This window comes from Alosa pseudoharengus, unplaced genomic scaffold, assembly GCF_046254945.1.
Source record: "Alosa pseudoharengus isolate Yale_2024_CS ecotype anadromous, Long Island Sound unplaced genomic scaffold, YU_APseudo_1.1 YU_APseudo_1.1_scf_14, whole genome shotgun sequence".
NCBI classification, from domain to species: Eukaryota; Metazoa; Chordata; class Actinopteri; order Clupeiformes; family Clupeidae; genus Alosa; species Alosa pseudoharengus.
In genome coordinates this window covers 28454250-28526338 of record NW_027468609.1, presented here as the reverse complement: position 1 = coordinate 28526338, position 72089 = coordinate 28454250, and the positions used below count along the sequence as shown (strand labels likewise).

Sequence of the window (72089 nt, the reverse complement as noted above, 5' to 3'; positions counted from 1 at the left end):
ACCGCGGGAACGAAGGTCAAATCCGCTGACAGAAAAGGAGAAAAAAGAAGATGACTTAATTTGCCATTCTCACCTGAAAACAGGATAGAAACATCAGCTAATCTTTAAAGGATGCAACAGATGAGAAGGTGAGGGGCAGATGAGTCTTAACTGATGAGATAGATAATGACCATATCAAAATAATGAGTGTCCCCTCATCAAATGTATAGTGAATGCATTCTTGTATGCATTAAATGATATTCATAGAGTCATGCCAGTAAAATGTGGACTTCATCAGTATCTTTGATAGTTTATGGTGTATGATAACACAAAGACAGCTTGTACATGCATGCACAGAGTTGGCCATTGCTTAGGTTGGAATTCCTAAAAGAAATACAGCTTCTTTCAGCCAGGACAATTTTCATTTTTTGGATGGCCTCATATTGCTCTGTTTTAAAGCAAACCTTTCATTCCTTCATATAATGCTAACAATATTACATCTTCTGTAATGCCATTGCTGTCCAAAGGGAGCTGGCTAATTTTGCTAGCTCAGCTTTTCTCCTTTCCTCTGGTCTTACTTAGGGGACAAGTTGCATTTTTCTATGGGCCTATATGTCACTCTTCAACTAATATAATTGACCAGTAAAGCATTGGGTTTTCACTTTTCAGGCCTTGCTCTGGTCTGAATGTTGAGTCTAGACATGGGTCCTTTATTCAGACCATTGAGGTTCTCAACAAAATAGACTTAGACAGACAGACGGTAATGAATCAGCATGATCTGGCGTTTAGTCCACTTCATTCTCCATTCTGTGGCCTACCAATGAGACCCAGTGTCTTTTTGAAGGAGACAAATTCACTGCAGTCATCCGAGACTAGGCCTCACTCTGCGCCCGAAATACTTTTTGTCAGTCACTTTGAGGCGCAACACTAACAAATCACCATTCTGATTGTGACTGAATTAAGCCCGCCAGACCCCATTGATGTGCCCGATCAGAGATGGACACAAAGGCCCACGATGGGGGGGAGGGGGGTTGGTCCGTCAACGGTAGATCACCCCCCCACATACACACACCCCTGGTCCCCTGCCGCACGTCAGCCAAGCGTCTGCGCAATTGACCGCGACAGCCACCCTGATAGCCATGGGGAAAAAGGGGGAACGCGGTCTCCGCCGACCTCACCTTCCCCGGGAGAGATCCCACACTCACCATTCCTGTTCGGTTGTCGTCACATCATGTGCTGCCCATGGGGAAGCAACAACACCCCCCCCCCTCCCCCCTCCCAGGCTGATTAGGGAGAGCAGATCTTAATCACACTCAAAAACACACACGCACACACACACACACACACACTATCGGAGTCACGAGTAATCACAGGTGCCTATGTACTCACGAGTGATTGCGAGGAGGGGGCAGTAATGGACGGTGACACCGAGGGCCACTCGGCCGCACCCCGGGCCCCCCGTGCAGATGAGCTCGGGGGAGGGCCCAGCGCCGGAGACTGATTGGCGAACACCAGGACAGCGGCTCTGAAGTAGTGAGTGTGAATTGCGCCTGGGAGACGCCTGCTGCATGTTAAGTTATGCCGCCTTGGAGACTAGCTCGAGATTGTGTAGAGAGGCACCATGAACAGGGCAGCACATCAACAAGTCGGGATGATGATTTTCGCTGAGATCTTTCGCCAGGGGAGCACTTTCGGCAAGCAATCTTCTCATGAAAAAAAGGTTATATATTTTAACACATGGTCTAGACTCTGTACCGGTCAAAAGGTTGTTTATCTCAACAGCAAAGATGTGTCAGTGATGCTCCACATTACAGTGACATTATGTTTTATAATTTAAAAAGAGGAAAAAACACAAGGGTGAAACAAATACATCAATATTTACTGGACCAGTTGATTAGGTATGGGGTTATGGGGAGGGTATATTGGTTATGTGTATATCATTTCATCCGATATTTCTGCAGTTGCCTGTGGTAAGCGATTTGCAGTAATGTGTCATGTAAATCCCAAAAGGACAAAGTAAATGTTAGTTGTTTGCTTATCCAAGGTGACAAAGCATTTTTTTATGCCATGGTCCCCAGATAGTTGATTCTGCGTCTCTGTGGTTAAAACCATTCCCCACTACTTGAACTTGAGAGACATTGAAGATACTAAACTGATTGAACTGCACCATTAGATATTGGAATACAATGAAAACGAAGAGGTCAGCAAAAATGTGAACGCTTGCTATCAATTCTAAAACAATAAGCATAATAAAAATACACAACAGATTCTGCCAAATCAATTTCACTCTCCAGGAACAAAACATAATCAGCCAAGTCGTTTGCCCCGAAGACCTCTAAGAGTTATTTCTTAATTTCCTTTTTTCTTGTGAGTATACACTCGAGTGATACGATCACGCAAAACGTGACTCCCGCAGATTAAGGACCCTTAAAAGGCCCCAAGTCAATACTCAGCAAAGCCCCATAATGGGAGTAATGTGTGAGTGAGCAAGCAGATAAGGTACGGGGAGGGGAGGAAGCCTTTATATTAGCAATTTGCTTACAGCGTCACTCACATTTAATTACGCTCTCACCTCTGACTCCCCCATTTAGCCAGGGGTTAGCGGCACAGAAAAAAAGAGACACTGATACCATCGCACAAAAGGGAGACTGCCATATTGAAAGAAAAAAAAACACATGCTTCTTTTTTTTTTCTTCCAGCACCTTGAGTGTGTACAATCGGCTTTTATTAATTGCTGCCGGTTGCTGCTGCAGGGGCTTGTCATTGTGTTTGATTGAAAAGCAGCATTTTACGATCAATTTAGCAGCATGCGCTTATCAGTGAACATGGGGCTAATTGACAAAGGCCTAATTAGCTGTAAAATACATGACAAGTCAATTGTGTAAAAGGAGGGCACAGAATGAAATGGTAGGCTTGGAGGTAAGAGCCTGCTGGGAACAGATACAGTTGTGAAGCTGTCGACTGTGTTGTTTTCAGTAAAACAATATCCCTTGAGGGAATTTGACACTAGAATGAAGAGGGTTTGACCGGATGTTAAGAACCTATGTGACCTCAAACACAGTGTGATGTTACTCAGTGTGTGGGGCAACCAAACAGAATGTGAAATATCGCTCAAGAACACTAAAGCTTTTCTAAACTTAACCAACTTGCAAACCTCCCAAATGTATGCACTATGAACAATATTTTTTAGATCAGAGTTTTTTTTTCTTGAAGCAATTATAGCCCCCTTGTCAGTTCACTTTTTTTTAAGAATAAAGTAACCAAAGAAGGCTTTGTGGCTTTCCACGAAATCCCATGGCAACACGAAAAATAAATACTGTTTCCCCCCCCTCTTTTTCCTCTCCCTTTCTTCTTTCATTTTCTTGCTTGCTCCGCTTTCACTCTGAGCTTTTTTTCTCTTTGCACTGCAGAGCACTTCTCCCTGAGATCTGCACACCAAAAACAAACGATACATTGGCAGCGCCTTCAAAGTGACCCTCGGAGGTGTCCAGATAGAGGGGGCTCGCCGGACCCACCGCAACTAGCCGCGAGACGGACGACGGGAAAGGTGACTGGTGGGGCTGGGCTACCGCTGAGATACAGCAAGGTGCCTATGGAAAGAAAATAGGCTTGGCTTGGGCTCGAACAAGCCTCTGTTTATCCAAACAGGTGCTGTGGATTCCAAACGTAGCTGCTTCCACATCTGTTAGCCATATAAATCCCTGTGACTCCATCGACCATTTGGGTAATAACATGGCATGGAAACACAAACATTTAGACTTTTTTTTACAAGTATTGGTTGTGCATCTTTAGTGGTAATGACTCTTCGGTAACACTTAATAGTACTTACATAAACTTGCATCTATAAAAGCATTATAAACACATTCATAAAGTAATCTATTAACTGACATAAGTATGTATAATAGTTATATATATTTATGTCAATCATTGTGAGGCATTATGAATACTTTATGACCCTTTACAAATGTGTTTATTATGAATTTATGACAATTAAATGTGACCAATTCCTCCTTCGAGTTGTCTGCAAGGAGGTCTCATGCTTAATTCATCAATGTTTATCCCAGAGGCCTAACATGTGTAAACATTTTACTTTTCACTGGACCAGAAATATTATAAAATGCCTGTCCTCTACCCAGGTACACATTCCCAAGGTAAATGTATTGCCTGTGAAAAATAACACCAAACACTTTTATGTGTCTCACTACACATATGAGCCTTGTAAACGATACACAGCGACTGGTATCACAGACGTCTTGCCCTCTTTCTGAAACCAAGCACATAGCTGAGCACTTAATATTTCTGGCTGTGTGAATGCAGGCAGACTTGTGGTATTTCAGAAGGGGTCCACGTTAGACAAAGGGAGTGCAGCCATAAACTGTTGCGTTTGGCAATACCTCACCGCAGCCCTGCCATAAACTACTGTTCTATGTTGTTTCTCCCTTTGGTTTTTTGGGGGCATTCATGAATTTATGTGGCAATGAAGCCATCTTTCAGACCTGCCCATCTGCTCAGTACTGCCTCTATTGGCAGCCTTGCCAAAACATTGCAGACTGTTAATGGGCCATTGGAACAATAAATGAGGAAATGCTTTTCCATCAATAATCGTCTTTGTGTGCGTGCAGTGGCTGCTTGTTTTCATGTTCAGCAAAAAATTATTTTTGGTCACCATGTCTCATTTGGTTACCCTTTGCCACACATTCTGAGATCTCACAGAACTAATGCTCCTTGGAGAGCCTTGAAGTTTATGCTTCCATGCACTGATCCCAGATATTTGTTGGAAGTGCACACGATATAGGCCAAAGAGATTATGTTAACAGCCGATTTCATAAGTAATCGTAAAAAGGATTTTAGGTTCAACTTTGAACAGAATTACATCCCGGCTCTTAGCTTTTGCAGATATAAATGGAGTGGCAAGCTCTCAAGTGCAGAAAATCTCAGTTGATTTGTCTGTGTTTGCCCTCGAATGAAAGAGTCCGATACAGAGAGACATTTACTCTCATCAAAGAGCTGTTAACCAAACATGACTAACCCTTTGGACACTGCTGAGGAAAAAGAAACACGGTCCATGGCTTGTATATCTGGCCGCTGGCTTTTTGCTCGGGCACCCCGCGGGGCAGCCTGTTTTCTTTCTATATAGCGGGCACCGTGGCGCAGCCTGGAGCGAGCAGGTCTGACCTGAGCCCACTGTGCCGCGTTTATTTGGGCTTCGTCGTGTGCGGCATCCAGGAATCCCCACCCACCCGTTCAACATGGCCACCCTCACTCGCTCGCTTGGCTCGTTTGCTGGTGCACTCACTGGACATGCTGTTCTCTCTCTCTCTCTCTCTCTCTCTCTCTCTCTCTCTCTCTCTCTCTCTCTCTCTCTCTCTCTCTCTCTCTCTCTCTCTCTCTCTCTCTCTCTGGAGTTGAGTGGAGTGTGTTGTGTGTTACTTGCACTCTGTCCACGTTCAACGAGTGTTTGTTTGAAGAGGGGCATCTGTTTGCACATAGCAGGACCTACATGAAAAACACAGGAAGTGGAAACACAGAGTATCTGGTGTGTCATGCAGAGGGCAGACAAATGCATATTACGCTGTATACTTTTTCATGTACGTTTTTGATCAGTTTTCCATAAATTAATTCTGAGCGGTCATTATAAATGATATTGATCCTGATGATAGAAACAAAAAAGAAGATTAGACTGAAATATACTTCCATCATTTGATACTGATATCTCAACATGGAAAAAATACTAATCCAACATACACACCTTTATTTAATACATGGCATTCAATATTTAGGATTAACCATAACATTTAAAATGCACAATTATGCTTGTAATGCCTTGAGTTTTAATTTATTCTTCTGATATCCCACTGACATACATATTGATTCAAGTTCTTTATCGCCTTTACTTAAAGAACGTCGTTCTACATGGAAAGATGTTAAAAATGACGTAATTCTGAGTCTGAGTCTGTAATTCTAGTGTTCTACATGGTCACAGAGATACAAAACTGGTCCTCGACAAAAAGGCAAGTATGAGAAAAATAGTTTTCCGAGCTTTTCATACAGCTGTGCATTTGTTTACAGAGCAGAGTAAACATACTTGCCCCCTCAGCCTCTCAGTAACCAAGAGACAGTAACTGGATCTGCTATTTCACACATCATATTTCAAAAATATACAAAAGTTTGGACAAGTGCCACATATCATTCTCCAAATCCTAACAGACGTGATTTGATCCCGAACTCCTCTGAGGCAGTGTCTATTTTGGGGAACACTCTCCCCTCTAACAGAGGGAGCTGTCCGCAGCCCGAAAGGTCAGGGGTCAGCCAATGGCTACTTTGCCTAATTATAGCCGATTGAAAAGTTGTGCTTGTGGCAGCAATTCCGGGCCCTCTCCTTAGCCCCCAGTGGCAGGCGTTCAAAGTCCTGTTATGGAAATCTTTAATGTTTAATACATCGATTAACATTAACAACTCGGGCAGAACTGTTTCAACAATTCCATTATTATTTGATATCTCTCTGCAGAGCAATGATGGGTGGCATAATGAAAGGTGGATCTCTATTTCAACCTTGAAGGGGTTGGGCAGCATGCCAGTAATGAAGACATATTAAACCTTAATGTAGCTTAATGTAGCAGGTGTCATATATATAATGTAGAGAAGCTCTTTCTAAAGCATTATATTCATCGCTACTACCTTAAAAGGCACTAAATCTTGTGGGCTAAGTTAGTGTGGCTATGATTCCCCTTCATTAATCGATAGAAAAATTGTTAACACACCTTAACTGGGATCCATTAGGCTGTCCCCGGACAATAAATGTGGCAGCACGGGGCCGCCGGAGAGTGCAAACGGCTCGCTGCACTCAGGTTAATGACGAAAGTTGAACAAGTGACCACTTCATCTGCAAGGACACCAGATCCGGCCTCTTCTCCGTCATTGGCTGATGCGCCAGACGCGGGATGACGGCCGGCGCGATGATGATGATAATGATCATGGCGCGGGGTGGAGGGGCGTGTGATTATTATTGCTATGGCGATGGCAGGGGATCATCTGTATCATCAGTTTTTAGGTGGGAGTAGAGGAGGGAAGTTTTTCTCAGGAGAGGTCTGCCAAAGATGGAGAGCGACTCTTGTCCTCAATAGTCCATGTGGGGCCTTATGTCGGTGGACAGTGGTTGCATCAGCGAATGCATTAGCGTGAATGAGGACTTTACAGTTCCACATCAGCACTCACTTTGCCTCCATGTGACATGCCGCTCACCGTCACAGCCCCGGGAGACGGTGCCAAAGAAAGAAGATTCCAGAAATGTCCCATTAACTCTTAGTCTTTCCTGGAAAAAGCGAGTCTTCTTTTTTTATGACAGAGTTGCACAGGGATGATGCATTATTTTAATATGTCTCTCCAGACAGAATATAGCCTGTCCTGGGAGAGGACAAAACCACACATCTCCTCCCATCTCAGTTCATCTGTCTTGGTATCTTGTCTCCGCTCCCGGTTGTCTGGATATGAGCACCCTGCTTTCTGAAAGGGCCAATATATTGATCAGTCAACATTTTAGCATGGAATGGATCAAATGAAAGCCCAGCTAATCCCCTGATATGCTTTGACCACACTGGCTCGGCCATGATTAAGACATGCCTTTCTCCCTGCATAAATAACGCCGTCCGAAATTGGATCGTGCGCGACGTCTTCGGGCGGACCTCGCCGTTTCGCCCTGGAGCGGGCCCGGTGGCGTAATTGAATTGAGTCGACTCGCGGCGGGGAGCATGAGAATCTCTCAGCCGAGGCCACTTGGCCGGGCCATTATTACTGGATGAGTCAGCTCCAATGCATCTCTCCACTCCAAAAAAGACACTGAGAGACTCCATGGGCGTCCAGCAGCAGGAAGAGAAGAGAGGAGGAGAGAGGTGAAGAAAAGAGAAGAGAGGAGAAGAGAAGAGAATAGAAGAGAAGGGGAAAGTAGCGGGGGGGGGGGGCACTCCCCTTTAGCCACGCTCTCAGAGCCCTCGGGCGAAAATTAGATCAGCAAGAAAGTATATGTGACAAGAGGTAATTAAGTCGTGTAGTGTAGCCAAACCTGACGGGGAGGGAGAGAAAAACGCCTGAGGTAATTGCATTTACTTCATCTTGTAATGTGCCCCATCATAACTGCTAATTCAATTGTACATTCATTCTGCCAACTCCTCGCCATTAGGCACACATTTAATTGCCTCCATAAAGCTTTTAATATGCAGCACACAAAGGAGAGACATGACACCCACCCTGCCCGAGCGCAGCTGGCCCACCGTTGTCACGGTGACAGCAGGGTGGCAGAGGACAGTGTGTGTGAGTGCATGTGTGTGTGTGTGTGTGTGTGTGTGTGTGTGTGTGTGGGGTGGTGTCGGGTAGCAAGCGATACAGACCCACACTGTTACAAATTCATCATTATTAGTGTAGCATTCGGGACCAATTTTGCAATCATAATTCAAACAGGAGAGCAAATATCTATTTCTCCATCCATCCACATTCTCTGCTGCCTGAGCGCTCGCGGGAGAAAGAGATGTCATTTAGGGCGCGCCCCAACCCGCTCTTTTGTTGTGTCGCCATGCACACCGCTCACGCGGACGGGCCCTTATCTCGTCGCCAGGCGAAAGCTTAGAGGGAGCCGCTACAAGGCCCCAGCGCACTGATAAGACCCCGGGACAGAGTGTCAGACAAGAGGAAGGGGAAGAGAGAAAGAGGAGGGGAGAGAGAGAGAGAGGGGATGAGGAGACAGTGAGAAGAGGAGAGGAGGGGCGGGATGATAATATCCTTGTCCGGGCGTCACATGCATGCCTGACAAACAGGCCCGTGCACATTTAAGCGGAACAAAGCCTCGGCGAGAAGACAGACCATCAATTCCAGGGGATGTACACAATCATTACAGCAGAGGGAAACAAAAGGCGGCGTGTCAATTGGGCCCCGGCGTTATAAAGCAGTCTCTCAAATTAAAACCTTGTACCAAAGCTGCATCTGATGGCAGCCGCTATTTAGTGGCCATATTTTATGGGCCAAGCCAATGAAAAGCTATAACTGTTTTATTTAATATATCTGCCTCTGCCAGCTGCTTTGGATTGGGGCCCTAATAGAAGCTGTCCATCAATGTCAAGGCCGGGGCAATAAGGGGGACTGACTGCAATAAACATGAACAGCAGATAACGGCGAGCGGCGCTGATCAGAGCCTTGTTAACTTCCAGCCCAACTGCCCCTGGGTTTGTCATTTGATTTTGTAACACTCATAATTTGTCACGCTCGATGGTTATCGGAGGGGCCTGCTCTTGTCGCTCTCGCCCCCTCGCTCTTGTTTTCTCTCTCTCTTTTCCTCTCTCCGCTCCTCTCTCGCTCCGTAATCCAGCCTGTGCAAAGAGAGAGAGAGAGAGAGAGAGAGAGGCGGGGTGAAAAATAGCATAGAGGAGGGATGAGGGGTAGGAGGGGTGGAAGAGGAACAGACACTTGTAAATAATGCGCATCATCCTGACACAATGGATCTGCGACGTGATCAATGTGTATGCACACTGCCAGTGTGCACCAGCATGGCTCCGACTGTGTGTGTGTGTGTGTGTGTGTGTGTGTGTGTGTGTGTGTGTGTGTGTATTTTGTGAGTATTTTCTCTGCATGTTTGTGTGTGTCTCAGAAGAGCGAGCGTTTTGGGGGCTGAGACATCTGTTGATTTTAGACAACAGAAAACAGGATGTTTACTCTGTCCTGGACAGGGATAGATCTGTGTATGCCAAAGAAAGGTTATTGGTGTTCTTTTAGAATGGATGAGTTCAGATGATTTGCCCATGTTTTCCAAAACAAGTACGATCTACAATCAAAATTGATGAGCAGCTGCAGGCTCGAACACACAAGGTTAAAGTTAGAAGAGACTGCATTATGAACACAGAAGATGTGTGTGTACCTGTTCTGAGTGTTGATGCAATACTGGCCGAGCATCACAAATTGTGGGCTTGTTTCAAGTGCACCACTATATGAGCCTGGAAGCAATACAATCATGCCGTAATGGACCATGTTTTATTCATATGACGGTGTTAGTGTCAAGCTAATCTATTTCTTTTGTGTAATGATGACAAATGTCGGACAATTAAATCTTCAAAAGCAAATTAGTAAGTCCAACATAACCCTGTCAAGGTAAACAGAATCTATCAGCCACAATCATCTCATAATGCTTGTCTTTATCATGATGAATCACATGTGATCATGCCACAGGGAAGACACAAGGCTGAAGTTTGGGTTTATCTTGTAACCTCTCTCTCTCTCTGCCGCCACCCTACCACCACCACCACCACCCCACCCCCAGCCCCCGAGCTCTTGGTATCCCACAGCACCGCAACTGCAGGGGGAAGAGTGGTCGGACAGACTAATCACAAAGAACTGTGTAGGGTGCAGCTTTAATCTTTATAAAAACCTTCACCCAGGACCCGCGTTCCCCTAAGAACAAGGCTTGCAACGGGGGAGGGAGATTAAATGCTTCTTCACATTAGTAATGTCAGCACAAAATGATTATCTTCTCTGAATAATTTATCCCCGGCTGCACAGTGTAATTTCCTTATCTTTCTCTTTTTGCCTCTTTTGCCGCACAGGAGACGGTAAATGGCTGTTAGTCTTCAGAAAACCCATGGATCGTCGTTTCCATCAATCAATTAAAAAACACTTACCTCACACTCAACATGATTTATATCTTGTTAATAGAATTGTCTCACTATATCCCTGTATTATTATACCCTAAATTGCATTAGCTATTTGCTTAATGCTCTTTTTAAGGCTGACCTCCAAGGGAGCGAGATAGTAGTATTAGTCTAATAACGGTCACCGGGCGGCGGGGACCTCTTTCTGGGAATGTTGTAGGTGAGGGCAGGACGAGGTCTCTGGACGAGAGCCCAACCCCGGTGGCCGGGGAGGGGGTGGGGGGGTTGGTGACCTCTGTGTGGCCGTGGGCTGGGCGGACAAAGGCGACGGGCTGTTTGAAAGGCCAGGCCACAGGGAGAGAAGGCTGAAAAAGCCCATGCTATACCACCCAGCTGTGAAAGGGCCGTGTCACTCCTCCTGTCAGGGCGTCAATGTGTGACACAGTGGGAACAGACAAGGGGGGGACCGGAATTGGGCAGGAGGCAGAGATAGCTGTCCTCAGTGTCTCAAGACGTGCGAAATATGCAAGTATCCCTCAACTCAGGGCACTTTTGACCATAAGCATTTTGCACCGGTTTTGAACATTCTTGACTACGAGGCAGAAAACATTTCATATTCATGCTAAAAACGTGCCCTGTGAAAGGTCTAAAGTGATTCAAATGGGTGTTCTTGCTCAGTGCCCTTGATAAAGTTTCATGTGAGGATCATCTTAAATATTCATCCCATTAGCCTCAGCGAACCTATTACTTGGCTGAGCCACTGCCCAGAGAGCTAGCGAACATAGAAGAACTAGTTCAGAACCACAGAGTGTCATCAAATAATCAATCATGGGATGCCGCCCTGATCACACCCTGTGTTTCATTTCAGTACATTGCATAACATTTCAATACATTAAAGTAAAAGAACTCAAAGTGGAAGTTCGATGTCGGCGTGACCTGTTTTTGTGCTGCTGACGTTCCTTTTCTGTGAGTCTGCAGATGATGGTGTGAATCTGGTGGCCTTGGCTGATGACAGGGTGATCGTGCTGCCTGTTTTACGAGCGCGCTCCCAGAGAGCCGGTCTTTAATGGCCGACAGGTCCTGTGTCCTCCTCCGGCAGGAGCAGAGGCCAGAGTGGGAAGAGCAGAGATTGATTCCGCTGAGGGAGTGGTGCGGGCCACATCGGCTTGGTAAACTAGATGAACTAACTCAAAGATGAGTTTGCTCTCTCAATAATCTCTCAAGTTCTCGGTTTGATGATATATTTTACAATCAATAATCACTTTAAGATAAAATTAAACACTTCATCAAAATATGTCAAAATGTTTCATGTTTGTAACTATCAAAATACATTTAAGATTTGTTTCATTTAAATATTTGTTTTATTGTGGGGAATATGTGAAGAAACTTGTAACTCAGTTTTCAATAATCAAATAGCTCATTGCTGGCTTTCATTTAAGGTCAAATTTAGTATACCATCATTTGAAGTAGATTTTTCAAAAGGCTACAACATACAGTACACACATACATAAAAAAGGCAATTCATGATGAAAGGGGTCTGGCATGTCCAGACACAGTCAGACCATCTTCACGGCAATAACAGAACAGTGACGTCCAGCAGCCTGTGGATAAAGAGGTCTCTCCAGACTCTGGCCAGCCCCTGCCCACTGTTATTAGATTAGCCTAAATCTTCATGACATGATCAATAGCAATGTGTTTATTTTTGTGCGCCGTGTTATTCATTAGAAATTCAAACAGCCTGGAAGAGGCTCATTACGGTCTGATTCGCTAGGACTCCCACAGACATATTGCTCCATTGTGGTGAGCCAGAGAAGAGGAGGAGGAGGAGGAGGAAGAGGAGGACAGGGGAGACGGTGAAGGACACACCCTCAAAGAAGAAGCTAGATATTCCTCCTACACACACACACACACACACACACACACACACACATTTTACATATAGTAATGGACCCTCAACAGGTCCTGCAGGTACACAATGTGATGTGCAGAATTATACATAGAGACATGCATATATTCATCCAGGCTCAAGTCCTGTCTGTCCTGCTTGCATCCTTTCAAATCAACTTCAGACAGATTTGTATGGCGTGTGTCCCTGATCTTAAAAGCTATTTCAATTAAGTAAAGTTGCCTTAATGTATGCACATGTCATATGTATCCATAACAACACAATATGGAAGATCTTTTTTAAATGCTGCACAGCACTCATAGCTATTGATTCAATATCACATGAATCACCATTATTTGGTGCACTGTAGCTAGCAGCCTAAGATAATTTAGAGCAATCGAATCAGGGAAGTCAGACCACATTTGGCTCTAGAAATGGAACATTAATTTGACATTTGCTGGACCAAACAAAGGACATCAAATATACACTACTTAGTTTTAGATTTCTAAGCACACAAATTAAATGCTTTTTGCCACATTAAAAATCTAAACAGAAGCGACAGAATTTATATTTCCTTTTTTAGGGTCCTCAATTCAATTCTTCTGAATCGTAATAATAAAACCTTGTCACAACATATCTTCAAAGATATTATAACTAATTTCTTCCTGTGAAAAAAAGTGCTCTAAAGGCAAGCTATAAAAACTGCATAAAATGAATACATCAAAAATAATTCTTAAAAGCCACAAATGTAGCTCATCTAAACATACTACTATACCAAAAAGTCAACTGAACCACTGTCAACTGATAAGGAGACATCAACACACACCAATAACGTGTTAGATATTATCTTCCCTAACCAGTAAATCCACTTGTACCCAGATGTACCCCAAAGGAATTAACAAATTAAGCAGCAGCAGCAGTAGCTCCTCCATGCTGTGCTGATTTGACATGCAGCATAGGAGAGCGCTCCATGGTCCAGAGCTGAGGGCTGAACTGATAAAAGCATGTTTGCTAAGCTGGTTTGACCAGCCCTTTTAAGGATGGGTGTCTTGCCGTTATGAAGGAGGGGGTACTACACCGCCCCACACCCCTGCTACCCCCCCCCCCCTTCTCTTTCCATCTCAGTGCACCTCAGTGCATTGATGGAATGACCTGGACTTGATCTTGGAGGGCAACATGCCTGATGGTTCCTGCAGATTGATAAATTGATTCAAAACTATTACCATGGTAAAAAAGCAATAAGGTCATAAAAATTGCATTCGTCCAGCTGAGTAAATCCGGGGTGCTTTTTTATGTTTTATTTTTTAGAGAGGGGATGAAGGGAGTGGCACAAGGAGGGGGGGGGTGAAAATGGCAGCAGGAGGAGACCAAGAATGAAGGAGAGAGAGAGAGGGAGAAAGACAGACAGAGAAAGAGAGAGAGAGAGAGAGAGAGGCAGAGCATGAGACGGAATGAGAGAGCGAGAAATGACTTTGAAGAGCTCATCATCTTCAATCTATTTTTCCTGCCGGGGCTTCATGCTGCCGCATAGAGGCACTTCATTACGAGGGAATAACTGTACACAGGCTGCACGGGGCCGGCCGGTCTGCCCGGGGCTTTGGGGCCCCTGGGGGGCCCCAGCTGGTTAATACCTCATCACCAGCTTCATTGAACGCTTTAATCTGCACTCCTGTGATCAATAGAATCCCGCTGTAAATTAAAAGGGCCATTTCGTGTAATCAAGCCTGTTAATGCTCATTCTGAAAACCATTATTTGTGGAAGGCATTTAGGAGAAAATTGCCACGGTGACAAGCAACCCCCCTCCCATAGCGAGCAGGAGATTATCGAAGGACACGGATCTGGATGGGAGACCAGGAAAAGGGATAGAGGGGGTTGTGGAGGTGGAGGAGAGGGGTGGGGTGGGGCTGGGGGGGGGGGTTGAGGGGGAAGGATTCTTGCTTGTCTGTAGCATAACGTGAAAGGAAGACAGAGAGGGATTGAGGAGAGAGAGAGAGAGAGAGAGAGAGAGAAGGAAGAGGGGAAAACAACCAGGTTGTGTGAGAGGGTTTGGTGATGAAGAGGAGGACTGTAATGGGAGGATGGGAGAGAGGGGAGATAAGTTTGGAGAGGGGTGTGTGAAGGAGGCACCATCCATAGCTCACACACGCACACACATACACACACACACTCGCTCTCTTTCACTCTCTGTTTCACACACGCACGGACGATGGGGAAGAAAATGAAATTTTCCAGCCTGCCATTTCTGCGGCAAATTCAATTACTGTAGCCGCTTGTACAAAAGGCTCTAACTTCCCTGGGCCCGAAATTGAAAAAAGCTGAGTGTTGATGAGATGGTGAATAACTGGCCAGCTTTGACAGGGGACAGGTGAGAGAGTCCACAGCACGCAAACACACACACACACACACACACACACACACACACACACACACACACACACACACACACACACACACACACTGCCTCTGCTCTGCCTGCTCCTCTGGTCAGGCGACTGGATGAAGGCCCCCTGGGACTCTCCTGGGTTGTGGCACAGGGACAATCCTTCACCATCTTGGACAGATGTGTTTCCACACACATTCTGTCTTTTGTTTTCCTAATGATTTTTTTTGGTGCGTGTTTATTTAGAAATTGTGAGATGAGTAGTTAACTAGATGTACCGCGTAGCGGTACAAAATATGACCGCCGCTCAGTCCTGCACATCCATTCCGCGAAAATAAATCATATTAATGAATTTGTCTCCATCTTCTACTCCATCCCCCACTCTTGAAACTTTTGTGTATGCTTGTTTGGAATGTGTGTTTGCACACATTCCGCACACAAAGTAGCCTACTGGCGCTGCAAAGGTGAATAGATTTGTTTCTGGGCCAAAAAATCTGTAACATTGTTATAAAACCTTTAAAATCTCTAAACAATCACAAGTAGGGCAGTTCATCATAGTCCATCCATTGCAACTGGACTGATGAAAGGTACACCTGTAGGCTACATTGTATTTGGGAAAAGCAGAAGGTAGCAGCATAATGTATTTATTTATTTATTATTAAACTAAAACAATCCCTGTCAGTTCCATGCAGTTTTCAACAGCTATCAAGAAGAGAGGTCATGTCATGGATTTTTGTGAATGTTTCTTCTTCTACATATGCATAGGTTTAGTCATCTAGTTCAAATTATATTCAGCTTTATTGTCAATGCACAAATTAAATACCAGTAGTCTAAAACAAAATGCCGTTTTACCCAGTGGTGCAAATAACTGACATGTCCAAAAGGGCCTTCATGAAATGCGTTGCGAGACTGTTCATACACATTTTAACGGGCAAAGTTGAAGAGCTACTCTCCGTTATTGTTTGTGCAAATAATATGCTGATTCATGTGCCCTTGCATTTTGCAACCATGAGGTCCATGGTTAAGCTCAATCTTTTGACGCAATCTTTTGATTTTCACCCAGCCTAGTCCATGGTAGGCGCCCGATAGAAATATTGTTTAATTTTGCGATTGAGATATCCACGCACTGGCGCCCCCCCTGCGACGTGTTCGCCCCCCGGTTTTAGAGCTATTCTAAATGCAAAAATGCATAGACATTGCATGACAAAACCGTGACTGTTAACAAACTATAAGCTATATAAGGTAGGCCCTATGCTAGGCCTATTACACAACACAAATTGTCACCAGGCTATGCTGGCGACCCAAATAAAATCTCCGTTGGAACCAATGGCTTACACCTTACAGTATCAAGCTGCCACCTCTTGGCGAAAAGTTAATAGTTTTGCATATCAGTAGTAATACATTTCACGTAGCTGTGAATCACGGAAAGGGCGAATGAAGTGGACACTTCTAAATGGAACCCAACCCACTGTACAGTAACTCAAGGTCTGTGGCTAAAGCAGCCATAATGAAAGCAATCATTGTTTGGATACTTCACACACACGTGTTTTTTAATCGCATAGACTACAACTACCAAGCTGGAATCAAAGCACATCGACTCCCCTCTCACACCCTAAACACGCACTTCGAACAAACAAAAGGCGCCTCAGTCTCACGGAATAGCCATAGGCAAAACTGTATCTGACCGGTGTAACGTTGGTACTAAATCATCCATCGCAAAGAATGATTTTTGTAGCACGTGCAACAAATATGTGTAGGTACAGCCCTGCCCTGAATACATCTCAACGTGCGCTCTAAAACATCTGGTTTAAATGGAGATGTAGATCATCACGGGATCATAGACAGGTTATCTTTCAGGTAGCCTAGGCCTATATATTTTCCATTAAAAAACCATCACGTAGCGAACGTGTTGTGGCTAGCCTAGGTTATGGTCATAAGCAAATGAGATGACAGTCGAAAGATACAATTAGTGCTGTTATCGATTTGCTTGGTAGCCTATAAACGCATTTATGGTTTTCTACAAATACATCAATAATCAAATTGGCCTCCATCACTCAACCATGCTAACGGTAACATTATTTTACCTACGTTCTGCTATTGATAGGATTAACGTAGCCTACCTGCAGTAAAAAACAAGCATGTCCGATAAACATTCTCAGATTTATTTCGGCTTCAAGAGGAAATGGGAATTACATTTCATGCAGAAATCATCCTACCCTTAGACGTTCTCTGCGGTAAACTACTGTAGCCTACAGTCTTGTCCTTGTAGGAGTGTCTTTCTAACCCACTTTAACTTCCAACAAAATTACGTCTCACTGCAACGATGCGCCATCTAGTGGACAAACGACTACTTATCGCCAATACTGGAAATGCAGCCATGATGATGATGATGAATATTTATTTTGGCTTTCTTTTAATCCTACTGAATTTGTAATTATGTATCAGCCGTTCTAATACCGATAGTATGTGGGTGCCTGTGTGTGTGTGTGCATGTGTATATGTGTGCACCACCATCTACAGGCCAATGAGTGTAGAGTCACTAAATGTACACATAACCTAATTTTTTAGACCCCCCCATGGATGAAATTCTACGAAACTTGGCATACCCCCAGAGAATGTCAGGTTAATCATACACATAAAATTTGGTGCAGTTCTGAACGTCTTTACTGAAGAGAGGGGCGATTAAAGCAGAATGATATTGCATTTTCATTTTTTACCGGGGGGGTGCAAATCACAAATGAGTGATTATGGGCTAAGTTGATGTGGGCCCTTGAGACCAACATACCATAAAAATTTCTTCATCCTCGGTGCCACGGTTCAGGTAGTTATTTAGGAAAAACTGCATTTTTTGGGTTTCGGGGGGCCCAGCGCGGAGGGGGAGTGGCCCCCGGGGACCAAACGAAATTTTTCCGTAAAAGTCTAGTGGGGCTACATACCCACCAAATGTCATGTGCCCCGGTGTTTCGGTGCCCCGGGTATCGTTGACCAAAATTTCAGGAAGTAGATGACGAAAAAAAAAAAAAAAAAAAAAAACTTTGACAATCCCTATATGACCGCTTCGCTATTATTCGGTCATAATAATAAATAATGAAATTAGTTTGTGATGGGGGTAATTAATTTGTTACCCGTGTTATCAGTGATTATTATTAGTTATTTCCTTGCTCGTGAGGCAACTTGAGCTGAATATAACTGAAATGTCACTGACAGAGGGAGGAAAGTGTGTGCTAGTTGCTTAAAGACATGCAGTCATCCAGCAATAAAAGCATATTTCTAGTAAAATGTTGGGCTTTGTCTTGTTCATTTTCAAGTATAACAATGTAAGTCATGCAGATTTTTTAAGAATCTCTAAACATCTGTTATTACTTTAATATGTTGTCACTACACAACTAATCACATTTTTATGCGCTAAAAAATAAAGGGGCTGGAGACACACTTTGCAAACTCCTTTCTCTGCATTCATTGGTAAATAACAAACATGTTTTTCATGAAACATAAAAAAAGCTGTTGCATTGTTTTGCTCTCTGTTTCCACTCATTTTCCCTTCCCGTCCAAATCTATTTGGCTTCGCTCCACCGTAGAGAAATCTCTTTGATTTGGGCCGCACCAGGATTTATCTAGCTCGGCAAGCAAGCGTAAAATTAGTCGCCGCTCTTGTAATCCTAATCGCCGTGCCTTGCCTGTTATTGCAGCCCCATTTAGTTCCAGTCACTTTCTCATCAACACAGCTGCTGGAGTCATCCGCCAGGAGCGCAAAAGAGAGAGAGAGAGAGAGAGAGAGAGAGAGAGAGAGAGAAAGAGAGAGGAGGGGGATATCAACCATTTGATTCTGATTCACAGAAATCCTGCGGGGGGACTTCATAAGACAAGCTGCCATTCGTATTTAAGACACAGCCTCGAGCGAACAGGAGAAGGGGGAAAAAGCTATTAAAGTTGTATCTTAAAAGGTCAATAACATTCTGTATAATGACTTTGACTGTTTAATCCAAATATATGAGTCGGCTTGCTAAGCCCTCGACTGACATTGATAGACTTGAGCGACGGTGAAGGATCTTCCCCTGTCAAAACATCAGGCCCAGGGAGATAATGAGAAAGAGCACTTGAAAAGCTGCCTGGGCCTCGCATCCATGCGCCGGGGAAGAAACAAGTCCAATCAGTGGAATTGAGCCAGGGTGGAGTGGTCAGGGAGAGATCAGATGTTACAAGGGAGGGGGGGGGGGGCAGTGTGGGGTTTTTGTGGGGTGGGCACAAATGAATCGTGGGCACCCTCAACCTCACCGATAGCATCTCACGCGGTCGCCGGGACCTTTAATGCGATATTTGCCTCGGCGATGGCCCCAGGATCCGGTGTCAACATCTCATCTACAATGTGGGACAATTTCCGCACGCCTGAAAAGACACCGTCTCGAGTCAATAGACTATAAATTGCTCTTGGAAAATGGGTGCGACTTAAATAAAGGCTATCTTCCCTATCCCCCCTACAAGGTCTTCAGGTGACCCCCCCCCCCCCCAATCCTTTTTAATAATTTGTATGTTTAGCTGTTTGGCCACTTTACTTTGCACTTGTAATGTTCCATGGTGCCGGAGCCATCAATCAGGTTGCTGGTGACAAAAACCTGCTGCTACAATATTACAGGTTATTAAAAGGGTGATGGGAGGGAGGCTACGTGTGCTGAACACAGCCTCCTTTCTCATTTTTCTGGAGCACGGCCGGCGACATAATCTAGTGATTTATCTTCAGTTTACCCATCAACAAGTGGCAGCGGCCTCGAGGCATCCACGGCGAGCTTCTCGGTGCCTTACACCTTCCACACAGCAGTGTCAACAACACACTGCCCGCCAGCTGCTACTTTGGACTGGTCACCTCAGGGTGACCCGATTGAAGATGTTGGAGTAGACCCAGGTCAAAGTTGGATCGAGGAGAGGTGTATTCCAGCTTCCAGTTCCTTGCAAGAAAAATATGCAGTAGATTTCAGCTGCACAGTTAGCACTTATTTGCATGCTTGCTAGGATTTATTTTTATAAAACCAAAATCTACAGGTGATTTTCTGTTTTTTAAGCATTAGAGCAGTGGGCATCTCATTTAAAAAAAAAAAAAATACACTTACCGTCTCCTTTGACAAAGTTTGTAAACCAGCAACAAACACTGATCTAATGATCAATGTACTTGTGATCTATATGGAGAGGTTAAACAATGTGTTAAAAGTCAGTATACATTAAAGTAAACCTTTTGCTGTGGAGGACGACTGTTGACATAAAACATCACTCCCATCATACGAGATAGAGCTTTAGTAGGATTTGGCCTCCATCTGCTCTCAGAGCTGTGATGGAACAGCACCAGTTTACTGGTTGGCATTGTCTTGATGAGAGTCAGTTTTACTGGGACTGCTGGGTCCAAGACCTTCCGTGAAAGAACAGGTGCTTTTTCACAATTGCCAATGAAATAAACAGGAGAGAATAACTTGTATTTCTTCCATTTTCTTCTTCCCAAACGTGACGTACTGAAACGCATAAGCTCCTGGAAATGACAAAAATCCAAAAATTGCACGTCACTTTAATAACAGTATGGTATTAATTACAGAATGATTCGACAGAGCTAATCAAATGAGACGGTTATAAAATACACATTTCCACCTGTGTGGCTCATACTCTGGCAATTAGAGCTTGTGGATATGTTAAGTAATTTGAATTACAAATGTCCTGGGAACAATCTTTCAGAAAGATTGATGATGGAACTTTTAGTTTTGATTAAAGCCCATCAAAAGCCATTGTGATTAGTCAGCATTTAAACGGTGAATAAAACCATCTTAAAATGAGTGTGAATAATGTTATCATTTTGATATTCAGAAAAGACAAATGACAGCAATCATTCCTCAGTTGTAATGGAGGGTTTCTGTTAATATTGCTGTTATCGCCAAGCTGCAGGATATTAACAAAATCATTCAGCATGTTAATGCTAATCATTGCAAGTGTCTGAGGGAACAGTTCAAAACTATTTTATTAAAGATTAAAACTCACCACCCACCACCATTTGGTTTTGGGGGCAAAGTACATTGGCTCTCAATGGTCTGACCAAGATTTTAGGCAATTTTAGGTTTCTATTGCGTCATTTTATTCAAACCACAAACCCACTGTGGACAGTGAGGAGCTGCACTGTGTTCTCCATCGTTTTTAGGGCGTTAGTATAGGGAATAACATCTTGGGCATCTTAAACGTTGCGTTGATGCATCTTTGAATTGATAGCCCACCCACCTCTGTCCTCCCCATGTACTCATGTTTACTGTAAGGACAAGACAGTTTCATAAAAACTCATTCATCATGAGAGATGGTCAAAAGGAAGAGGAAGGGAAAAAAATAAATGCATAAACAATCTATTACTCTGTGGTGGTGCCAAACATCTTCCTCTGGACGAGCAGGGATTTCCGCCCGACACACACACACACACACACACACACACACACACTGCACGCTCCACCTTACACCAAATCCCAAGGTTTGATAGATTTATTTGAAAAGAGCAAACCGGGGAGGACGTCACCACTGCTTGGGTGACCCCATACATCACGGCCTTTGTGACCACATATTAAGTGCTTTTCTCATCCCCCGCCCATTAAAAGTAAATAATCTGCCGCGAATGAGGCATTTGTTAGGGAGGCATCCTATTTTTCATACGTGACAGCTATCTGTTTATACACAAAGCCTCGAAGGTGTGCTGGGAGAGAGCGTGCTTGGGGAGGTGGAGTGGAATGATGATGTCAAACGCTTGAAAAGGGAAGTCCCAGCATGCACTGGGGCCGCTCTTACCCCCCCTTTTCCTCCACGGTAATCCCCTGCAGGGGTAGAAGTTACAAAAGGATAAATGTACAAATGCATTCTCGGAAATTAAGGACCCTGATGCATTTAATAAGCGTTTGGGAGTTGAGCTGATTGTGATGATTACAATACCCTTGATACATATTCATACTATCCGGAGCAGATACTTCATCTTCCTGCCCTGTGTTTTCCCCCACCTCCACATTTACAGAAATCCCACGTCTCCGAGGGGCATTTTGCATCATGGCATTTGCAAGCATTCCAACAGGAGGCAAAACAGTTAGGTAGAAGCATAATATCAAGTTCATTAACTTAATTATTTTCAGTTAATGAGCACAAAGGAGGGGAAAGAACAGGGGACCAATTCTTAATTAAGTGCAATTGTTGTATTAGAATAAATGAACATTATGCAGCTACATCATTTCCATGGTGTTGCATGCATATTCATAACTTGAAATTCATTAAACATTCCCCTTATAAATCATGCACATTTATAGACTGAAGGTTTCGTTTTATTACAGCATATTAAGTCATTTTCGATGCACAAGGTGGCTTTGAAGAGAGGCGATACTCAAGGTTAGTCAGGGTAATTTATGACATACCTGTCAGTTAATGGTAAGGTGATTTTTATTGCAGTTTAATGTGCTAAGGAGCAGTAATAAGCACATTGGTGCTCAGGCCAGATGCACCACAGCGATTCCCACTCAGACATATTCAAATATTCCCTTCATTAGGGAAGCAGGTACACGCTGTGTGAAGAGGACTGGAAGGGTAGCAGGTTATTGCATCTGTGCCACAAGTAGCGGACATTAAGTATGTACATTTCTATCAAATCCAAATGAGAGCCTATATCGATTTATGAATGCAAGAAGGAAAACTGTAAATAGACTCCAAGAGTAAATATGTTACAGAGCAAACAGCACGCAGTCAGAGTGCGCGGCACAGCTGCACATAACAAATGTTGGGCTAATAAAACTGACCAAATAACAACAGATGAAACATCTGTTTAGAAATGAAGCAATTTGGAGGTGGCTAAATCAACAAATTTGAGAACAAATATTTATGTACTATACAATGTCTGTTCAAGTTATAGCCATATTTATTCATATCAAATGTGATCAAACACATGGCTTATATTGGAGCATTGTTAACATTGTTTTGAACTACAATCAACACATTACACAACAGTATTATTATGTCAGAAAAATCAAACAACAACTCAACTGAGCAATCTCCAGCATTGGGTGAAAAGAGCAATGAATAACATCCTCCGACATTAGCAGGTCACTTGGGCAATGTCAGGGCCCCAGAAAGAGCCCCCCCCCCCCCCTATTAAATAACTGCTTGGATCAGTGTACCACTTGGCACAGGATCAAGGCCCTGGTCACTGCCATTAGTCCTCCCCCAAATATTCAAATGGCTCTTTATAAGGCCTCTAGTGTGGGTCGTAACACTTTGATTGTTCTTAACGAGTGCAGGCGGAGGAAGACAGCTGGGTCATATCGCCCTCATTAACGCTCATTGACGGGGGTGCCTGTACCATCAGACCCGGCTCCGATTCAGCATTTTCCGCAATTTGCCGCGATTAATAGAGGAAGGTCACGCCGGGTCACTTTCAATTTCCACCTGGGGAGCCTGGGAGGTATGGGGTGAGAGTGAAGAAGGGGATGGGGGGGGGGGGTGGAAACAACTCATTTGCACAAATTTAAATAATTCCCTTACTCGAACAGAGAGAGGAAATACGGGTTGATGAGAGAGAAAGAAAGGGGTGAGTGGAGAGCAGGGTGAGGGTGAGGAAGAAAGAAAGAAAAGGCCGCGGTACATGACGAGGGGTGGGGGGTGGGGGGAGGAGAGGCTCCCATGCTGTTGCACCTCGCACAATAATAATCCGGCGCGGGCGGCTCCCTTCTCGCAGGCTCGCATAAAGAGCATAATGAATATGATGGAGGAGATGAATCCAGATGCAGGAATAAAGCGTCGCTCTCTGTCTCCCGCTGCAGTCTCACTTGGGAGCCCTGGAGGCGTCTAGCGAGCTTTTAAACTTATCATAAATGTATTAAGATTGCACCGGGCCATGAAACAGCTGTAGACAATTAATCTTCGGCAAATCTTATCTGAAGAATTGGTTTCAGCAAAGTAACATCTGCTGTGAGGGGCGATTATTCATGGGCAAACGCGCACCCGCCGCACTTTTATGCATAGGGCGCGATCATTGGCAATGAAGTAAAAATTTATAGTTTTCCCTGTTCAGTAAAAATAACATTCGGCGGCATTAAAACATCATCCATCAACATTGTCTCGGGTCCCGGGGCCCATCTCGGGCTGAGAAATTAGAAAAAGTATTCATTTCTCTCGGAACTTGTTCTGTGCTGCTCCACTGGGCTGGTATTTTCAGAGGCTGTGTGTGTATGTGTGTATGTGTGTGTGTGTGTGTGTGTGTGTGTGTGTTTGTGTGTGCGTTTTCATGCTTTAGAGAAAATGAAATGGGAGAGGTGGATTTTTTTTTGGTATATTATAACAGTGCTCACTGTTGTGATGGTATTAAAAAAAGAGAGTGTTTCCTCAATTACAGCTTATGCAGAACATTCTAAAATAACAATGTTAAACTTTTCGCAATTGGATTAGTTATCACTGGAGGTCTTATGTATATTTCATGACTAATATTATGTATATCATGACTGTCAAACACATACACACACATGTTGTAATCTTTTGGTCAATATCAGATCTTATATAACATCATTCTCAGATAAGAATACACCATCTGCATTACAATTTCAGCACTGCATGTTTGAGGTGGCTTATCAAACTACATATTTTAATTTGATCAAATAGAACAACCGATATATTTATGCGACCTTTGGTATCCTAAAGTAATTAATGAATTGAGTAATTAAAGTAATCCTACTCTTAAGGCATCCTGATGCGGATGCGCATATTCATTCCTCTGGTATAGATTCACAGAATGAAATAAACTCATAATACAGATGACTGTTTATGTAAAAACAAAATCAGATGCTTTTATTTTCTCAACATTAACTCGTCTTCTAAATTCTGCATTTCCCAACTGTGTGGATCTCACAGATGGCATTATTTACTATATAGCCAGTCTGGAGCCAAGCCAGATGCAATCTTAATAAGAATTTCATCATCTGAAACACTGGCTGCCTGTCAATTAGTGTGCTTCTTCAACTAAGCAAAACTGAATATCTCTGCCAGATTTTGCATTCTCTATACACAACAGGTTAAAGTGAAAGGTTTTCCATTTGACATGTTTGTAAACATTTAACATTTAACATTTGTTAATCTGAAAAGTGAACATGTATAGATGGATTTCACACATTTGTGAAAAAATAAATGTGAGCTGTAATGTACTTAAAAAAAAATTATGACATGAATAGTTTTCACTTGTTATTAACAACACAGAAAGTGCATTAAACAAAACAAACAAACAAACAAGCAATCTATTCAAATCGATATTTAGTGCGATCAGCCTTTGTCTTTTAAACAGCATCAATTCACCTGGTACACCTGTATCATATTTTGAGGTATTTTTCCATTCATTCAGACATGACAGTGAAGAGGAACAGGAAGTGAGTGGGAGAGAGAAATGAGGTAGGATTGGGAAATGACTGCGGGTCGGACTCCAATTTGCTCCCGTTTCAAGCATTTTCAAGTAATGTTTTTTTTTGCTTCACTGTTCCCTCGTAATCATGTAAGGTTGCACTTGTTGCGAGTGCTGATGATGGCCCTTATGATGGTTTTTATTCATTTGCAATGGGGTCTGTTACATTGCTTCTTTCTTTCTTTAACAGCATATACATGTTTCGCGGTATTTTCAAAAAGTAAAAAAAAAATCTAAAATATGATCTTTCTAAAGGCACACCAATACTAATAAGGATTAAAAGGCTGTCTAGGACTGTATGTAAATAAATCTATGATCTTATTATTTGGCGTCTCAATGCTTCTCAATATATCTTACAATCTTTCCACACTGGCAGAAAAACGTGAGATCACCACAAGAAGCCCACAAACCACATCAAATCAAATATGATGCCAGCGCCCACATTTTTAGTATTAAACCCACTCGCAGAAGGGTTATGGTATCAAACCATGCAAACAAACTGAATGATATGAGATAGCATCATTGGAGAAGTTCCCTTGTTTACCCTCCATCTCTCATGCTGGTCCAATCTTCAGCAATGTGTGATTTAAGTGCCTGAGCACACCCTGTCCTTCCCTGCGGCCTGACAGAAAAGGCCTTCATCAGTAAATTATATTTTCTGGGAGCCCGGCTGCAGATGTCTGTGGAAAGGGGAGCAGGGGCTGCTGGGTAATCTCCATGGAGTGGACACTCCCATAGGGTCAGCCTTAATCATTCCATTCAGACGTGACCCCAGGACCAGGGTAATGGATGAGAACACAGTAGCGTTCTGATCAAATAACAAAATCAGACATGAAGTTTGATGGCATCGCTTGCTCTCTCTCCCCCTCTTTCTCTCCCTCTCTCTCTCTCTCTCTCTGTGAGACGAGAGCAAATCAGAGTCAGGAGCCCATTACGAGTTGTTTCCCCATGAGGAGTGAACAGCAGAGATGGTGCCTTGTCATTTGCACCTGCACCAGAAGATGAGCCTCGCTGCTATCAGTCTGTCCACAACAACAGCATCCAACTTTGGGATTTTTACCCCCATTTACCAGGAGAAAGTAAAAGTCTCTCCTCTCTGTCTCTCTCTCTCACTCTCTCCTCTCTCTCGCTTTCTCTCTCTTCGATGGAAAAGCCATCTGAAATTGGTTTTGAGTCCTGCAGAACTGAACTACCTGGCGAGGCCCATTCTTCCATCCCTTCAAGGGGAGATTATGTTTTAAAGCCTAACATGTATTGTTCAATGTGACATGCTCAATTTATCATTAGTTGTGCGAGGGGAACGGATGAGTACACTTTCAATTTAGTTCAGATGCTTTCTTCATACATCACGCCTCTTCATCATCCATCATTTCCTCCCTTTGATTTGTACAAAGAGTGAGCGAGCGGGAGACAGAGGGAGAAAAAAAAACATCCATTCATAAGTTTAACACAATTAATCATGAGGCAGAGATAATTTCATATTAATGGAGCGAAACATTTATTTCATTATTTATTTGATGAACTTGTGCAGTGAATTTCGAAAAAGGGATCCCTTTTCAAGATCAGATAATACCTATTGCTCAGAGAGCCGTGAAGAAAAAAGGTGCCACGCCACAAACCTGTGACTTTTTTTTTTTTTTTTTTGCTGTTAAGTTGCTTTTTGTTCCAGGCTTCATGTACGTTTCTGCCAGAGAGGCACCCTGCATCAGCGTAGGCATCTGAGCGTGAGCCTCTGTCTTCATATAACAAGTCCTGACAAATTGGAAAAAGTTGGGAGGGATAGATAGGAGCTGACCCGAAAACAAAACCAATCACAGCCCAGGGGTGAAGGCACGAGGAACAGTGAACCGGCTGCTGGCGGCACGTCGGATCCGAGGTGGAAATCAGTCGTTTCCGAAGTCGGAGAAATATCCTCTGAGGCCGCAAACAAATGCTCCCTGACATGGTCATTTATCATCACGGATATCTTTATTTGGAATAATAATAAAGTACACAAGGAACAAGAGACAGGAAGCAAAACTTGTTTGTCCAATTTACATTTACCCTTTAAAACGGAATGGTGCGTTCTGGTATAATTCCTACTTTATTCATTGCAACATGAAATGGAACACATCTCATTTGAACATAAAGGCCAAGAAATAACTCATCAAAAAGAAAGTGCTAGTCTATGGTGATTAGAGTGTAACTGTGCGCTGTTTCAACTGTTCCACTAATTAATACCACAAATACCAGAGAAAATGAAGAGGCTCCTTTTAATGCAATTAGATCAGAGCAATTCACTGGGGCATCTGATGATAACTAAATAAGAACATAATTATTTCCTCAAACTGAATGGTCTTGAATCTCACCACAAATCAATCAGCCCTCCACTCTAAGAAGTTGAGACTCCATTGTGGCTCAATCAAAAAAAAGAAGGGGAAAAAATCAATGCGGACCAATTATAGTCAGTTTCATTAGGGTATGTAAATGAGCTGAGTGTTTTTAAATGAGCTGGTCCTATGTTTCCCTCTCCTGGTCCTTTGTATAACACCACCTAGGGTCTCCACCTGTGACCGCAACCACAGCAAAGACACCTCCTACAAACACTCTGCCTCTACAAGCTCAGCATTCCAATGTACAGCATTCAGAACTAAGTTGGCGGGGCTTACATTTAGTCAATTCAGACATTTTTTGAAGTCCACTGTCATCAAAATAAATCTCTTGAAAGACTGTATAAAGTGTCCACATCTTAAACCTGGAAACTAAATAAGTCTTCTTTTATACAATAATATACACAAATGTTATAGTGGAACAAAAAATAAAAATAAGAAAACAAAAACATAGCAGCCTGAAACAATTCAAACAATTTCCATGATATGAAATGTCACATTCCATTTGGGTGCCGTTCACAGCTCCTCCTTGTATTTGTCCACAATGCCACTGAGACTAATACACCATATCTGTTGAACTTTCAATAAGCCTTTTCTTTACCAGGCCCAGACCATGGCATGTCAAAGCATGATGCTCAGTCTTTGGTTCCAGCTATGGCTGTGCATGTAACGCGTCTCGGGGAAAACGACCCTCTGAGAAACACACTTCTGACTTTTGTATGATCTATCTCCCTCGGCAGACACCCCCTTCATCCCTTTCATTTGTGCCGTGGACGCTCTCCATAATCCATTTCCAGACAGGTGACACGTTGCAGACAGCAGGATCCCAGCTGCCCCTGCACTTCCACACATTGATTTCTCTTTTTTTTTCTAGAATATTCTCCATTTCCCCATGTGACTGTAATACTCAAGTGCATGCATCAAATCGGACACAACAGTCTTGTTGATATCTGACCTCATGATTCAAAAGATAAAATACTGAGTGAAACTGATGTAATTATCGCATTATTGTGCATAATGTGTTTGTCATAGGAATTGCCACAGCACTGAACAGACAGAAATGCCATAAGAACAAGTGAGCTGTCTCAAACCGATAACCTGAGGCTAGAACTTATTTCCTTTATGCTTTCTTGTATTCTATTTTGGCAATAATTACACAGATCAAATTAAACTGCTGAATCAGATATCTTATATTGTTATTGTAATAATGGCATTATCACTATACACTGTGCTACAATATGAACCCTTTCACACACAAGATGAAATATAACCTCATTTATTAAATTAATTCGCAACCTTGCTCCTAACAGGGAGATGAACAGTAACTGATGGTAACTCTTATCAAGCAAAAAAAAAAAAAAAAAAAAAGAAACCACTCCCAAGGACATTGTTGACTAAGGTTTCCTATAAGTCTCTCCATAGGTGATCACTCTCATGCAAAGTTAGCTCAAGTGGCCGGCACCACCCAGGAACATGGTGTCAGAAATGGGATTTAGCAACTGATGGCTGCTGGGGGTACAGAGGCGAGACGGCAGCAGCTGTCTGCAGAACCTTTCCTGTCATCATCTCTGATGACGGCCACCACCGACCCCCCCCGTATGCAGAGGCTGCCTGGTACGCACCGCTGGTGATGAATTCGATGCAACACTATTAAGAGGGAGATGAAATACTGAAGTTGTGGCCAGACGCTGATCCTATGGAGTGCACGGAACTCTGCAGAAATTCCTATTGATTTCTATCCCGCTCTGGCCGAGACGAGTTGCAGCCTCAAGGCCACATGTATTACGACAGGCAGGCCTAGCCTCAGAGAGGATTGGAGTCCGATGTATTTAAAAAATCTTCCCTTCCACCTAATGGCAGGTCCAGGACTGAGCCGCAGTCATTTAGAGCCCTGATTGGACGAGCCCGCTCAGTTCAAGCCAGCGGTGATTTAAAATGATGTCCGACTTGAACTACATTCTCCGGGAAGGGGAAAAAAAAATGATTCAATTTAGCGATTTATTCATATTTACTGAGTGTACCGGCATTACATTTGTATAGATCACATCTGGGTAGGAAAAAAAACACACAGATGGAGGAAATCTAATCAAAATACTAAAGACATGCTGGGCAATCACATGGAGTCCACATTCAGAAGCCCAGGTCCTGGGTCAGTTGCATGCTTTTTTATGATGTCTTTTTGAGATCTATCTGAATCACATTAAATTGGATATAAAGATGTGCAGACACATACATCACAGTAAATGGTACGCTCAAGCATTGCTCTCCGAGAGTCCCACCTTAACAATCGGGTTATAGAATCGGCTTCAGATCCGATTAATAATTTACAATCCTGTTAGGGGAGAACAAACATTTCTGTTCAAGCAATTTAAGTTGCAGGATTGATATTGAAGCTGGGAGCCAGGGAGCTGACGGCATGGTGGCCGGGACGCTGGTGGCCAGGAGCCTGCTGCGTGGCTTTTTTAAAGTGGCCTCCAGATCCGTGCGGTGGAGAGACGCTCAGCCCTATTTCACACTCCTTGCGTTCTTTATTAAAGTGCCGTCACAGTTACTATGCATTACCCACGCTTATCTGTTCAAGGTTTTTATTTGGGATCATGATCAACACCCCCCCCCCCCCCATCACCCTTTCCCTCTTTTCAAATCTTTCTATTTCTTCACATACACCCAAACATACACACACTCTCACACACACACATATCCACAGAAAGTTTTATGCTCGGACAGGTTCAAGGTAATGAGTATATAATTGCTGGCGCTTCAATCGAGCTCTAAGTAAAATGAGCTCGTCATATTGCAATCAAGCAGTCAATGATCCTTCACCATTCACCATCACAATATGACAGAGAGCCCACCCGCTTGACTTTCAAAAATGTGGAAAAGTACAGTACGTTTCATCAGAGTGCCTAAGGGCAATGCTTTCCTGGTCTTTTCTGCCATTTGTATGATAACACAAAGTTATTGGTTGATTTCTGATAATGTAATGTAATCTGTAATATTACATTTTATTTAATACCTCTTATTTATACTGTTATATTGTACACAACTAGCAGTGAGATTTTTGGCAAATACCTAATTTTCAAATACTATCAGTATCTGTTCACATTTTCCTGATGAATTTACCAAAGTGCTCCATCTGTTTTTCTCTTAGTAGAGTGTGAATTTAATGAGTAACACTTTAAAAGGGCTGTGAAGGAATTTACATGGATGAAGCTGAACTGTAATTCTAGATCGAATAATTTTTGCTTAGTGAATACTGCCCTCATGTGGCCAATCAGAGTGTGTTCAGGATACAATACACAAAGCCAAGACACACAAATACGCATTCAGCGGTGTTCTGTGTCATAATACTTAAGACGTTTATTTTTAAAATAATCTACAAGACCTTTTGAGGCACACAGAAATGTTGCATGACTGAGAACAGGACAAGGCACTGTAGCGTTTACATTCTTAAGCATATCACAGGGCAGGGAGGGTCAAGGTTCACAGAATCAACTCGATCATTCGAAATATTTTGTCCATACTCCAATGGAATACAACCTGGAATTTACCAATGACAGGCCTTATAAACAATAATTTAGACGTTTAAATTTTGAATTAAAATACATTGTAACAGAAATAGTTTCCTATACAAATGGAAACATACACTTGCTTTTTACAGTCCATGGTGTACAGTATATGGATATAAAAACACAATGCCGATTGCCTCACCAATCCAGCTAAGAGCAGACTCTGCACGGACAGCATGTTGGAAGAACCTGATTCTCTGACACTTTAAAAACTTCGACAACATTCCAGTTGCTGTTATTTCTCAAGGAAATAGACATAGTATTGTATACTTATATGCAAAGTTTTGCATAAGTTGCAGTCTTCTTAAAATAACAACTATTATAAGATTCCTGACTCGTATCATTAGAGTTTGTTCACCATTAGGGTTTCCACTGAGAACTGAGACAACCTAATGAACAAATCAGTCATGTCCGATGGCTCGGATGTAGTGTAGAATTGAGAAGACACGTGTTGCCAAGAATCAGCATCTCTGTGGAAGCTTGGTAAGTGAATGGCGTGATGATGGTTTAGCGAGGTAATTGGAAGACATACCTCCTAGCCCACTACCATGCTGCTGTACATCTTCTGCTGTTCCTCTTTGTAAGCTTCTTTAACTTTCCCTCTCTTCAGGCCTCCATCCCTGAGCAAAATTTTCATTAAAGATCAGCCATTTATTTCTACAACAGTCGAGAACCCTTTCGAGAACTTCTGATTGGTAGTTTAGGTCTGGCGACAACCATGTGGGGGTTTGACAGACACGTATGACGAAATATTCAGAGGAACACTAGCATTAAAACTCAAGATGGAGAAGAAAACTTCTTATATGAAAATATGCCACTATCAAGTAAAGGAGGTCTTCATTCACCATCAACATTTCAACAAGTTGTGCCCAGATGTGTACTCCCTTCACAAAATGATAATATTCTGTCTAGACCCCACAAGACATGCTGATAACAGTACTGGATCCTTACCATGAGAGGTCAACCAGGCCTCCCTGATCTGCAATTGCTGATTTGACTCTGTTGGCAAAATTAACTGCATCCTCTCCTTCCTACCAGAAAGGAATATATACAGTGAATAGAACTGTTACATAAAACACAGCTATGACAAACTACCAGTGCTTTTTCAAAGTTCTCGATGTCTCGTTTTAAATGTCAAGGCCCTCGGAAGTCTACCAGTGAAGTATGGAGCTACTTTGAGCCTTGTAAATGGTGTAAAACAGTGATTTATTTGCATGGCTAGGCCGATGCCCGAGGCACCCCCATGGAAAAACTGTTGGTAGCATCGGCTAACTAGTGCCAGATTTCTGAGTGCAGGGGACAAGCCGAGATGAGCTTTGAGACATACATTCATCACGTTTCAACACACTTTAGGTCAAAATCACACCGGAATTCTCCTTTAAAGGAGAATTCCAGCAATTTTTCACATAGAATTCTGTTTCTCGAGGTTACCAAGTGCTGTCGGTACGGTACAATCTGGGGGCATGAACACGAGGGCTAATGAACATGCCCCCAGTGTAGCACTGCACACTTCGTCACGCAAATAAAAACTTTGGGAACGTATAAGGACAGCAAACAGCAGCCGAGAAGCCTGTAACTTTACGTGATTGTATGCATTACATGATTGAGCAAATATTTGACCCTGACGATCAGAGTACAAACCACCTGCAATGCAGGGACTTGCACCTAGATTTTAATGCAGACAAACATTATGTGACCATTTCTCACATGCACTTCACTTTTGTCGTCACTGCCAAAATATAGACTGGAAAGCCTCAGCAACAACTCACTGGTAGCACAATGGAAAATGTACCAGTCTAAAGGGCCGTTCACACCAAGTGATATAACGACAACGACATGAAGAATGATATTGGTGGGGATCACTTTCAGAGCGATTTTTAGAACAGCCAATCAGAATCCATCAAAATTTAGCCAGCACATTCATTAACACAAGGAGAGACTTTGCTTATAGTTGGTCAGTATGGACGCTTTTATCATTATGGTTATTGTTATGTGTAAGAGCCAAATGCTGCTTTGTATCCAGGTTCACATTCCTTTGTCTTACACTGGGTGGCGCATGTCTCAGGTATAAAGGTAGCAAATACAATGTTGTTGGCAAGTGTTTGACCCGGAAGGACGAAGGGTTTTTGAACGCTTGCGCGCTGCCCTTGTATTGCTACACTGATGGAAACTGCTATGGGCAATGTGCTGTTTTTGGAATAAATGGACAACTTCTGGATTTCAACATCAACATTTGTCTACATGCGTTTGTTTAGCTTAGGGCAATCAAGTGAGCGTAGTATCTAGCACGTCAGCCAAGCCTTCCCCGGGCTCAGGCACCTCAGTAGTTCGGTATTAGGCCGAACTCCTTTAACAGTTATAGTTATCGTTAGGGATGGGCAAAGCGAGGCTTTATGAAACACTGAAACGTTCGAAGCATAGACTGTATATACAGTCTATGGTTCGAAGCAATTGTGCCGAACTGTTCCGAAGCTTTGAAACAATTCCGACACCTCAGAGCTGTTTAGGGTGAAACAAATCTGTCAAATGCTTCGTATTGGAGATGTAGTCTTTAAAGTTCGTGGCTCGCTGTGTTACCTGTATTCAGTCTTTGTCAAAAGCTAAGCAGCATGCCCTTGGTCAATAACTGGATGGGAGACCACATGAAGTCACAATGAAAAGAATCTTATTGCTGCCACTATGTGTTCTCTAAATCACTTTCTTCTTATAAAAACTCTCGATTTTTGACCATTCTGAGAGTTTAGTTGAAACTGTGTGGTTAATGGTGAAGTAAGAAAACAAACAGATACGATCTGAAACAATACTTTACAAATCAAACGGGGATCGAACCACATTTGAGCAGCCTGGGCTACCGTGCAAAAAACACCCTCACTAACCACTACACCATCATGGTTATTGCTTAAGAGAAAGCTACACAGTTAATTGAACGCGCGGGCACGCCTGCCGACACCGGTTAAATGCACCGAAGGTTCACTTAACTTTGGTCACATGACATGGGGATTTTGAACGATGTTTCGAAGCAGTGGTCACATGACATGGCTGTTTTGAACCACGTTTCGAAGCAGTGTTTCGAAACACTTGTGCTTCGAAGCCTCGACACTGATTCGAGACGTCGGTTTCGAAAGTCACACCCCTAGTTATCGTTCTTGGTGTGAACGGCCCTTAATCAGACAAATTTGGTTTGGCTCTGAGAAAAAAGAAGAAAAAAAAGTATAATGGTGATGTACAGCCATTTGTGTCACCCCTAAACAGTGTTTGGAATAACGCTGTTTAAAAGAACGGCGTTAGGTAACGACGTTATTTTTTCACTAACGGGGTAATCTAACTAATTACTTTTCCCGTCGTTACAACGCCGTTAACGTTACTGGACGTAAAATGCGGTGCGTTACTATGCATTGATTGAATAAACTGTAATCCGAACGCACCCTGGCTCACAGCTAGTGAGGAGGTGGGTTAATAACGACGTAAGCAATTATGATTGGCTAAGGCAGAGTCATGTTTCATGGTAGCCAATCAGAGCCAGTGTTTTTGCACACTTGCCAGCACACTTGCCACACACACACACGCAACCGCTAAAATAGAGATTCGACGAAACAGCAGAGGTCAGGAGCAATCCAAAAAGTTGGCCTTTTCAAGGTGGAGATATAAGCACTACTTCAAATTCATCAAGGCAAGAACGTGCATGTAATGTGTACATTATGTCCAGGAGCGAAGACTTTGTCGACATCCGTTGTAAGCAAGTCTAATTTAATGAAGCATCTCACACACGCATCTAAAGCTAGTGGCCAAAAACACCGATACCTTCACCACAGATGATAGCTCGCCATCCACTAGCAAAGAAGGACTCGGAGGCAAAGTCCTCCAAGCAGCAAAAGCTAGATCTTTCTGCCTCACAACAAAAACCTATGTTACAGGCTGAAGTCTACCATAGGTCTGTCGATGTGCAATATCTTGAATTTCCCCTTGGGGATCAATAAATTAAGTAAGTAAGTAAGTAAGTGTCTGTCTGTCTGTCTAATACATATTGAAAGTTATGTAGCCTACAAACACCTGTCTGTTCTACTCATTTCAACTGGCTGCTCAAAACTGCTCAAAAAAATCCAAAATCTTTGACATATAGCAACTTTTTTTTTTGTAACAGTAACGCAAATAGTTACTTTCCCTGGTAACGAGTTACTCTCATCATAGAGTAATTCAGTTACTAACTCAGTTACTTTTTTGGAACAAGTAGTGAGTAACTATAACTAATTACTTTTTTAAAGTAAAGTTCCAAACACTGCCCCTAACCCAAACAAATCTTTCTAAACCACACGTCTTGACCACAGTATGAAATTGTGCAGTGCCAAGCAATGTGGCCATAATCTCATTCCTATAAAAGGGGAAAAATGGGCCAGACAAGCCAACAAGAATGTCCCTGAAGTGGACCGTACCTCTCTGGTCATCGGGGGAAGGTACCACACATTGACCACTATGGCCCAGCTGGTCATCATTCGAAGGAGGTAGCTCACCATGTTGTACTTGGCACTGTTCCAGAAGGCATCTCCAAACTGTGGGTCATACTAACAGAGACAAGCATAACAGTTAATGATCACCAACAAGCTCCACAAGCAATACTGACATCTATATTTTATGTTTTTATAGCCATAACCACAGCTATCCTAAAACATCTTCAATCAATATAAATGCTATGGCAAAATATACAAACTGGAGCTAGAAACTGTCACAAGAGATAGATAATGTAAATGGCACAGCATTTATTCAAAGTACCTTTATGGCCACTGGGTGTATGGTCCCACCAATTTCAAAGCTTCCCTTCTTGAACATCATGACTGATGTGTTATTGATACAGGTTCCTAAAACAACAAACAGTCCGTACTGAAAGAGTCCTTTCTGAGTTCTGGCACTCTGAGAACAGACCCATTCACAGGGTCCCTCTGCGCATCACAGGCTAGAAGCAAGGAAGGACTTACCCTCTGGGAATATCAGTATAGGCAGCTTGGTTTTGTCTGCGACGTGGGCTCTAAGCCTGTAAGTGGAATGATGTGAACAATACTGAGCATGCGTGATAGTGACTCACGTGGCTAATCATTGTGACCATGTTCGTCCATGCTGAACAAAAGCACAGCAGCGATTTAGGTCAGATAATGACAGGAGTATATTGATCTAGGTAAACAACAGCACATTATCCACATACAAATGTAAGAAATACAAACAAATACTGGTACATACACAATATATTCACAGTATAAGCTAATTTCTTAACAGGTGAGCCACAGAAGAAAGTGTGTTCTAATGATGTTTTTAAACATATGATCCCTCACCTGTTGGCCACAGCAGTTCGATCTTTCATCTCAGATCTCTCAAACCAAATGTGAGGGCAGGACCTGAGCATTGACTTTTGGATGACCCCCATCAGACCGCCATGAACTTGCCCCACCTGTGTACGTCGAAAAGAAATGCTCAAGCGGTGAAAAAACAAACACACATGGACCTCGTTCTTCAGCCAAGCACAGTGGTTGCTCTGTAAGCATTAATGTTTCAGTTACCACCCACCATGGCATAGCATCCATCATTTGCCAAAATAACAATGTCAATCGGGGAGGTGTGGTTGGCGACACAGATGCCTCCTTTCTTGGGACGGTTTTCTCTGCGAAAGGACCAGAAACTGTGGTCAGTCACTGAACATTCAACTACTAGCCAGGCTGCACCAGGCTCACAACTCAAAGATTTTAGAAGACTGGTCTATTTTAAATTAGTCTCGCATCTGAGGCGCGTTCAAATTCCCTGAAAAGAGGTGAATGTTTATGGCAAACATGTTTGTCTGAACAGATATATTTGAATGATTGTAAATGTTCCATCAACGGTAACTCTCCATCCAACTCCCAGAACTACCTCCTCACTGTTTGCAAGTGTTCGGAAAGGTTTGCGGAAAACTCAAGGCAAACAGAAAACGGTTTGAAAACAATCGCCTATGTTTGCAAATTTGAACGTTCCTCTGGTGCAGCCAATTCCATTGATTATAGGCTAAATGCCTACTCTTTTATTTTATTTCTTATGTAGGCATTTTGTATTTTGTATTGTATTATTATTTGGTATTTTGCTATTTTCATATGTAATCATTTGTAAATTTGTAAATAACATTGTAATCATTTGTAAAGCACTTCGGGTCAACCCTGTTGCATAAAATGTGCTATATAAATAAATTGACTTGACTTGATATAGCATGCGATCCACGAATAGAACACTCGTGAACACTATGCTCCACGAATAGAACACTTCTGAACACTACGCTCCACGAATAGAACACTTCTGAACACTACGCTCCACGAATAGAACACGGTGTAGCCCAGCTGTAACTGTGAAGTCTTTAGTGAGCTGGGCACCGGTAGAGGAGACACACAGAGAGAAGAGGGTGGGTATGAGGGCTGTACCACAGGAGAAGTCCTCACTTGTTGTGATAGCGAATGGTAGCGGAGAGGCCTCGAGCACAGATTCTGTAGCACGTCAGATGGACAAGATCACTGAGCCAGTTCTTACCCCTGAAAGAGAAGCAAGTCACTTCCAAGTAGTGCAAGCCTAAGATAGACCGGAGTGTAAAGAGCCATTCACACCCGGAATGATAACTAAAGATAACTAACTATAAAAGTAACAATAAAAGTGTCCACACTAACCAACGATAAGGAAAGTCTCTCCTCGTGTTGATGAATGTGATGTCTAAAATTTGATGAATTTTGATTGGCTGTCAGCTTTTTATCCCCAACAATATCCTTTATATCGTTATTGTTATAGTTTATGTGTGGACATAGTCATTGATATTAGCTAGAGTGATACGTTTTTGCTATTATCGTTATAGTTATTGTTCCTGGTGTGAACGGCCCTTAACTTACAACTCAGACAATCATAATAAATTGACTTAAATTATTTTAAAAGAGTATTAAAAGGTCAGTCACAACTCAGAGCTCCATCAGTTACTGGGCTACTAGTATTTATCATATACACAGGGATATTAATAACCAGGTGTCTCTGTGTTCATGTAAACTCCATATCCTGAGTCAGGATAAGCCTCATATCCGAGATACCGAAGTGCATGTAAACACAGTCAATGACAAGAAGGTCTAGTGGTGTTGAGTCGTGATCATTTAATACACACAGAAGTTTACCTGCTACTCGGTAACAGTCCCACCAGAGTAGTCCCAATCACCAACCAGCTTAGTCCAATGAGAGCCAAGGTTATTCTGTGAGAAAGATGCAACAGTAACACCTCGGTTGGCTTAATCATTACTCATTATTGAATATCATCATTATTCATTATTGAAGTCAATATCTGAAAGCTTCTATAAAAGTGCTCTAAGCGATTTGTTGGGTAACGTCACTACTGTTGGCGTAAAAAAAAAAAAACAGGGAGGTAGCTCGTAGCTCGCCCCTCCCTCCCGTGCAATTGCGACTCTCCTAAACTGACATCTCGTCGGTGAATGGTTGGAAAAGTTTGTTATGTTTCATGGTCCAGGCTGCCCCAGGCTGTATTTGGAGCCTGAGCTGTCTGCAGAGACTGTGTTTTTTTACAGTGTATTCAAGGGACAGGTAGCTAGCGGATGGTGATGAGATGTTTGCTGTATGTGACAAAAAATGTTTTAGCTTAGAAACCGCGTAACATCACTTAGAGCACCTTTAAGGTACAATACATCTGTTACTACCAAGAGCACTATGTTTTGTGCTCTCATTTCAGAGAACACATGGGCAGATAAATGCTGAATGGTGGCCTATTCTCCACATTGCGGCCACTTCTGGTTTGGGACACCTCTGTGAAAACAAATGCATGGACAGATGATGCGAGTTAAAAAATGATACCAAATATTCTGCCATTTAGTCTGGTGATTTAACTATGAGCCAACTGGTAGTTTGTAGGGGCACTCACTCAATTCAGCGGTCACAAACTTCAGACTGTAAAGCCTTTGCTGTTCTATCTAACTCATAAGAATAGTTCTATGACATTTTCAATGAACAAATACAACCTTGAGGTTTTGTTTTCACCGGGTGCAGCCCATAGACTGCACCTTATGTCAAGAGGAAATGTCGCGGCCGCAATGTCGAGAACTGTGTCTTTTACAAGAGGCACAGACATCTGTGTATACAAGCGAGCAAACATAGGTGGGGATCAGGAAAGATTCTCAGAAGTTACACAAGCAACCATGAAATGATCAAATGCCTTGGCATAATAAAACATCTTCCTCATAAGACATTTTATTTGTTTGGTTTTGCATCAATACACTCATTGTTAATCTCTAAACTTCAATGCCACTCAGGATTTGAGTTTCAGCCCATCCTGTTTGATTGCTGCTGGAGGTTCTTCACTAATCATCTTTGTGACTATTAATTATTGACTATCATCATTGCCCATGCTCCAGCTCTTGCTCAGTCCAGTCCAGTCTCTCCAGTGTCATTGCTCAGGACACATGACTGATAACATATCGGTCATTCATGTCCACTTCAATGTCACTTCCATTAAACAGCATCATGGAGTTAATCACACACACATCTTCCTTATTTCCTGTTACCACTACCCTTTACCACCCTCTGGGACCAAATTAAGCTTCTCTGCAACCAATTCCTGTGTGTTATTATTCAGTGCAAAGACACAGAGCTCTGGCGCACATTATACCTGAGTGGTGCAAGGATGCAGTAGCGTATGAACACCCCGAGGCCCCAGATGATGGTGACGCGAGCGCTGATGTAGCAGAAGTTGTTGTTGGTGCGGGTCAGGAGGTTCCAGGAGGCCATCTCCTCTGAGGTGAAGCGCTGCGTCACCTCGTCCTCCACGATGCTCTCGATGCCCTTCCTGCAGAAGTAAAAGGCGTCGCACAGGGTGAACTCGCCGCCGGCCAGATTTTTGGGCCAAGAGCGACGCAGCTCCCCAATCTCCTTCTCCATGGAGCCATCCTCCTTCTGGATGATGCCTGATAAGTCAGGAGCACACCAACAGAGAAAACTTAAACTCCCTAACTTCTCATGTTATTTGATGTTATATTCATGAGTAGGCAAGAGTCAGTAAATTCATAAATAACTAAGGGTTCAAAGTGCAGGTCTGATGTCTGTGCTATTATTTACCTGGTCTGAATGTGTGACAACGTTTTCATCAATACACACAATCACCAGCATAATGAATATGACACAAGTGACAGTGGGTAGATAAAGGATATTCCCATGGCTGTAGTCTGATCCTTTAATCCATAAGATTATTCAACACTAATGCTGCAAGGTGGGATAAATGAGTGATGGGGCCAACGGGGGTTGGAGTAAAGGGCAGTATCTCAGCCAGTGGTTACACAATCTAAGCTTTTTAGGACACTGGGTTATTTACCCACCAGAGAATGCCCCACAAGGGAGACAAATTACATCAACTGTATCCTGTGTAAGTCAAATACAGGACATTGCACAAGGTCAACAATATGACCTATGTTCACATCAAAATATGAACAAATCCTGCAGACTGATTGATACCTACTATGTGCACTTCATTTGGAAATGAATGTGGAATTTCTGCATGTTTGCAAGTAGCTGCTTATGTTAGTAGTATAGTGGTAGTTAAGACTTCTTACCATTGGAGAGTTGGGCTTGGAGTGGAGGCTGGTCCCTCTGTCCCCTCTGGATCCTTAGCGTGGCCCACTGCCATAATAACAACTTTATTTTGGGGTGACCTTTCACACAGTGGTTTACCCTGCACTGCTCATAACTGCCATGCAAAATCTAATGTGCCCAGCCAGTGACATGCCTTGAATAGTGAGACTAAAATAGTAGTGTTCTATTAAGTGTTCTATTCCACGCCACAGTCCATCCTATGTGGCCATAATTGGGGTAATATTTAAACCATTAGCTAGGCAAATAATGGGCAGCAATGTGAATTAAGAAGATAACAACTATGACTTTACTTCTCTAGAGTCTAGACAGATGAGAAATTGAGTAAGGTGGCATATTATGAGTCACATTATTATTTTTATGGGTCTTTTGGCAGCAGGAATGCTGAGCTAAAACAGTTACCTCCAGAGTCTTCACCAAGACATTAATGTAGATCTCTGTGACGCCCAGTGAGGCTCCACACATGGCTGGCAACATGATCAGGCCAAACACTACGGAGAGCCACAGCTGGATGAGCAGGCAAGCAATGTCCCAAGCATCCTCCATCACTGCTAAATTTGATTGTGGTCAGCCTGTGCTGAAGTGCACTGGAATCGTCACCTGCTAACAACAACAAAGTTATTAACGTCACATTTATCGCGGTGCCATGCAAAAGCGCTACATTCAGGAGTATATTTTACTATCTACGGGAGTAACCATTCCGCTAATGTCAGCTAGCAACTTCCCGTGTTACGAAACGGTGTTCGCAATGTGTAACCGAGTGGAAACTCCGCTTTGTAATATTATGCCATATTGGAAAATAACATTCTGCTAATTTCTGCGGTTAGCTTGCTAGCAAACAGTTCGGCGACAACTCTCGCTTATAAGACGTGGCAGAGCTACACAAATACCATTCTCTGCAAATACCAAAGAAAACGACTTGCATAACTTTACATGTTTTATCTCTAAACAACTAGCAGCTATGCATAACACCGTTAGCTGATAAGCGTAGACATTAGAACACGCAGCACATCGCAAACGTTAACGTTATCACAGGAAATAGTACATGGAAATCCTCGCATATTTATCTCAAAATTCATTTCAACCCTACCGGCATATTAGGTTTTTTTTTTTTCTTCGGGCGTTCCTGACAGATATCTGAAAGAACACTTCCCCAACCTTCCCTCAAAATAACTTTCGTGGTTACCACCAGTGTCAAAGTTCATGCATGTGACATGGGTAGGCTACTAAGACAAAGAGCGCCTCTCTGTGGCTATATTCTAAAATACAACAGCACTCACAAGGTCTGAGAGAAATGTAACGTATAATATCGTTTAGAGCTAGATGTTGCACAGTTCCATTAGAAAAGCAGGGTTTAAAGGTAGAAGGTTGTCCATTAGAAGGTTTGTTGCTTTAGTTTTATGGTGGTAGCTAATGATGAATGTAGCACAGCTTCTTTTAATTTCTTAATCTAAATTTTGGGGGGAATTTGGAGCAAACAAAGCCAAATCATTTAGGCTATGATCTCTCTCTCTCTCTCTATGTGAAAGCATTAGTATGCATAGCAACTTCCTGGAAAAAAAATATATACACACACACATATATATATATATATATATATCCTATATATATATATATAGCCTATATATGTATATATATTATATATATAATTATTATTATTATTATTTTTGTTTTTTCACAGGAAGTTGCTATGGATATAATGCTTTCACAAAGAATGGCTCACAGTGTTCAATTCAAAGGTGTGGAAACTTCCCTTTGATGTGGTTAATTTTTAACACATTTACAGTAACATTTACATTTGTTTCATTTAAGTTAAACAAACAGTGTAGCCTAGTATGAGCAAATGATTGACAGGGACATGATCCACCCAAATTTGGCCATATAAATAGGCCTATATGGTCAAACAGTCTTGGTGAGGAATGTGACCAGGAAGAGGCCTTGTTCGAAAAAGGTTTAAGGTAGGTATACGCTACTATACACTTTTCTCCAGTAATCACTTAAATACTTAGGCTATAGAAAGTTTCATTATCCTATAGTCTAATGTTTTAATTAGACCTTGTGAAGTTGATGGGTACATAAAGCAAGTTCATAATAAGAATTTGATTATAAAAACATGATTTCTGTGCCTGGGAGATCTACCTCTTAATGCCTCACTTGTTTAAGGAAGCTAGGAGCTTCCTTAGGAGCATTTACATAAGTTACCAGTGAATGACCGACATGCCTTCAAATTTCAACTAAAATAATATGAATATTGTGTACAGACTTGTATAGTGGTGTTTGGTTGGTCTTTGAATGTGCACTAACAATTGAACTTTTTTACAGAACAGAGAATGATGTGTCATCACATCACATTGTGTGTGCTGCCTCTGATGGTGCTAACGCATGCAAGTAAGTCTTTTTCAATAACGGTTCCACAAAAGAATCCAAATGAAACAGATTTCATGAAAAGACAAATGCTTGGGCAACTAGTGTGGTGAAATCTGAATAACTCTGTCCAGCATTTTTAATCCAGTATACCTTTTCCTTCTGCTCTGACTACAGACACATGGGCCAAGAACATAGTTGCATATTCCATTCAATATAAACTCTTTGCAAACAGACATACATGAACAAACGGAAAATGTACTTACTTCTATAGTTGTTTTATTTAGTTCTAGTTAACCGCCAGCCATCAATTAGATTGCTGATGGCACTCCAGTTGAGCAGCACAGGTGATCATGATTAGTCATTAGAGTGATTTTAAATGCTCACACTCTGTCAAAAGATGGCCAGTAAGACTGCTGTTTGTAGGCAATATATCTTGGTGAGTTGGCCTTTATGGCAGATTGGCTCAATGAAAGCTTTACGACTGCTGACCTTTCCTGACTATCTGTGGTTTTTAGTCAGTTGTGCAATTATATTATGGTCACCACCACCACCCTGTACAAAGTAAAACCGATTATTTAAGTGAAGACTCAATAACAAGAATATCATATTCTCCATATTCTGTATATTTTCCATAATGGTATATGCCGATACAAATGTCCTCTCTATTTATTGATCTAACATTCATCTAACATTATCTTATATTTTAGTGACGCCTGTCTTGACCATTCCTGTTTTTGACCCCTGTCACAACTATACTACCTTGGATGAACCCTGGAGAGCTACCAACTACACTGACGACTTCAGTCATTGCGACAGTCGAGTCTCCTGGCACGGCTGGTACCGGTTGCTGTATCATGGACAGAATATACGGATGCCCGAGGAGTGCTTACAATCTGGATGCGGCACCTCTGGCCAACTGTGGATGAATGGAACCCACCCCCAAATACAGGATGGGATAGTTACAAGGAAAATGTGTAAGGCTGTAGGCTTTGACTGCTGTTTTGACAGAGCCCCTCCAATTAAAGTCAAAGCTTGTCCAGGAAACTACTATGTCTACCAGTTTGTGGCGCCCAATGGCTGTAATTATGCTTACTGTGCAGGTACAGTATGATAACTGGTCTTTTTTCATCTTCAGTCTTTTAGCTGACTATCAACCACCAAACATTTTTTGTCCTCACAATCTTTAGTTTACTAACTGGTTTACTTATGAGGAGCAGATCATATTTGCTTTAAAGCCAAACAATTATTTTGTAGATGTGAACACCATATCCACAAACACTTCTCCTACATCTGCAACTGTGCACACCTCAACAGGTGACAATCAAACTATTTTATCCACAATTCCTGTAAAGTTTTATAATGATGCATGATGAATTTGTGTGACATGAATGTGTTGTACCGTCTCTTGCTCATTCACACTCTCCCTCTTATCTCTGTAGTCTGGACTAACCCTTGTGATCAAATCCACTGCACTGAAGATGAGGTATGTGGGAAAGTATATGGAATCTATGGCTGCTTGTGCAAGAAGAGCCATCACCAACCTATCCCAGAGTCATTTGGTAAGCCCTAATCAGATCTGTGCTGATTAGTTTTATGGATGTTAGCATGATACAATACATGTACAACATCTGTCCCTCTCTCAGGATTAGTTGCCACATGCCACAATAGCTCCTGCTGGATTTCACTGTCCCGCTGCCTCCTCTTTGAGGCTGGCTTTCCTGCTCAAGTTCTACACCTCAACGATCCGGGCTGCACAGGCACAGTTCTAGATGGACGGGTGAAGTTCCATTTCAACAATGACGACCAGAAATGCGGAACTGTTCTAAGGGTGAGTAGCAAAAACAGTTTGATCAACCTCACATCTACCAAAACCTCTAGACCTTCAGTAAATAGATTCACAGATATAAATAAAAGAATAAAACAGACATGCATGTATGCCTTAATGTTACTGATCCTTTTCTCATAGATGTGGAACGATATCCTTAGCAGTATCTAAAGTAAAAGCAACAGTGACGGAACAGTAACCCCAAAAAGGATTCCTGTTCCGGTTGTGCTGACTATGAAAATAATGATAACTTGTTGTTTTTTCAGGCCAATAAAACCCACTTCATCTATGAGAATTCTATTCAGGGGACAGCCGACTCTGCAGAAGGTCATATTATTAGCAGACAGAGGCAACTGAGTCTGCAGTTTGTTTGTGAATATCCTATAAAACAAAATGCTTCCATGGATACGGCTATCCATGTCTTAACAAGGTGAAATTCTGCATCATGACATTTCGTAAATGAGTCCACTGTATTTTATAGAGCCAAATGTTCCACTTCCTGTATGTGAGACATATAATTCAAAGTTTAGTTTATTAAAAATACTTTCAGGTAAAGTCCTTTTGACAAGTTGACTTTATAAGAGATTTTCATCAAAAGCCAATGGATGGAGTTTTCTTTTAGTAACTGTAAAACGTGCATAGATTTGTTTAATTCATTTTTATATTAGCAGTGAAAAGTGCTTTCTAACACACCTAACATACCTGCAGCACTATACGCCTGAAGCTGCCTGCAGTACACGGGACATACCAAGTTCAGATAACTCCATATAAGGATGCAGACTTCACACAGCAATTCAGTGGCAATGTGACTGGGCAACCTGAGGAGACGATCTACATAGCCGTGGACGTGGAAGGAGTGGACAGCCGCCAGTTCTCCAGTGTGTTGGACTCCTGCTGGGCCACACCCATCAACGATTCCACCTTCTCCATCAACTTGGACCTCATCACTAATCAGTTTGTTGACATGAAATAACAATTGCCACGAACATGTTCAAATGCACACCATTAGTCTGAATTCAGGCTCATGAACTGTACCAGACAAATTGCCTAAGTATTATACTTTACTGCCCTAAAACAGCAGAATTTTGCTGTTCATGTTCCTGTCTCATGCCGTCTTTTATAATCCCTCATGCTCTCCTCTTGCAGGTGTCCCAACCTGGAAGATGGCACGGTGAAGGTGCTGAGAAATGGGGTGTCCACAAGCAGCCGTTTCTCCTTCAGGATGTTCACCTTCGATGGGGCTCCCTCTCAGGTGTACCTCCACTGCAGCCTTCACCTTTGCCCTCTGGAGGGCAACAGCTGCATCCCGGTGAGCCCCATCTCCACGTCTTACGGCGTTGGATGTCAGTGAGAGTAGTACCTCATCAGGCTCTCAAGTCTGTTTATATATTAGAGAAACAAACAACAACGAATGTTTGTGTGTCCTGTTGGGACACAACTACTCAGTCCCTTAGTATGTAAAGGCTATAGTGTTTCATTTGTTTGTTTTTTCCCCCAGAACTGTGACCGTGTCCATCAGCACAAAGCCCGCAGATCTGCAGACAATCAAGATAATATCACTGTTTGTTGTGGGCCACTATTCCCTGATGGGAATACAGGTAAATGGTTACACAACATGTAGCTGAGGTGTTCAGCCTCCCACCATAATTAGTATCTGTTAAATGTGACATTTTTCTTTCTCTCTGTCTAGATGTGCTGAACGTCCTAGCTGCACTGCCAAAGAGACACTCTTCTAAGCTGTAAACATCTTTCATTTCAATACCCTGTCATTATCTTTGATCTAAAATCATACCTTTTTACCTACAGGGGGAATTTACTGATTATTGAGTCAATGAGTATTATGACTAACTGCATTCATTTTAATAGTTCATTCTCATTTGTGTGCTCACAACTGTTGTGAGCAAATTGACTAAGTGTAAACCATTAATTGAAATATGCATAATGCAAATATATATGAAATTACTGTTTAACAAAAAACAAAACTGTCATTGTGCATGATTGAAAAAATAAAAAAAATAAAGACCGTTTCAAACCGCCTTCTTGCACACTTCAAAAACTTTAAGTATATAGTGCAGATAAAGCAAAAAAAAAAAAACTCTGAAAGTAGCCGGATGACCCCTAATAACGGTCAGAAAGTTGTGTGGAACAATGGACACTACATGCAAACGGGTGGCAACAGGCGTCACTTCCAATACTGTTTTAGCCTAAGTGTTCCTTTTGGGACTACTAACCATCGAAAAGTGGGCACTACAGAAGTAAGTGCTCAGTGCACACTAGCAGTATAATGATGGAAGTAGGGTGAACTCGGTAAATTGGGCCACTTTTTGACAATTTAGAGAGCCATACAAATAAATGTAAAACCTCAAAACCCTAAATGTACTTGTTGGCTATGCTTCTATGGTAACAGTGTATTTTATCAATAGATATATTTTTAGAAACATTTAAATGTCATGCCTCCTGCAAAACAGATCAGGCAAAATGGGCCCCATGTTAGGTAAAATGGGCCAATTAATTAATCTAATATACACTCAACTTACTTTGAGGAGAGTGTGTGTGACTAGCCTATGCTAGCCCATGAAATGCCTTTATAGCATGTGTATTTGTACGTGCACATAGGCCTACTACATCTTTTAACTCACAAAATAGCTTTCAAATAAGTATCTTCTTAAAAATGGTCATGTTGTAAAAAAAAACTTTACAAAATTGTGATAATTACTAATGCATGGCCCATTTTACCAATGCGATTTCAGCTAAAATGGGCCATCAAGTTAAAGCAACACCAAAGTCAAAGTCTGCTTTATTGTCAATTTCTTCACATGTCAAGACATACAAAGAGATCGAAATTACGTTTCCCACTATCCCACGGTGGAGACAAGACATTTTACCAATTAGGTCCACAGACAAACATAACATTCAAGTAAACAATATAAAAAGTAAAAATAAGAAGGCACATACAATGAAGAAATAAGAGCAGCAAAATTTGGGTTGAAATTGTGCAATTGTGAATACAGTAGACAGTCAATATAATAGTGCAAAAGTCAGGCCAATAAATGGCTGAGGTAGTTCTGTTTGACCTAAGTATGCAAGTGGCATAGTGGTGCAAGTTATGTAAGAGCAGCAGAAGTGTGTTCAGAAGTGTTTTCAGGACAACAGGACAACAACAACAAGTTGCAAAGTGTGCAAGTGTACAAGTGGAGTAGTGCAAGGCAGCCATTGTGGGTCCAAAGTCCAGGATGTTATGTAGCTGAGGGTGGAGAGGGGGGAGAGAGTTCAGCATCCTAACAGCCTGGTGTATGAAGCTGTTGGTGAGTCTGGTGGTGCGGGAGCGCAGGCTTCTGTACCTCTTCCCAGAGGGCAGTAGATCAAACAGATTGTGAGCGGGGTGACTTGCATCACTCACAATTGTGGTCGCCTTGCGGGTGAGGTGGGAGGTGTAAATGTCCTTCAGGGAGAGGAGTGAAGCACCAATAATCCTTCCAGCTGTGTTCACTATGCGCTGCAGGGCTTTCCTGTTGTATTTAGTGCAGCTTCCGCCCCACACAGCGATACAGCTGGAGAGGATGCTCTCAATGGTGCCTCGGTAGAATGTGGTCATGATGGCTGGTGGAGCACTTGCGCTGAGCTTTCTTCGCCAGTGATGCAGTGTTGGTGGTCCAGGAGAGGTCTTCACTGATGTGCACCCCCAGGAATTTGGTGCTGCTCACTCTTTCCACCACAGCACCGTCGATGGTCAGTGGCGTTGGGTGTGACCTCTCCGGAAGTCAACAACAATCTCCTTGGTCTTGCTGACGTTCAGCAGGAGGTTGTTGTCCCTGCACCACGTAATCAGAAGGTCGACCTCCAACCTGTATTGAGTCTCGTCGCCCTTGGTGATGAGACCCACCAGAGTTGTGTCGTCAGCAAATTTCACTATGTGGTTGTTGCTGTAGGTTGCAGTGCAGTCATGCGTCAGCAGGGTGAAGAGCAGCGGACTGAGCACGCAGCCTTGGGGGTAGGGCTGGGCGATATGGACCAAAACTGATATCCCGATATTTTGGGGCTGATTGGCGATATACGATATCGATACGATATTGATATTTCAAACAGAAAGAGCGAAGTGCTTCATATATTCACTCGACACAACAATTATGACAACACAGCCAGTTTTAATTATATTAATTTCAGACTGCTCTAACAGAGCTGTGCAAAAAAGTGTAAACAATAACATAGGCCTACAATAGGCATAGGCTACAGTTGCTCTGATAAAGCTGCGCAAATAACAAAAGACCAAAAGTTGACCCTGACTGACAACGCAGGCCTACATTGTACTGCAATTTGCAATAGGCTATTTTGGGCACAACAATATTGAAAAAACCTGCAGTTTTGTCACACAATGCAGTTTTTTTTACCTGTAAGGGTTTGATAGGGCCTAGATGACAAGCAAATGTAGACTATGATGGCCTAGACATGTTGCTATCAACAACAAAAAAAGTTTTAAAAAATTAGGCTACTTAAACAACGTAACTGAGTCACTCATCAAGAGTGTGATAGACGCTACCGTCGTTTTGTATGCGTTCATTTTTGCATGTTCCGGTTCGTAAGAAAAATCCCTATGCACGATTGAATGGGGTTTCAGGAATCATAAAAAATGATGCCCTAACTGCTCGCGAGTCGCGTGCATATCCTCTTAATAAAATCAGCGTTTAGGTTGTCTCCCTGAGGACTTTAGATCTGCTACTGTCACTAAACGCAAGCATTCATCAGTGTATTTAAATTAGCTAGGTGTACCAAAAATGACATTTTACCGTGAGTCGAAGAGCTGTAGCTGCTAAACAGTGTTGTAACTTAAATGTGCGTGTACAAAACCGCTTGGAGCTCCAGTGGATTTTTGATTTCACAACGAGAATTCTCGGTCTAGCCGTTGATGTGCCGACGGAATAGGCATCAGCACCAACCTCTGATCAAGGTAAACAAAATCTGACTCAGTGTCAGTCATGTTTGAAAGTTTGTAGTGCTGCGAGGGAGAACGTGCACACGCAAGGGGCGCAGTTGAGCAGAGCTGCGGCTATCTGAATGGTCTGAACACAGAAGAGCAAGTGGCGTTGATAAAATGGCCCATTATTTGACATAATACCGGTATTACGATATTGTCTCAACTACATATTGTTTTTAAAAATATATCGGTCGTAGTCGTAATACCGATATATCGCCCAGCCCTACTTGGGGGGGCCCCGTGCTCAGTGTGATGCTGCTTGAGATATTGTTGCCAACACGTTACTACTTGAGGCCTCTGACAGAGGAAGTCCGGTAGCCAGTTGCAGAGGTAGGTACTGAGTCCCAGTTTGTCAAGTTTGCAGATGAGTTATTGTGGTATTATGGTGTTGAATGCAGAACTGAAGTCTATAAACAGCAATCTCACATACGAGTCTCTTTTTTCCAGGTGGGTGGAGGGCACAGCAGATTGCATCCTCTGTGGACCGTTTGGCTCAGTATGCAAACTGGAAGGGGTCCAGGGTGGGGGGAGAATGGATTTGATGTGTGACACATGACAAGCCGCTCAAAGCACTCTGTTGCACGCATGCTATTTGTTTATCCAGCACCGGCTTTGGAAATAACATGTCCACAGACAAGGTAGAGTAGTAGAAGGGGGTCACTTGCGCTTCAGCCTGGTTGGTGCTCACGGAACAGGACGCAGAAGTCAAAAAGGGAGATCCACGGTTTAACTAGAGCCAAGGAGCAGGACCGGAGCACACAATGCTTAAAGTGATTTTTATTAGTGCAAACCGACTAACGTTTCGACGCCCATGCATCTTCTTCAGAGTCAAAACTCCATTATAATTCCATTAAAGCAACACCAAAGACTTTTTTGTACCTTAAAGGAGAATTCCGGTGTGATATTGACCTAAAGTGTGTTGAAACATGATACAGAGTGTGAACGTATGTCTCATAGCCCATCTCGGCTTGTCCCCTGCACTCCAAAATCTGGTGCTAGTTAGCCGATGCTACCAACAGCTTGTTCAATGGTGGTGCTTCGGCATCGGGCTAGCCGTGCAAATAAATCACTGTTTTACACCATTTACGAGGCTCAATGTATCTCCACACTTCATTGGTATACTACCTAAGGCCCTGACATTTAAAACGAGACATTGAGAACTTTGAAAAAGCACTGGTAGTTTACTTACAAGACGATTTATACAGACAGTATCTTCACGAAGTTTAGCGTTTGCAGCCATCTTGAATTTAGTCAGGATAAGTCCAGCGACGAGTAAGAATGAACAGGTATGATAAGGGATCAGATTCCAAAAAGAATTCAGTGGAAATGCATGGATTCCAGTTTCTTCCAGTAGCAGCAAACTGATAATCAGTAGGCTACAGAATATCTCATCGTTTTTATACTGTATATCCAAAAGAGCTCAACTCTGCCCTCTACCCTCATAGTGTCGTCTGCCTGCGGCCTGCTAAGGGTTTTTATCCTTTGCCTCTACTGTCTGCTGGGTACCCCTTTCCTTAACAGTGTATAAAACCTAACTGCACACACTCTTAATGTAATTGTTTGTAGATAGAAAAAAGTTTCTTTAAGATAGTATCAGGGTTGTCAGATGAAACTACATTTATCAAACTAAAAATAGGAAATAATAGAATGTAAAACAATACCAACCAATTAAAAACAAATTCAAATACTAGCACATTATTTAGCCTAGGCTGCTTGGGTCTTTTTATGTTTCCACAGGTTTCACTGATATTATGTAGGCTTAGCTACATCAGACCCTCTTGTGCATAGGCCTACCGGTAATATAAAAACACAAGATCTGTGCCAAACTAATTTCAAAAGGGCACAATAATTTATTCAAGATATAATGAGAATGGACACCTAGGCTATGGAGTTCATCTCCTTGGAAATGACAATCGATTTTACCTCACCACAATGTAAAGGTTTATTTAAATAGAGAATTACCTTGCTAACTAACCTTGGTAACTAACCAAGGTCCACTTTACTAGCCTCAGTGGGTAAGTAAGTAGCCAATAATTCAATGTATGAAGAGGTGACATGAGCTATGAAAGAACAAACACGTTTATACATGAAGGTTGTAAAATAACACATTTTCAACAAGCTAGACGTCAGTTAGCAACTTACATTTACCCATGCACGTCAGCAGCAAACCGAATTTAGCCTACTGGAGGAATTTACCTAGCGTTTTGTCATTCAATGTTGACACTTGCTCAGTTGCTTCTAGCGTCACGGTGGTTAAAAATGGTACGGTCCACAATAGGGGTTTCTGAAATCGCTTTACATTGAAATGTTCCTACAGTGAAAACAGGAGTTAACTTGTATTGTAACTGTAATGATAATTTTTCTGATATTGTGAAAAAATATCTGAATCTGAATCTCAATATTCTGATCACAACAACTCTGGGCAAATTACAAGTCAGCACCAGTGCTGCATTCATTGTTTTGCACTTTTATAATCACATCACCAAAAGTAGGTTATTGGTTTTACCAAAAGTATTTGCCAGTATTTTTAAACTAAAAAACCTATAAAGTATTTTGATACAAAATATGCCATTTTTTCAACTAAATAAAATACAAATGACAACATACTATTTTGTATTTTAAATGCATACCAGACATGCCTATCCCTGGCTTTTGGCTGCAGCAACTCAAGCTAGGTAGTACTGATTGTTTTAAGTTTGTTTTGTGTTTGTTAGTTTTGATCCAATGACAGCTTTTCTATGTTGCCCACCCAAAATTTCTACCAGCCCACCCAAATATAGTAGCCTAGCCTAGGTTAGAACCAGCCCTGCCCTGCATGGAGACATATTTTACAATAATAATGGAGAAAATGTTAGCAAAACTTTAGGTTTTTGTTAACGGAATCTCCCTCCCTCATTCATTTATTTGCGCAACAGCATTCTGCGTTCAATCCAGCGAGACAAGTGAAAATGTTTTTTTTTTTTTTTTTTTAAGCGGACATCGCCATAGGCACGATATTTAGGCAACCTCTGCTAGGCCTACAAAAAGTTGTGAATTAAGGAGTATTTCCTGATCGGGGAAACCTTTCGGTTCTGCGGTTCTATAATATCATTCAATTGTGCCGCAAATTGTGAAGTGGGGCGTAATTTAAATTCATGGCTCCGTAGACCAGCAATCTACTCGTCAAGGAGGCTCATAATTTGAAAAACGCTGCAGATCATAGACAGAGAAAGCTCTGGGAACAGAACGCAGGCATATGATTTTGTTGTCACGCGCTACTATAGAAAATGAACTTTATAAAGCCCGGCTCAGCCAAAAAAAAAAAAAAAAAAAAGTAGATTATGCCAGATGGCCAGTCCAGCCCTGCATTCAGGAACTATTTAAGCAAAAGTGGAACGTGCGCAATGTTTCATTTATCCCTCCTGATCGGGACGAATAAAACAGGCATGGGGGACGAAAGAAACAGTTTAGCTTAAGCTACGTAAACATCCCATAATTTCAATATTTTACAACAAATGCTTGTCTGGTTGAATTGTCATACATGTCATCAGAATATCGCTACCTGTAGCCTCGATGCGACAAGTGTTTAGTGAGTAGGCCTAAGCTTGATGAACTATAAATGAAAAGTTTTCTTAACATTACATTAGGACATTATTGCAATTAAACACGTTTACAAAAGTATAGGCCTAGCCTACAGTTAACACTTAATGCCCTAGCAAATGTCGGCGACTTAAGTGTGTGATTAGATAAATAGGCACTGGCAGATGCAATAAATAGATATCTTTGCGTGTTAGCACAAGCAGTAGCCTGTAGGCCAATAAAGGCAAGCGTGTTTGCCACTTACATTTCTGACGTCTGATACTTCAAACTGCTGCAAGTGCATCAAGAAAGGTCCTGCCTTAGACCATGTTAATAACCAATCGTAGACTAAGATTTGGGGGTGGCACCTGGGGTGGCCAATCGAATCTCAAGGGTGGCCTGTGCCACCCGGAGCCACCCCTCACCCAATCTGGAGCAAGATTGGTGTCATGAAGCCTTGCGCACGCGCATTTCTGCTGAATAGGATGCCCGATGAGTCCCCAAAAAGCGTTGCTATATGGCCGCAGAGTGGAGAGACTTGCCTAAAAGGACTTTGATTATACTTACTAAACTACCACACAAACATATCCCAAACACACCCCATTACCAACACACACACACATACCATACCCCCCAATTCATAAACTACCACAAACACATCACAAACACACCCCATTAGCCCAAAACACACACATACCATATCCCCCAATTCATAAACACACAAACATATCACAAACACACACCATTCTCCCCCCTTCCCCCCACCCCCCCACCAACACACACACACACACACACACCGCACACACACACACATACCGCTATGCGGTACAGCTACTGAGAGTTTTTTTCCCCCTCATGATAAAACATACTATAATTAATGAATACATGATCATTTTGGGAACAATTTACACAAATCTTGTTTTAACAATAGGAACATTTGTAACTCTGTTACCATGACTTATGAAACATATATGTCTTAGAAGTATGTCAATACTAGTCACAGTCGCAAAATCTTTGGTCATATTATAGGAAACAAGTGTAGAAACACTTTTATGAGTTTTATATAACTCAATGTTTTAAAATAACTCATTAATATTTTGAGAACCGCATGATTGATGATGTTGACTTTTATGGTAAGAAAGTGATGTTAATTTTCTGTAACTCTGTTACCGAGCACTTTCTGGCTTTAAAATCATATGAAGATTTAATTTCACAAGACCATTTTGTGCTACTATTTAAGTATATGTAGGCACATAAACTGACATATTGTTCTTACATTTTGGTTCATTATTACTGAGTGGCACCATAAAAATCTAGTAAGAGTGCAACTCCCTTACGGCTTCTACACACAGTTGCGTTCCGTCAACGCATGCCAGTGGGTGTTCCCGACGGTAGCTATGCAAATGACTTGAAGTATAACCGTAATTTGATTGGTTGGTGCTGTCTGTCGATTGGCTTGATTGACCGGAGCCATCTGTCGGTGCAGCAACAGCTGAACTTCTCAACGCGAGCTACAGGAGAAACGCGACGCAACGGACCCACAATTCAGTTCAGCAATGGATGACGTGAGCCCATGTGAAGTGAATGGGATGCGTCTCCACTGCAACGAACACAACTGTGTGTAGGAGCCGTTACCGCATGATCTTCCCCAAATTGCATTTTATCTCACACGTCTACAAACTCTGAGGAGTGAGGACCCCAATTATCCTCAGACAAAGGCCCAAGATTCTTGCACAGAACACATGGATTAGCAGATACTGACAAAAGTAGTAGTACAGAGGTTTACTTGTCAAAAATATTTATGAAAAGGTACGATTCCAGATAATGACAGTGTATGGAAATGACAGATGTTTACAGCTTAGGAGAGCGTCTCTTTGGCAGTGGAGCTAGGACGTTCAGCACATCTACACAGAGAGAAAGAAAAATGTCACAACAGAAACTAATTATGCTGGGAGCCTAAACACCTCTGCTACATGTTGCGTAACCATTTACCTGTATTCCTAGCAGGGAATAGTGGCCCATAAGAAACAGTGATATTATCTTGCATGTCTGCAGATCTGCGGCCTTTGTGCTGATGGACATGGTCACAGATCTGGAGGGTAAAAAAGGGTTGCATATGGGCAGAACAAATCTAATGAAACACTATAGACTTTTAATAATGAGGGACTGAGTGGTTGTGTCCAACACGACACACAAACATTCATTGTTATTTGTTTGTTTAACATATGAACAAACTAGAGAGCCTGAGGAGGTACTACTCTCATTTACTGTAATGTAATTCTGCACTGAAGTTCACACCAGAATATTTCATAGTCTAAAGATCTTCAACAGACTTAAGGAGATGGGGCGTTGAGGCTCACCGGGATGCAGCTGTGGCCTAGCTCCAGAAGGCAGAGGTGAAGGCTGCAGTGGAGGTACACCTGAGAGGGGGGCACACCAAAGGTGAACATCCTGAAGGAGAAACGGCTGCTTGTGGACACCCCATTTCTCAGCACCTTCACCGTGCCATCTTCCGGGTTGGGACACCTGCAAGAGGTGAGCATGAGGGATTATAAAAGATGTCTTGCAGAGACAGGAACATGAAGAGCAAAACTCTGCTGTTTTAGGGCAGTGACAAAACATGTTGCGCAACATGTTGTGGCAATTGTTATTTCATGTTAACAAACTGATTAGTGATGAGGTCCCAGTTGATAGAGGAGGTTGAGTCATTGATGGGTGTGGCCCAACAGGAGTCCAACACACTGGAGAACTGGCGGCTGTCCACTCCTTCCACGTCCACGGCTATGTAGATCGTCTCCTCAGGTTGCCCAGTCACATTGCCACTGAATTGCTGTGTGAAGTCTGCATCCTTATATGGAGTTATCTGAACTTGGTATGTCCCGTGTACTGCAGGCAGCTTCTGGTGTGTAACACTGCAGGCATGTTAGGTGCATTAGAGAGCACTTTTTTACTGCTAATTAAAAATATGGATCAAACAAACCAATACATTTTTGCAATGCTTTACTAAAAGAAAACTATGCATCCATTGGCTTTTGATGAAAATCTATTATAGTCAACTTGTCAAAAGGACTTTGCCTCAAAGTAGTTAATAAATGAAGCTTCATATTGAAACATTTAGCTCTATAAATGACAGTGGACTCATTTACGAAATGTTATGATATGGCATATCACCTTTTTAGGACATGGATAGCCATATCAATGGAAGCATTTTGTTTTATAGGATATTCACAGGCAAACTGCAGACTCAGTCGTCTCCGTCTGCTAATAATATGACCTTCTGCAGAGTCGGCTGTCCCCTGAATAGAATTCTCGTAGATGACGTGGGTTTTATTGGCCTGAAAAAAACAATAGGTTATAATTTTCATAGTCAGCATAACCGGAACAGGGATCCTTTTTGGGGTTACTGTCCGGTCACTGTTGCGTTTACTTTAGACACAGCAAAGGACATCGCTCCACATCTATGACAAAAGGGTCACTAACATTAAGGCATGTCCTGGGAAGACTATGACAGTGCATACCTTGACAGCTCAACATGCCGGTCTATTAGCAGTACTATTTTTCTGACCACATGCTGCGCACGCACCCAATCTAGGCTCTGGATGTTCACAAACATTGAGGGGCTCTATGTACATCTGTCAATCTATTTACTGAAGGTTATGGTTTTGGAAGATGTAGAGGTTGATCAAAACATTTTTGCTCCTCACCCTTAGAACAGTTCCGCATTTCTGGTCGTCATTGTTGAAATGGAACTTCACCCGTCCATCTAGGACTGTGCCTGTGCAGCCCGGATCGTTGAGGTGTAGAACTTGAGCAGGAAAGCCAGCCTCAAAGAGGAGGCAGCGGGATAGTGAAATCCAGCAGGCACTATTGTGGCATGTGGCAACTAATCCTGAGAGAGGGACAGATGTTGTACATGTATTGTATCATGCTAACATCCATAAAACTAATCAGCACATATCTGATTAGAGCTTACCAAATGACTCTGGGATAGGTTGGTGATGGCTCTTGCACAAGCAGCCATTGATTCCATATACTTCCCCACATACCTCATCTTCAGTGCAGTGGATTTGATCACAAGGTTTAGTCGAGACTACACAGAGATAAGAGGGAGAGTGTGAATTAGCAAGAGACGGTACAACACATTCATGTCACTGTAAACATTGTACGTGCCTCACTTCATGAGTAGACTACATTGTCAGAGGGATTTTCCAGAGTTTCTTGATAATCTTGCAGAGAACACATGCATCAATAAAAAACGTGGATAATAGATAAAACGGTTTGTTGTTACCTATTGAGGTTTGCACAGTTGCAGATGTAGAAGCGTTTGTGGATATGGTGTTCACATCTACAAAATAATGGTTGGCTTTAAAGCAAATATGATCTGCTCTTCAAAAGTACCAGTAAACCAGTTAGTGAACTAAAGATTGGGAGGACAAAAATGTTTGGTGGTTTATAAATCAGCCAAAAGACTGAAGATGACAAAAGGACCAGTAATCATACCTGCACAGTAAGCATAATTACAGCCATTGGACAGGACAAACTGATAGACATAGTAGTTTCCTGGACAAGCTTTGACTTCAATCGGAGGGGCTCTGTCATAACAGCAGTCGCCATTGGTCAAAGCCTTACATATCCTCCTTGTAACTATCCCATCCTGTAGTTGGGGGTGGGTTCCATTCATCCACAGTTTGCCAGCGGTGCCGCATCCAGATGAATTTATGCACTCCTCGGGCATCCGTATAGTCTGTCCATGATACAGCAACCGGTACCAGCCGTCCCAGGAGACTCGACTGTCGCAATGATTGAGGTTGTCAGTGTAGTTGGTAGCCCTCCAGGGTTCATCCAAAGTAGTATAATTGTGACAGGGGTCGAAAACAGACAAGACAGGCATCACTATTAAAATATAAGAGGATGTTAGATCAATAAATAAAGAGGACATTTGTATCATCATAGCATAATCAAAAATAAACAGAAATAGCATAGCATAGCATTATCAAAAATAAACAGAAAATGAAACATTTAGAATTTTATTCTTGTTCTTCAGTGAAATAATCTGTTTTACTTTGTGAAGGAGTGACCATAATAGATTTGCACCACTGACTGAAATAGTCAGGAAAGGTATGTAAACACTCCAACTTGCTTTAAAGGCCAACTCACCAAGACTAAGATAACCTACAATCAACAGCATGGCATTCACAGTCCTTCTGCTTCTTTGGGCTTTATGGGCAGCCTGTATTCAAAATCCCTACTCCTGACTGAATCCTGTCCCTAACAGTCTCTGTTTTGTAACAGAGTGTGAACATATAAAACCACTCTAATGACTAATCATGATCACCTGTGCTGCTCAACTGGCGCACCATCAGCAATCTAATTGATGGCTGGCAGTAGGCTAACTAATGGCGGCCTTACATTGTACGATTTTGGTCTGTTTTCACAGTCGGCGATTACATTTCCAAAGTCGGACAGAAATCATGGGAGTTGTACTGGAATCGCAATGCGCTCCCTTCAACTAGATCGTTAAGTGTAAGGTACCAATCTTTATGGCAAGCGATTTTATCATTTACCCGCTAAGTTTGACTATCTGGAATTAACATTGTAGATATCAACAACGTCTTCCTGACTAGTCGCAATTACATTTTGGATAGTTGGAATTGTCATTCAAGATATCTGTAATTGTGACTAGTCAAAACGTCAGATAGAGATATCTGTAATTTAGTTTTGACTAGGCAAAACTGAATTACAGATATCTGTCATCACGTCATTGAAAACAACATTCAACTCGTCTATGGCAAGCGATTTTAACATTTACCCGCTAGACTGGATATGTATTGCAGATATCTGTAATTCAGTTTTGACTAGTCAAAACGAACATTTTAGATATCCGCAATTGAATTCTTCCTATCCATAATTGTCATTTCAGATATCCACAAAGACAGAGTTTTGACTAGGCGAAATTACGTTAGAGATATCTGTATTGCTATTCAAATTAGGCCCGCATCCCACTTTAGGCCGGAGAAGAGCGTGTTGTTGTTCAAATCATCAAATCACATAGCACCTGTTAACTGTTAACTTTGTAATTAGCACTAATTAGCACCATGTCAGAGCAGCCAGAGGGCGAAGGAGTTTTTAATCGTCTTTTTAATGCTGCAGCCTATGCAAGACAGGAGCTGGCAGCAAGAATTGATTCAATGTTGCTTTGATTTTTTCGATTACAGCCAACACCATTATGAATGGAATTTCCTGTAGATGGTGCTGGTGCATTTAGTAGCCTAGGCCTACTAATTTATGTAGGCTACGAAACAGAGATCAAGCCAGTTGATATGGCAAGCGATTTTATCATTTACCCGCTAAATTTGACTATCTGGAATTAACATTGTAGATATCAACAACGTCTTTCTGACTAGTCGCAATTACATTTTGGATAGGTGGAATTGTCATTCAAGATATCTGTAACGTAATTGTGACTAGTCGAAACGTCAGATAGAGATATCTGTAATTTAGTTTTGACTAGGCAAAACTGAATTACAGATATCTGTCCTCACGTCATTGAAAACAACATTCAACTCGTCACACATCTTAAATGGCAATTGCAGATATCTTTAATTCAGTTTTGACTAGGCAGAATGAAAGGTGAAGATATCTCAAACGTCATTATGACTAGTGCAAATTATTGTGCAAGACGTTGCTCTTTAGTTCCGTAGCAGAGCCCGTCTAGATTTCTAGGCTAGTCCATCTACTTAGACATTGTCAGCTAATTTCCCCTCCCCAACATAATCGAAGAAAAAGTGGGCTTATTTCCTTATTTCTATGAATGGAAGAAGAATAAGCAGGCTGTAATGTCGTAGCCTTCATTAATTAGTAGGCCTAGGCTACTAAATTCACCAGCACCAGCTACAGGAAATTCCATTCATAATGGTGTTGTTGGCTGTAATCGAAAAAATCAAAGCAACATTGAATCATCAATTCTTGCTGCCAGCTCCTGTCTTGCATAGGCTGCAGCATTAAAAAGACGATTAAAAACTCCTTCGCCCTCTGGCTGCTCTGACATGGTGCTAATTACAAAGTTAACAGTTAACAGGTGCTATGTGATTTGATGATTTGAACAACAACACGCTCTTCTCCCGCCTAAAGTGGGATGCGGGCCTAATTTGCATAGCAATACAGATATCTCTAACGTCATTTCGCCTAGTCAAAACTCTAATTCAAGATATCTATAATTACATTTTGACTAGGCAGAATGAAAGTTATAGATATCTCCAATTTCAGATATCTCTAATCAAAACTCATTCAAGATATCTATAACTTGATAATAGATATCTACAATCAAATTATGACTATCCCTATATGGCAAGCGATTTTATCATTTACCCGCTAAGTTTGACTATCTGGAATTAACATTGTAGATATCAACAACGTCTTTCTGACTAGTCGCAATTACATTTTGGATAGTTGGAATTGTCATTCAAGATATCTGTAACGTAATTGTGACTAGTCGAAACGTCAGATAGAGATATCTGTAATTTAGTTTTGACTAGGCAAAACTGAATTACAGATATCTGTCCTCACGTCATTGAAAACAACATTCAACTCGTCACACATCTTAAATGGCAATTGCAGATATCTTTAATTCAGTTTTGACTAGGCAGAATGAAAGGTGAAGATATCGCAAACGTCATTATGACTAGTGCAAATTATTGTGCAAGACGTTGCTCTTTAGTTCCGTAGCAGAGCCCGTCTAGATTTCTAGGCTAGCCCATCTACTTAGACATTGTCAGCTAATTTCCCCTCCCCAACATAATCGAAGAAAAAGTGGGCTTATTTCCTTATTTCTATGAATGGAAGAAGAATAAGCAGGCTGTAATGTCGTAGCCTACATTAATTAGTAGGCCTAGGCTACTAAATTCACCAGCACCAGCTACAGGAAATTCCATTCATAATGGTGTTGGCTGTAATCGAAAAAATCAAAGCAACATTGAATCATCAATTCTTGCTGCCAGCTTCTGTCTTGCATAGGCTGCAGCATTAAAAAGACGATTAAAAACTCCTTCGCCCTCTGGCTGCTCTGACATGGTGCTAATTACAAAGTTAACAGTTAACAGGTGCTATGTGATTTGATGATTTGAACAACAACACACTCTTCTCCCGCCTAAAGTGGGATGCGGGCCTAATTTGCATAGCAATACAGATATCTCTAACGTCATTTCGCCTAGTCAAAACTCTAATTCAAGATATCTATAATTACATTTTGACTAGGCAGAATGAAAGTTATAGATATCTCCAATTTCAGATATCTCTAATCAAAACTCATTCAAGATATCTATAACTTGATAATAGATATCTACAATCAAATTATGACTATCCCTAACTCCAGTTTGAGATATCTACAACGTCATTTTGACTAGTCAAAATTCCATTTACAGATATCTACAATGTCTTTTCGCCTAGTCAAAACTTAATTCAAGATATCTGAAAAGGAACATGTAGATATCTTGAATTGAAGTGAATTAAAGATATCTTCAACTGGAGTTATGACTAGTCAGAATCAAATTGTAGATATCTCTAACTGGAATTACAGATATCTACAATTCAATTGCAGATATCCGTAATTCACATAGTGGATATCTGCAACTGAATTGTAGATATCCGTAATGATAAACCCCATAGAAATGAATGGCAAATGTGGCGTCATTTGTCCTAGGAAGAATGTCTTTGTGGATATCTGAAATGACGATTATGGATAGGAAGAATTCAGTTGCGGATATCTAAAATGTTCGTTTTGACTAGGCAAAACTGAATTACAGATATCTGCAATACATATCCAGTCTAGCGGGAAAATGTTAAAATCGCTTGCCATAAGTTGATAACGTGAGAGTCTAATAAACCTGCACGGTGTCCCTGAGTTTTAGTTATTTTAGATGTCAACAAGACATTACAGCCTGCTTATTCTTCTTCCATTCATAGAAATAAGGAAATAAGCCCACTTTTTCTTTGATTATGTTGGGGAGGGGAAAGAGAATGTCTAATAAGTAGATGGGCTCTGCTACGGAACTAAAGAGCAACATCTTGCACAATAATTTGCACTAGTCATAATGACGTTTGAGATATCTTCACCTTTCATTCTGCCTAGTCAAAACTGAATTAAAGATATCTGCAATTGCCATTTAAGATGTGTGACGAGTTGAATGTTGTTTTCAATGACGTGATGACAGATATCTGTAATTCAGTTTTGCCTAGTCAAAACTAAATTACAGATATCTCTATCTGACGTTTCGACTAGTCACAATTACGTTACAGATATCTTGAATGACAATTCCAACTATCCAAAATGTAATTGCGACTAGTCAGAAAGACGTTGTTGATATCTACAATGTTAATTCCAGATAGTCAAACTTAGCGGGTAAATGATAAAATCGCTTGCCATAGTTATGACTAGTCAGAATCAAATTGTAGATATCTCTAACTGGAATTACAGATATCTACAATTCAATTGCAGATATCCGTAATTCACATAGTGGATATCTGCAACTGAATTGTAGATATCCGTAATGATAAACCCCTTAGAAATGAATGGCAAATGTGGCGTCATTTGTCCTAGGAAGAATGTCTTTGTGGATATATGAAATGACAATTATGGATAGGAAGAATTCAATTTCGGATATCTAAAATGTTCGTTTTGACTAGGCAAAACTGAATTACAGATATCTGCAATACATATCCAGTCTAGCGGGTAAATGTTAAAATCGCTTGCCATAGCGGTTTGAAGTCAGTCTTTTTCTAGTTTTGCCGTTACGACATTATTATCGCAAGTCTTTCTAGTCGTGGCTTATGCAAATAGTGACGTGAACTATAAAAACCAATAGTGACCTCTCTAACAACAAACAGGAAGGGGCAAAGTAAGCGACAGCTGTAGCCTCTGATTATTTGTTATTCTTAGAATATTTGTAATTTCTTATATATATTTAGTCGGCTCTTCCACGTGACAGAACAACTCTATATCGGTTAGGGATGTCACGCATGAAACAATGCTGTAGAAACACGAAAATATGACTTTGAGTTTAGTCTAGGCTATCATTTCAGTTCCTGTTTATCTATTGCACAATGGGTAATAATTTAAAGGAATCTAGTTGCAGTCTTGTAAATAGTGACCCTGCAAGATCCCTAGTCATTGCAAAATCATAGTATGTGACTTACAACTCTACTACTTGTCTTTAGATGTGAGAGGGTCTGAGACTGTAGTCTTTCAAAAATCTTTTCCAAATCTTTGCAAATCTTTCCAAAGTCTGTCAGTGTAAGGAGGGCTTAACTAAACTAAGGCTACGTTTCAGTTAAGCCCTCCTTAAGGTTGTATCAGCGATTTCAGGCCCAAAAAAGGCCCAAATATAAATGTTCACATTCATCTAATCTAACGATCCGCTAGCTGTCTGCCCCATTTAGCAGGCCGTCAAATAACCGCGTCTCTGTAGGCAGCCTAGGCTTCGAGATCTGTAGGCCTACAAAAAAACAATTGCTACCAACAAGGGTTGGCAACCCACTCAAAGGCAACAAAATAAAGTGTTTCAACCAATAACCGACGAGATATATATTAAGTATAGTATATATACTTTTTTGATCCCGTGAGGGAAATTTGGTCTCTGCATTTAACCCAATCGGTGAATTAGTGAAACACAAACAGCATACAGTGAACACACAGTGAGGTGAAGCACACACTAATCCCGGCGCAGTGAGCTGCCTGCTACAACGGCGGCGCTCGGGGAGCAGTGAGGGGTTAGGTGCCTTGCTCAAGGGCACTTTAGCCGCGGCCCACTGGTCGGGGCTCGAACCGGCAACCCTCCGGTTACAAGTCCAGAGTGCTAACCAGTGGGCCAGTGCACGTTTAGGAGAGTTTTAACTCACTGAGTGCCATGCGTTGAGTGCCAAAAACGTAATATTACGTTTTTGGCTTTTTTTTTTTTTATTACGAAACTAGACACTCTAGCACACCTTATATATGATTTTGGGAACTCTGTGATGAATGGAAATGAAATATATGACGATCGTGAAACTCATGAAAACGCACAATCTGGACATTTTATCTGGACATTTTATCATAACTCGCGTTGCCGCTTTGGGTCGAATCAGTGACGCATGCACGTCAGGTCAAAACCAGGCCATTTGCTTGGGTCTATCACTAGGTGGCAGTCTCGCCAGGTCTCGTTGATCACTTCCCGGAAGGTTTACACAAGTAAGTAAGTCATTTGCATAGCTACCGTCGGGAACACCCACTGGCATGCGTTGACGGAACGCAACTGTGTGTAGGAGCCGTAAGGGGGCTTCACATTGTACACGGTATGCGCTGCGCTCACTGCTAGGTTGCTAGGATTTTGTTGCCGCTAGGCTCAGCGCAAAAAACAACAACTATGATTTACAGCGCGCCGCGGTCAAAGTTCAACATGGATCAAGTCTGACCACGGCACGCACAAGAGCGGAAAAATTGCTCAGCGCAGCGGCAGGCCAGTTCTTGCGCGTGCAAGCCATTGACAATAATGGATTTATTAGCACAGCGCTACCGCTTGAGCAATCCCATTTCCATTCATATGTGAGCCCATGATCTTGCACAATTTATCAGAAACACTTTGGGCCAATCCCAAAGTGAGCCCTGAGAACTAAGGACTAAAGACTCACAGACTTAATTGATCTCAGGTGCTGAGTGAGTGTGTGAGATCACATGGGCTCAGATAGGTACTGTACATGTATGAATGGGATTTGGACAGCACCAAAGTCTGTGAGTCTGTGGGTCCGGACTTTGGCACATTGTCATATAGCTGCTGTGTCCTGCTGTGAAAACGTGTTTTAAAATTCACTGTGACAAAATGTCAGAAGACCCTTCCAATTTTTTTATATGATTTTAACAAGACTTTGATCATTCAAAAAAAGTCAGTTTGGACCTGATGCCTGTTGTCAGTTTTTTTTGGAATATGGCTCTGAAGTTGGCCGAAGATATATCTGTGAAACTAATCATCTAAGAGAGACCACATTTTGTACAGTGTTTAACCTGGTACCAAAGATGCTTACTGTAAAATCTATCTTCTAACTGAAAAAACTGGGCTCAACAACTCTTCAAATGTGCCATTTTATTTTGCCAAGACACATTTTGGAAGAAGTTTAAGTACCTACCATTCTAGGTTATACTTGAGCTACACCCCTGACATTCCATGTCTGGATGCTATTAGATATTGACTGTAGAACATTTGAAGGCTACAGGTGAGAGTTTTCCAGATATTGCTGTTTAAAAAATTTTTTTTCAGAGTATGATGCCAAAAAAATGCCAGAATCAGTATGTTCCTCTCTCCCGCAACAGTAAAACCATCCACCAAAGCCACTGCGCATGTGAGATAATGCCTCATAAAAATGACCAAAATTTAGAGATGAAAATTCTTTCAGTGGTTCTGATAACCCCCTATACCCTCTTAATTTCAATGCTTCATCTTCAACTTTTGGTCTCTAAAACTAGGGAACCCAGGCTCTATGGAAATATAAAAGTTATGTTCATATCTTTATCAGAATTATCAGGGTAGCCATTGCAATTTCAGTAATTTTCAGCCATAAATTGCCTGATTTTCAAGGGTCTCCAAGGTATGGAGTGAGGATTGTCTCAAAATGATTTAAATATATATAAAAGGATATATATACATATACATACATTTATAAATATCCAAATACAAAATACAAATATAAAAATGTGACGTATAAATAAATAAACAAATTTATATAAATAAACGTGTCTTTGTAAATATATTTTTGAGATTTGAAAATAAATATGCTTGACTTTGTATGTGGAATCTGCATTTGTGAATCTCCTTTTTGCTTTCATGTCGATTACGTAATTTTGAGACATTCCTACTGCACACCAAGATCCACAAATAAATACCACTAGGTTTGAATGCGAAGACACCCTCCACTGAACAACCAGCAGATGGCAGTGTTGTACAACGTGTCTGTTATCAACTGATAGCAACTGAATCTTTCCGACGCTGTTTTCCCTAGTTCAGTTCAGTCAAGTGGTCTATGACTAGCAGGATTAACAACATGGAAGACACTGGATTAAATGGATGGGTAAATAATAACAACTAGCCAGAACGATTTATTATCGGTTTCGATGTGTAGTGCCGTTTTTAATTTCATAGACTGTATAAATAAGTCCATTTAGCAATATTGACATTAATGGCAGTCTGTCAGATTACAGATAGCGATCTCAGCTGAGCTGGCTCTCACGTTACGTTAACCTAGAAGCTATGTTAACATCTGTAACGTAAGATCTGCAACATCTGTAAAACAGCGAACACGAACACAGCCTGTCACTTGAGTTGCAAGGCACAATAACTTTAGGGAAAACTACATTTTATTTTAAGGGGGCCCTAAATCGGATTTTAAAGGAACACGCCACCCAAAATCAGTAGTAATATATGTTCTTACCTTAACTTTCACGAGTTGAGTCATACCTCTCCCGCGTCGGTATGTGCACTCAAACGCTCTGGCGCGCAGTGCGAATGTGTTAGCATGTTGCAATGCTAGCGGGCTCTGCCGTAGCCGTAGAGGGAGTAAGATGGCATTAATCAAACACATCCACGTTTTCCCTACTTAAATACAGTTGCACAAGTAGTTGATAAAAAAATGTGTAAGGTCACACAGCATGAAACGTGACGATTTTCCAAGCGAATAAACAGGAGAACTACAATGTCTGGCGCAATAGCACTTGGGAGTACTTCGACCTAGGTAGTAGCCTAATATTAATTAACACCTAATTGTACATCCTATCCACCACAGAGTTTAGAATCCATGCTTGATCGACCCCTCAGCCTCCCCCTCCCCTCTGAGCGAGAGAGAGGCACACACACTAGAGATGCGCTGATGGGCTATTATTTCAACCATAACTGCATAGCAAAACTTAATCATCCATCAGCAAAGTTTTTTGACCAATTTTCAAAACCGCACCCGCCCGTCATCCGCTGGTTGTTTTAATATGGGATGCAGCGCTGCTGACGTGAGGCTAGAAAGCTCTTGCCTGTTCTTTCAAGACTGATCCAATGCAGCAAATATATTAAAAGGCTAAAGTCCTACATTGGCTATGTTGTAGCCTATCCCCAGAATATCAGCAGCAAACTCAGTCTCTGTCTCGCAAAACAGTCTCCAAATAAAACGCACATCGGCCTGTTTCCTATTCTGTGTGCCAATATATCGTCCAAAATGCTTGATTGCATTGCATTCTCCACATTTTTAGCTACATTTTCATGTACCACATCAGCATTTTTGTTCCGTGAATCTTTTGTAAATTGCTTTACAATAGCGTCGGGCCCTTGTCAGCAGCCTTCAGCTTGCCTCTTGCCTCTATTCACTCCTTCGTCTTCCGATGTCATTTCTGAGTCATCTACAAGATGTTTACACACACACACACACACATTCACCTCCGTCAATAGAACCAACTTGACGTTGACTTCAACCTGTGCTATATCCTAGATGAGACTGCCTGGGTTAGGGCTGGGCGATATGGACCAAAACTGATATCCCGATATTTTGGGGCTGATTGGCGATATACGATATCGATACGATATTGATATTTCAAACAGAAAGAGCGAAGTGCTTCATATATTCACTCGACACAACAATTATGACAACACAGCCAGTTTTAATTATATTAATTTCAGACTGCTCTAACAGAGCTGTGCAAAAAAGTGTAAACAATAACATAGGCCTACAATAGGCATAGGCTACAGTTGCTCTGATAAAGCTGCGCAAATAACAAAAGACCAAAAGTTGACCCTGACTGACAACGCAGGCCTACATTGTACTGCAATTTGCAATAGGCTATTTTGGGCACAACAATATTGAAAAAACCTGCAGTTTTGTCACACAATGCAGTTTTTTTTACCTGTAAGGGTTTGATAGGGCCTAGATGACAAGCAAATGTAGACTATGATGGCCTAGACATGTTGCTATCAACAACAAAAAAAGTTTTAAAAAATTAGGCTACTTAAACAACGTAACTGAGTCACTCATCAAGAGTGTGATAGACGCTACCGTCGTTTTGTATGCGTTCATTTTTGCATGTTCCGGTTCGTAAGAAAAATCCCTATGCACGATTGAATGGGGTTTCAGGAATCATAAAAAATGATGCCCTAACTGCTCGCGAGTCGCGTGCATATCCTCTTAATAAAATCAGCGTTTAGGTTGTCTCCCTGAGGACTTTAGATCTGCTACTGTCACTAAACGCAAGCATTCATCAGTGTATTTAAATTAGCTAGGTGTACCAAAAATGACATTTTACCGTGAGTCGAAGAGCTATAGCTGCTAAACAGTGTTGTAACTTAAATGTGCGTGTACAAAACCGCTTGGAGCTCCAGTGGATTTTTGATTTCACAACGAGAATTCTCGGTCTAGCCGTTGATGTGCCGACGGAATAGGCATCAGCACCAACCTCTGATCAAGGTAAACAAAATCTGACTCAGTGTCAGTCATGTTTGAAAGTTTGTAGTGCTGCGAGGGAGAACGTGCACACGCAAGGGGCGCAGTTGAGCAGAGCTGCGGCTATCTGAATGGTCTGAACACAGAAGAGCAAGTGGCGTTGATAAAATGGCCCATTATTTGACATAATACCGGTATTACGATATTGTCTCAACTACATATTGTTTTCAAAAATATATCGGTCGTAGTCGTAATACCGATATATCGCCCAGCCCTAGCCTGGGTTATTTTGTTTCTATATCAAACACATAGTAATTGTAGCCTTCAGGGAATAGGCATTTAAAAGAGAGAGTGATATGACTTCTATAAGCTCAATAACATCCACAGCGGAAAAAAGAAGGTAAGAAAAAAAGTTGGAAAACTTAGAAGGCAAGCAAGCAAGTTTGGCAGTTGTTACTAAAAATGTGAACATGCACGTTGCACTGTTGTGCGGTGGACTTTCAGAATGAATGGAGTCGGCGTTTCTTTAATATCGAGGCGCTAGTTTGTCCGATCGGCCTGCTGGTATAAGATGAATTGCGCTGTCTGTCTGAAAAACAGGCTTGTCATAGTGTCACCCTGACATGTCAGTGCGTAAAGTAAAATGTGAATGACTTGTTATTTTATCAAGGATTTCTTTCTTTTTGCAAAAAATAAAGTACAATAGGCATTAATTAGTAGGCCAGCAGCATGTTAAAATTATGTGCCAAATTGCGTTTTTTATTACAATGATAAAATTGTAAAAGGACGTGACCGAAGCTGAGGCAAGCCTGGCAATAGGCCTATAGGCCCGACGGTAATTGTAAAGCAATTTACAAAAGATTCACTGAACAAAAATGCTGATGTGGTACATGAAAATGTAGCTAAAAATTGGAGAATGCAATGTAATCAAGCATTTTGGACGACGTGGAGAGACAAGACGGCAGCAGATTAAATGCTCGAGAGAGAGAAAAAGATGTTGTTTTAAAAGGACGTGCAGACCGAAGCTGCAGCAAGCAGGTGATATTTAGACATTTATTTCACAAAATCCAAGACTAAGAACAGACAGACTATGTAACTGGATTTTCCCTCACGGGATCAAAAGAGTATCTATACTTACTTACTAACTTATTTACTATTGGGGCAGGTCTCTCGGCACACTGCCTGATCTTATCCTCCTAATCTTAATGTAGCCGGTTGTTTTAGTGTTACTGTTTACTTTGAGAAAGTCACCAGGTCCCCCTGGTTGAAAAACATCCCAAAGGAATATTTTTCTCACCCCCACAATTGAAATGGATATGGTGTCATTCAATCTCAGGCCATGTCCCTGGGTCAAAAAAATCCAGCGAAAGCTAAATTCATTGTCCAGGTGTGCCCTTATAAAGGTTAAGCGGAGTTGTGCATGTTTGGAGAATAGTGATCCATGATCACATCCATGATGACTAAGTGATCAATTTTGGGATGGGGTGAAAATTTCAACCACCAAAACACCACCCCCAAAGTGGAGAATTGCTATAGAAATGTATTAGTTTTGGGTGTTTTTCAGACAATGGGACCTGGTGATCTCAAAGTAAATGGTAACACTATTACCACACTACAAATGGTAACACTAAAACATTAAGATTTTTGGAGGAAAAGATCAGTTAATTCACACAGGAATGCTTTACTCAGAGAAAAGAGATTTCTTAGATGTAATTAAACTAGATGTACCGCAGAGCAGTACAAAATATGACCGCCGCCCAGTCCAGCACCTTTTTTCCACAAAAAGAAATCACGCTGAAAGGCCTATATGATTCTAACTGTCTCACTAAATTGCATTATCCACACTCAATTCTCACTGGTATCTGCTAGACAACAAGTACCAAAACATGATTAGTTCATAGATTTCACATGTAAAATTAATTTTATACAACCCCACCTCCATCTTGCCTGTTCATAATTCTGAGAAATTCTTGATTGTTTGTGTTATGTTTATGTTATGTGTGTGGGTGTGTGTGTGTGTGAGTGTGTGTGTGTGTGTGGGTGTGTGTGTGCGTGCTTGTGTGTGTGCCTGCGTATGTGCCTGTGCATGCAAGCGTACATATGTCTACTGTGTGAGTATGTGTCATACGTATGATTACTGTGAATGTATGTGTGTATCTGTTTGTGCACATGTGTGCACATGAAATGGGTTAACATGACCCCTGGAGGCAAACATATGGAAAAAAATGGTCATCCTAGGCCCTACAGTTCTCAAGATATTCACAGAGAACTGTGTCTGCCCTACCCTCCTTTCGGGGGGTCAAGTCCAGCGGGGGGGCTACAGATCAAAACAAAAAAAATGACTGTTCCATGCTATCCATGTGGGGGTACATGCCCACCAAGTTTTGTGTACCCCGGTCTTTCAGTGTCCCGGGAATCCTTGTTGGTGTATGTCACTAAATGTACACATAAATTATTTTATTGTAAGGCCCCCCATGAACGAAAGTACACAAAACTTGGCATGCATTCGGAGGGTGTCATAATGATCCTACACTTTTAATTTCGTGCAGTTTTGACCTTGTCAGCCGGAGATATTGCGATGAAAACACCACATTTTTTTACTTTTTAATTTTTAACTAGGTGGCGTTATACATGAAATAAGTGGTAATGGGATGGGTTGACATGCCCCCTTAAGACCAACATACATAAAAAAGGTGGACCTCCTAGGCCCTACGGTTCTCGAGATATTCACAGAAAACTGTCTCCGGCCACCTACAGGCCAGTTGGTGTATAGTAACATAAATTAATTTATTGTGTGGCCCCCCATGAACGGAATTCCACGAAACTTGGCGTGCATACAGAGGGTGTCATAATGATCCTACACTTCCAATTTCGTGCAGTTTTGACTATGTTAGGTCCAGTGATGCCAGTAACGCGTTACTTAGTAACGCGTTAGTCTATTTTTACCACTTTTTTCAGTAACGAGTAATCTAACGCGCTACTATTTACAAACCAGTAATCAGATTAAAGTTACTTATCTAAGTTACTGTGCGTTACTATTTTTGTCATTT

The 72089-nt window shown here is 41.8% G+C and overlaps 3 protein-coding genes across 4 annotated transcripts; 1 reads left to right on the top strand and 2 right to left on the bottom strand.

The window, feature by feature from the left end:
* Window positions 1–31012: 31012 nt before the first annotated feature.
* LOC143123264 (glycerol-3-phosphate acyltransferase 3) lies at window positions 31013–42073 on the bottom strand. Of its 2 annotated transcripts, none has more exons than XM_076284535.1 (13): window positions 41970–42073; window positions 41282–41482; window positions 40843–40909; window positions 39906–40200; window positions 38407–38481; window positions 37696–37785; window positions 36800–36893; window positions 36568–36683; window positions 36217–36272; window positions 36014–36099; window positions 35677–35805; window positions 32198–32277; window positions 31013–31866 (listed from the first exon to the last, which is right to left on the bottom strand). In XM_076284535.1, the coding sequence occupies exons 2-13, from the start codon at window positions 41423–41425 to the stop codon at window positions 31782–31784; spliced, it is 1317 nt and encodes a 438-aa protein (XP_076140650.1). In that variant the 5' UTR covers window positions 41426–41482; window positions 41970–42073; the 3' UTR covers window positions 31013–31781. The 2 variants fall into 2 exon arrangements, with proteins under 2 accessions (XP_076140650.1, XP_076140649.1); XM_076284534.1 differs by having other exon boundaries at window positions 41282–41479.
* A 2913-nt stretch (window positions 42074–44986) lies between these two features.
* On the top strand, window positions 44987–46814 carry LOC143122637 (pancreatic secretory granule membrane major glycoprotein GP2-like). The gene is made up of 6 exons (XM_076283418.1): window positions 44987–45074; window positions 45338–45501; window positions 45780–46025; window positions 46218–46380; window positions 46570–46669; window positions 46762–46814. Exons 2-6 carry the CDS (start codon window positions 45473–45475, stop codon window positions 46812–46814), a joined length of 591 nt encoding a protein of 196 aa, XP_076139533.1. The 5' UTR covers window positions 44987–45074; window positions 45338–45472.
* Window positions 46815–55459: 8645 nt separating this feature from the next.
* On the bottom strand, window positions 55460–58336 carry LOC143122636 (pancreatic secretory granule membrane major glycoprotein GP2-like). Its single transcript, XM_076283416.1, has 8 exons — window positions 58231–58336; window positions 57575–57691; window positions 57306–57490; window positions 56773–56936; window positions 56268–56513; window positions 55962–56127; window positions 55594–55601; window positions 55460–55505 (listed from the first exon to the last, which is right to left on the bottom strand). Exons 1-8 carry the CDS (start codon window positions 58334–58336, stop codon window positions 55460–55462), a joined length of 1038 nt encoding a protein of 345 aa, XP_076139531.1.
* Between the last annotated feature and the right edge of the window lie 13753 nt (window positions 58337–72089).

Coding starts and splice junctions, on each gene's coding strand:
- LOC143122637 (XM_076283418.1), top strand. CDS start 45,473: ATGGATACGGCTATCCATGTCTTAACAAG. Junction 45,502..45,779: donor GCTATCCATGTCTTAACAAG/GTGAAATTCTGC, acceptor ACATACCTGCAG/CACTATACGCCTGAAGCTGC. Junction 46,026..46,217: donor TTGGACCTCATCACTAATCA/GTTTGTTGACAT, acceptor CTCCTCTTGCAG/GTGTCCCAACCTGGAAGATG.
- LOC143123264 (XM_076284535.1), bottom strand. CDS start 41,425: ATGGAGGATGCTTGGGACATTGCTTGCCTGCTCATCCAGCTGTGGCTC. Junction 38,482..39,905: donor TGCATCCTTGCACCACTCAG/GTATAATGTGCG, acceptor TCTTTCTCACAG/AATAACCTTGGCTCTCATTG. Junction 36,894..37,695: donor ACCATTCGCTATCACAACAA/GTGAGGACTTCT, acceptor GTCCTTTCGCAG/AGAAAACCGTCCCAAGAAAG.
- LOC143122636 (XM_076283416.1), bottom strand. CDS start 58,336: ATGCCCGAGGAGTGCATAAATTCATCTGGATGCGGCACCGCTGGCAAA. Junction 57,692..58,230: donor GATAGTTACAAGGAGGATAT/GTAAGGCTTTGA, acceptor ATCTCTGTGTAG/TCTCGACTAAACCTTGTGAT. Junction 56,514..56,772: donor GCTATCCATGTCCTAAAAAG/GTGATATGCCAT, acceptor ACATGCCTGCAG/TGTTACACACCAGAAGCTGC.